At 38.1% G+C, this 65,163-nt stretch overlaps 3 protein-coding genes, 1 long non-coding RNA gene and 1 pseudogene across 4 annotated transcripts; 2 read left to right on the top strand and 3 right to left on the bottom strand.

Annotated features, from left to right (window-relative positions):
* On the top strand, positions 5,756–6,731 carry LOC109218925 (uncharacterized mitochondrial protein AtMg00810-like). The gene is made up of 2 exons (XM_019383325.1): positions 5,756–6,309; positions 6,503–6,731. The coding sequence occupies exons 1-2, from the start codon at positions 5,756–5,758 to the stop codon at positions 6,729–6,731; spliced, it is 783 nt and encodes a 260-aa protein (XP_019238870.1).
* Positions 21,916–25,766, bottom strand: LOC109208340 (probable LRR receptor-like serine/threonine-protein kinase At2g24230). The gene is made up of 2 exons (XM_019371447.1): positions 24,056–25,766; positions 21,916–23,125 (listed from the first exon to the last, which is right to left on the bottom strand). Exons 1-2 carry the CDS (start codon positions 25,476–25,478, stop codon positions 22,500–22,502), a joined length of 2,049 nt encoding a protein of 682 aa, XP_019226992.1. The 5' UTR covers positions 25,479–25,766; the 3' UTR covers positions 21,916–22,499.
* Positions 48,344–52,277, bottom strand: LOC109208335. The gene is made up of 4 exons (XR_002065148.1): positions 52,237–52,277; positions 51,997–52,059; positions 50,602–50,719; positions 48,344–48,745 (listed from the first exon to the last, which is right to left on the bottom strand). It is a non-coding gene; the product is annotated as an uncharacterized LOC109208335 (long non-coding RNA).
* Positions 53,951–58,946, bottom strand: LOC109208326 (3-oxoacyl-[acyl-carrier-protein] synthase I, chloroplastic). Its single transcript, XM_019371427.1, has 7 exons — positions 58,373–58,946; positions 57,009–57,440; positions 56,549–56,722; positions 54,917–55,030; positions 54,710–54,811; positions 54,549–54,615; positions 53,951–54,365 (listed from the first exon to the last, which is right to left on the bottom strand). The coding sequence occupies exons 1-7, from the start codon at positions 58,823–58,825 to the stop codon at positions 54,298–54,300; spliced, it is 1,410 nt and encodes a 469-aa protein (XP_019226972.1). The 5' UTR covers positions 58,826–58,946; the 3' UTR covers positions 53,951–54,297.
* Positions 60,883–62,077, top strand: LOC109218917 (annotated as a pseudogene).

The raw sequence follows: 65,163 nt of genomic DNA, 5'->3' as shown, positions 1-65,163 counted from the left end.
AGGTATGAATCTAGACCCGTTCGAGGACGAACGTTTGTTTAAGAGGTGGAGAATGTAACAACCCGACCGATCGTTTTACTTTCTAGAACCCCGTTCCCCTAAATGAGACTTCCCGTACTTGCTTTTACTGATTTATGACTTACGGGGATGGGTACTTCGGAATTTGGAAGAGTTTGGGTTGAAATCGGAACACTTGGTTCCTTAAGGTTGGCTTAAAAGGCCAAGTTTGACTTCGGTCAACATGTTGTGTAAATGACCTCGAAATCTGGATTTGATGGTTCCAATAGGTTCGTATGATGATTTCAAACTTGGGCGTATGTTCGGATCGAGTTTTGGATGACCCGGGAGTGTTTTGGCGCCTAATAGTTAAAGTTGGTTCTTGAAGGTTTTAGAAGTTCTTTTAAATTTGGTTTGGAGGGGTTTTTGGAGATATCGAGGTCCAAATGGAATTCCAAGGCCGGGAATAGTTCTGTAATGTCATTTAAGACTTGCACGCAGAATTTGGTGTCATTCCGGGTAGTATAAGTACGTTTCTGCGGATTAGAAGTAAATTGAAGAACTTGAAGTTCTTAAGTTTGATTCAATTGGTTTTAGGGTGTGATTCTTAGTTTTAATGTTGTTTCGGGCATTCCGAGAGTTCGAGCAAGTCCGTTTTATGATTACGAACTTGTTGGTACGCTCAGGCGGGGTCCCAGGGGCCTCGAACGTCAATCAGATGAGGCCCGAACCAAGTTGAAAGTTTGGAGCAAGAGCTGAAGCTCCAGCTGCTGTCATTACTGCACTTGCGGTTGGTCAGCCGCAGGTACGAGCTCGTAGATGCGGCCCAAGGAGGGCAACCCAGTTTCCACAGATGCGGCGCCCTTTCCGTAGAAGCAGGACTGCAGGAGAGGGAGCCCGTCTGCAGAAGAGACCCCAGCCAGCCCAGCCAATTCGCAGAAGTGGACCCTCGTCCGCAGATGCGGCCAACGCACCGTAGGTGCAAAAATCGCTGGGGTAGTGCACTTCATTTAATACGGGAGTTAGGCATTTTTGACTCATTTTCTTACACACTTGGGTGAATAGAGAGCTCTCAAATAGGGGATTTCGAACTAGCTTTTGGAGGTAAGTAATTCCTACCAAATGTGAGTTTAATACCTAGATTATGGGTAGATTAACATGTAAAAATTAGTGAAAAACAAGGGTTTAGAGGAAAACCTAGGGTTTTGATAAACCAAGATTTGAACACAAAATTTATTATGAAACATAGTGAAAATCATATATTTATGTTTCCTAAGGTTATGGGTAACAACATTCTTCGAAAATTTCTTGAATCCGAGCATGTGGGCCCGGGGGGTGAATTTTAGGAATCTTGCAATTTGGGTTGGCTGATCACTTTAATAGTTGAAATATGAACTTTTGAGCATAGATTGATTAGTTTATGTAATGTTTGACTAGTTTCGAGTCGTCTGGCGTCAAATTAGGATCCGTATCATGCTATAATTGGAATGTTTCCGTCCTTACTTGCTAATATAATCACCTAAGTCATGTTAGAAATTTATAAAAATGAATTGTATCAGGATAAATTCACTTACTTGAAGGTTTGTATGAGATACTTGACTGTAAATGAGAAACTTGTGTTTTCTTTAAAATAACTGTTATTTGTTGATCGGGCTGAGCGCCTCGGTAGTAAATAGATGCATCTGTGGTTCGCGCCGTTTGACCCTCCTGTAGTGCACAATTTAATATTATGTTGGGCCGGGCCATACGACCTCGGCATAATTGTGCATGTTAATTAGTTTGAACTCTCCATGATTTATACTACTTAAATGCCTTGAAATATAAATTGTTAAACGATATGACTGAAATTGAAATTATGATTGTGAAAGAAGAACTTATCACTTCCTGTTATTGAATATTAGTATTATTCATGATATCCGTGCTTAGCATAACACTTTAATTATATTATTGTTAGCCCTAGAAAGTGTCAAGTCGACCCCTCGTTACTACTTCTTCGAGGTTAGACTGGATACTTACTGGGTACATATTGTTTATGTACTCATACTACGCTTCTGTACTTAATTGTACAAGATCTGAGGCAGGTGCATCTAGTTACCCGTCCGGCGCGCGTAGTTGATCCCCACTTCGAGACTTCACGGTGAGCTGCCTTTCGAGCCGATCTGCAGCAGTTGGAGTCTTCCTTATGTTTTACTTTTCTGTCTATTTTCTCTTAGACAGTAGGCTAGCAGCATTCTTTTGATATATTCTACTAGATTGCCCACACACTTGTGACACCAGATCTTGGCACACTCACTAGTAGACTATGATTTTGGGTTTGCTTACATGATTCTGATTAGTACTTATTGCTTCGGTTTATTTATGTTTAGCTTGCAATTTTCTAATTCTTTTTAACAAATAAGGAAAATTTTATTACTTAATAATTTATTTAAATAGAATACCACTAGGTGATCGGTGTTGGCTTGCCTAACAACTATGTTGGGCACCATCACGGCCTATAATGGAATTGGGTCCTGACAGGATTCTTGAGGTAGGCTTCTTGTACCCGTTTTTGATCAATAATCTTGTTTCCCCATTTTTTTGCCCACCTAGATTGTGTGGTTTTGAGGTAAAAATTTAGGAGTTTGAGGCTAGGGACTTGGAGAGTGGATTCAGGGGTTTTAGGTGACGATTTGGTGTTGGATTTTGATAAAAATTGTACGGTTGGACTTGTGAGGGAATGGGCTTTCGGGTTTTGTGACTTTTGTCGGATTTCAAGACGTGGGCCCTGGGACAGGCTTTTGGCCAAATTCGGATTTTGGCATATAAATTCGTATCTTTCTTCTGGAATTGATTCCTTTAGCCCATATTGATTGTATTGTACTGCTTGTGGCTAGATTCGAGACGTTTGGAGACCGATTTGAGAGGCAAAGGCATGTTGGAGTAGAGTTTTGCCCGGATTGAGGTAAGTAACACTTTCAAACTTGGTTCTGAGGGTTCAAAACCCCGAATTATGTGTTATGTGATTGGTATTAGGGTGACGCACATGACAAGTGACGGGCGTGCGGGCGTGCACCATGTGAATTGGGACCTGGTCGATCACATGGCACTGTAAAGTGGTCCTATCTTGTTGATATCCGTGTTTTCACCATGTGATAAGATAACTAAACTGTCAATCATGCTAGCGATCATGTTTAGGCTATATGTTGGTACTGTTGGGACCCATAGTGGTCGTTTATTGCTGTTGACTTACTGATCTCATTGATATTTCATACTCAGTCATGTTCATTCATTTCATATCATATCTTAGTCTCTGTTGTTATTTATTGATACATCATGTCATCATGTTCGGGCTAGTTTCATGACATTTGTGAGCCCGTGAGTGAGACTGGAGAGATTGATGATTGAGTGAGGCCGAGAGCCTAATTATGAGCGACATTTATGGGATCAGGCTGCACGCCATAGCGGTTATACTGATTTATGATAGCGCTTGGGATGAAAGAACCCCTCCGGAGTCTGATTACACCCCAGTGAGCGCGGTTGATATTGTTGAGGGATGGATCTTCCCTGGACTTGGATCTTGTCCGAAGCGTTATATACCTGGAGATGGATCTTCTCCACGGGCTGGATTGGCCCTACTAAGTACTAGGTGACTAATGGTCAGTGATGTATATATTTCGGGATGGATCTTTCCTGGGTCGTACGGGCCATATACAGTACTGAGTGATTGAGCATTTGAGAGTGTGAGCACATGAGGCTATCAACATGGTGCATCACATACAACATGTGCATTTGGCATGTAGAAGTAGTAAAGTATTCTTTATATCATTCAGAATTGATCTATTTTACTGTTTTGAGCTCTCTATTGAACTTGAAAGCATGCTTACGTTTCTGCACTGTTATTTCTATTTTGAACTGTGTCGGTTGAGTTCGTCACTACCTTTCAGTCAAAAGGTTGGATTGTTACTTATTGAGTTGGTTGTACATACGCTACAACCTGCACCTTGTGTGCAGATCCAGGTGCTTCCGATCATGGCAGCTGCTGATTGAGGAGTCAAATCTCGGAGACTATCGAGGTAGTTGCATGGTGTTTGCAGGCCTTGACTCTCCTTTATTATATTTGTCTGTATTTCGGTTCTTATTCCCTAGTCATTGTAGTAGACTGTATTCTGGAATAGATGCTCATGTACTTGGTGAAACCCCGATTTTGGGATAGACTTTATTGTGTTGTGGATTTATTTCTATTTCAAAAAGTTTTTTCTTAAATATTAATTGCTTCCGTCTTTATTTTCAAAACTTTTACTTTGCTGAGATGGTTGAATAGTGGCTTGCCTAGTTCCACAATAGGCGTTATCACGACGGTTGGTTTTGGGTCATGACACTTATAAAACTCCTACCGATGATGGTTTTATATACTTCCTCACTATTGTTGATGACTTTAGTAGAGGGACTTGGACTTTTCTTCTAAGCACTAAGTCTAATGCTTTCCCTGTACTCAAACATTTCTTGGCAATGACTGATAGACAATTTCATACTAAAGTAAAAGCAATCAGGACTGGTAATGCTTTAGAACTTGGATCCACTCCTCAATATCCTGAATTTTTTGTATAAAAAAGGATAGAACATCAGACCAGTTGTGTTCATTCACCCCAACTAAATGGTTTTGTTGAGAGAAAATACAGACATTTGCTAGAAACTTGTAGAGCACTACTCTTTCAATCCAATTTACCTACTATCTATTGGGGAGAATGCCTGTTAACATCCACCTACCTAATCAATAGATTTCCCACCAAAGTTTTGAAAAATAGAACACCTTGTGAGGTTTTATTTGGACAGGAACCTTCCTATCAAATTTTGAAACCATTTGGATGCCTTTGTTATGCATCTACTCTGGCAGTTCATAGAACCAAATTAGATCCAAGGTCAGTCAAATGTATTTTTCTGGGGTACCCTTTTAGGAAGAAAAGGTACAAGTTGCTTAATTTAAAAACCAAGAACATCTTTATTTCTAGAGATGTCATTTTTCATGAAACCATTTTTCCTTTTCTGCACCAAGAACACTCTTCCATTTTTCCTATTACCTCTCCCCTACCTAGTCAGGATCTCTCTTCTTCTTCTATTTCTATTTTTGTTCCTCCCAAGTCCAGTTCAATTTCATCTCCCTCTTCCCCACAGTATTCACCTATCACTCATATTCCCTCAAATTCTTTTTCAAGTCCACCTTCAGTCACTTCCTCTCCTATAACCTTTCCTAATTACTCCACTTCACCAGATTCTCTGTTACCTCACCCTTCCCCTTCTATTTCTCCTCATTCTCCTACTCCTGCTCAGCCAACTCTTATAAGATCTCTTAGAGATAATCATGTACCAAGTTATCTTAATGATTATGTGTGTAACCTTGTTCACTTAATTAATGTCTCCTCTAGTTGTTTTTCTTCTTCAGTTTCTCCAAATTTTTAACCCTTCTCAACTTTAACTCATTCAAATAAGTCTCTCCTAAATTTAGTATCCCATATTTCTGAGCCTACTACCTATTCTCAAGCTTCCTTGCATCCGGGTTGGCAAGAGGCCATGTCAAGGTACTTCAAGCCCTGGAATCTAATAACAATTGGGAAGTAGTCCAATTACCTAAAGACAGAGAGGCCCTACCTTGCAAATGGATTTACAAGGTGAAATACAAGCAAGATGGGACATTGGAGAGGTTTAATGCTCGTTTCGTTATCAGGGGTGACATACAAAGAGAGGTATTGACTTTACTGGGACTTATTCTCCAATAGTGAAGATGACTACCATTCGATGCTTGCTAATAGTGGCAGTGAAGAAGGGTTGGGACATCTCACAGTTAGATGTCAACAATGCATTTTTGCATGGTGATTTACAAGAGGAAGTATACATGAAGTTCTCTCCCGGCATGTCTTCTCCATCTCCTAACCATGTTTGCAAAGTAAGAAAATCCCTATATGGGTTGCGGCAAGCCTCTAGGCAATGGTATGCCCGGCTCACAACAATCCTCTACTTTAAAGGCTACTCTCACTCGCTTAATGACTACTCTCTTTTCTTGAAATCCTCAGAAGGTCATATCTCTATTATTGCCGTCTACGTTGACGACATACTATTAACATGGAATGTTCCTTCTGAGGTAAATTCGATCAAGTTTTTCCTTGATTCTGAATTCAAAATTAAGGACTTGGGCAAGGCGCATCATATTCTTGGAAAGGAAATCATAAGAGAGCCACAAGGAATAATTTTAAGCCAAAGAAAGTTTACCTTGGATTTGTTGTCTGAGTTTGATTGTTTAGATTCCAAGCCTGTTGCCTCTCCTCTTGATCCATACACGTCTCTTTAGCAGACACTAGTGAACTATTTCCTAACCCCACTCTTTACTGCAAACTTGTTGTGAAGCATAATTATATCACTCATACACTCCCAGACCTTTCTTTTGTTGTTCAGCTCTTGAGCCAATATATGCAGGCTCTCTGTGTTCCCCATTTTGAAGTAGCTTTGCGTTGTTTGGGATATTTGCTCACAGATCTAAGTATGGTCTTATTCTTGTTTCAAGTTCCTCTTTTGACCTACCAGCTTTCTGTGATTCTGATTGGGGACGATGCCCTTACTCTCGACGCTCCATCAACGGGTATTTCATCACTCTAGGAGGATCTCCAGTTTCATGGAAGTCAAAGAAACAGTCTTTGGTTCCTTTGTCATCGGCTGAAGCTGAATACCGGTCCATGCACCGTGTGGTGGCTGAAATCACCTAGCTTGTACGCCTCCTACAGGATTTATCCATCTCTCCGCCACTTCTGGTGCCGCTTCACTCCAATAGTCAAGCGCCGATTCATATCGCCAAAAATGTCGTATTCCATGAGCGTACCAAGCATGTTGACCTTGATTCCCACTTTGTGCGGCAACAATACCTGGCTGGCTTGATTTCTCTGTCGCTCGTTCCGTCAAATTCTCAACTCGCTATGTTTTCACGAAACCCCTTTTCGGCTCTACTTACATATCTGTTTTGCGCAAGTTGGGGGTGATTTCTCCACCCTCCAACTTGAGGGGGGATGTTGGCATAGGAATTTTAGATGGTTTACCAGGTGATTTTGATTTATAGAAGACTCAAAAATTGAAAGAAGAAGACAAGATGAAGCAGAGATGAAATGTGAAGTTGATCGACTTTGGTCAGACTTTGAAGACTTTGAAGTGTCTGAAAGATTCAAGATATATAATCAAGCATCATGACCGTTCATCTATTAATTGATTGATTCAATCCTAGCCATTGATATTAGAAGAGATTACACAGCTGTCAAGCATTTTATTTTGCATCTTCTAGATAGATCTTTCATACAACAATAACAACCCAGTAAAATCCCACTAATGGGGTTTGGGGAGGGTAGTGTGTACGCATACCTTATCCCTATCCCGAAGGAGTAGAGAGGCTGTTTTCAAAAGACCCTCGGCTCAAGAAAACAAAAAGACAAAAGGAGACAATATTAGTGTTACCACATAAATCATAGGAAAAATAGGAACAACATGAAATCCAGAAGAAAGATGTAAAGCAAAAGCGGTAGCTAGTAAATAGGTCCTGCACTGAAAGGCGAAATATTAAGACACAATTGCCACTAGCTATCTTAGACAAAAACCCTTCTAGACTAGTCTCACAATGGCACGAAGTAAGGCAAGACTCAACTACCTCCTAACCTACAACCCTAATACTCGACCTCCACATCTTCCTATCAAGTGTCATGTCCTCGAAAATCTGAAGCCTCGCCATATCCTGCCTGATCCCCTCTCCCCAATACTTCTTAGGCCGCCCTCTACCTCTTCTCATGCCCTCCACAACCAGCCGCTCACACCTCCTTACCGGAGCATCTGGGCTTCTCCTCTGAACATGCCCAAACCATCTTAGCCTCGCTTACTGCATCTTGTCATCAATGGAAGCCACGTGCACCTTCTCCCAAATATCATCATTCCTAATCTTATCCATCCTAGTGTACCCGCACAGCCACCTCAACATCCTCATTTCTGCTACTTTCATCTTCTGGATATGTGAGTTCTTAACAGGCCAACACTCAGCCCCATACATCATAGCCGGTCTAACCACCACTTTATAGAACTTACCTTTGAGTATCAGTGGCACTCTCTAGATAGATCTTTCATACGTGTATTGTAATTAGATAAAAGGAAATTTTATTGATGTATAGCAGGGAATGGTAGTTACACATTAGCTAGTAGAAAATAGACAAATGTATAAATAGGATTTCATTATTCCTTCATTCTCTTGTATTTATACCTGTAAAAATAATTATTGGAATACACAGAAAATTCACACCAGCATATTATTATCAGTAGATTTTTTTAACGTCTAACATTCCACAGGCGTTTCTCTGCATCATTTAGTACTTTTTGCATCTTGTATTTTCAAATTGCCTAGAGGAGAAATAAAATGCTTAACTTAATTGGTACCTCAGAGAAATCCAGTTCCCCCAAATAGAAGAACTACAACATGAAAACATTAAATTCTCTTTTAGAACTACTAGAGTTTGAATATAATTATTGAAAAGGAAAAAACCCCGTTGAACATAAATTACTAGACTGAGCAATCTGTATAATTTCTCAAAGCCATTGAAACTGAAGTCATTTATGTGGTATTAGAAGCTTATGGATGTATGGGGTCGAATTTGACCAACTACGTTCTTCAAGCCAGCACGACCGATCGAGTGTGCGTAAGCCCGGCTAGAAGAGCGACCTATGAGAAACAAGAGGGACAACTCCAAGATCACGTCGGCCGCTCCATAACATGTACTTTAATTTTTGCCTTTTAATATTCGAGCAAGGATCCTCTATTATATAAAGAGGATCTAAGCCCTGTAAAAAGGGGCACTACTGAAAATACAATCTCTCTCTTCTCTCTCTCTCAAACATTATCTCTCTTATCTTTCAGAAGTTTATCACTTTCTCTCATCAACTTTGTTTATCCTATTGCTATCTGATTCTATATTCAAGATCATCCTAGGGTTTATTATCTTCTACTACGATTTACCCCTTCATCTACATTGATTGATTTGCTTGAAAAGTATTAACCTACTTTTGGGTCAAACAATTTGGCGCCATCTGTGGGGAATTCGGTAGTTGAAATCATAGTTCACATCTAGGATATCAGAAACAACCATCGTTGTTCTTCAGATCTCATAGAAACTAACAAATGGCAGACAAAGAGTCAAGGTTGAAGATGATAGCAGACGTCTCAACCAACCTCATAGGCCCACTCAACAAAGCAGGCAGAGAAAATACCGCGAATATAACACCAAGCAACATACCGGAGGGGGAGATCTCACCCTCCTCACTTGAAGATCTAACGAAATGAAAGAGGGACTTCTACCCCTGCAACAAAGGAAACACCCCCAGTAGTCAAAAAGCTACTGGAGGAATGGTTGACGAACACTCTAAGTAGCATGCTCGAGAAACCACCTCAGGGAAATATCACAGATCCATCGATTGCAAAAATCACCACCACCATCGGAGAGCCCAGCGTTGCACGAACAGGTAACGCCCACACTGACTCCAATACGAGCAACGATGCGCTCACAGCCATCCTTAAGAAAATGGAGGAGATGGAGAACGAGAATAAAGCACTTCGTGATCAAATGAAGGAACACCAGGAGAGGGTAGACAAGATACCTGGCGCCCCTAAGCTACTGCCGAAATGCGACATGGGGAGATTCGTCGAGCAACTATATAATGAGGAAGCTGCTCCTCACCCAATCCCCAAAACCTTCAAGATGCCACCATACTTGAAAATATACGACGGGACCACGGATCCAGAAGATCACCTGATTCATTACGTGATCGCCGTAAAAGGCAACGACCTATTGAAAGAACAGGTTCCATTTGTGTTGCTGAAAAGGTTTGGGGAGACTTTGACGGGAGGAGCACTCACATGGTAGTCTCAGTTGCCGGCCGGGTCGATATCAACGTTCGAAGAGATGGCGGACAAGTTCGCCACCGCCCACGCAGGAGCAAAGAAAGCCGAAGCTAGGGTCAACGACATCTTTGCCATCAGGCAAACAACGAGTGAAGGACTCAGGGACTTCCTGGCACGATTCAATAGGGTAAGAATGGGACTGCCGAACGTATCGGAAGGAATGGCGGTGGCAGCTTTCCAAAACGGGCTAAGCAGAGACGGATCCAAAGCAACCAAAAAACTGCTCAATCGGCTCATAAAATATCCCCCCACCACGTGGGAAGAGATCCACAATGCCTATTGCGCCGAAGTCAGAGCGGATGAAGACAACCTTAACGGCCCAACCCAGCGACTAACGTCCGTGCAATCAGATGTAAGGAGAGACCGACGCAACGACGGACGACGGGAACCACTCCCACGCTTCAACAGAGAAAAGCACCAGCCTTACGTCAGAACTCCCAACCCGCCTCCTCCAAGATATCCAGATGCCGTGCAGCGACATGCCGCCCTGCTTCGAAATGAAAGAGGTATGCTTCCATTATTATCCGCTCATAACTTTTGTGTCTCCCCTTCAGAAATAGTGTACGCACTGGAAAAGCTGGGCACGAAGGTGCAGTGGCCACAAAAAATGAAGTCAGACCCTAGTGCAAGAAGGTCGAACATCCTATGCGAATTCTATCAGGAAAGAGGACACAAAACCGAAGATTGCATAGGTCTACGGCAGGAGGTGGTCAGAATGCTGAACCAGGGATACCTGAAGGAGCTACTCAGCGATAAAGGAAGGACTAATTTCGCCAGAGGACGCGACCAATCCCAAGGACCACCAAAACCACCTTCTCCAGCGCGCACCATACAGATGATCATCGGCGGCGACGACGACGACTCGGCAATCAACCATGTAAAGTTCACTACCACACACAAGTTGAAGCGCATGATCGCTCACGAACGGTATGATGACTTCGAAGATGGTATCACCTTCGATAAGTCTGATGCCGACAGTTTGTCTTTCCCTCATTATGATGCTTTAGTTATAACTTTACGCATTGCTGATACCGAAGTGAAAAGAATCATGGTAGACGACAGAAGCGGCGCGTGTATTATCCACCCAAGAGTCCTCATGCAAATGAGGCTCGAAGATAAGATAATACCGCGTTGCATAACACTAACGGGTTTTAACAATGCAGTAGAGAGAACCTCCGGAGAGATATCATTGCCCGTCCTGGCGGGGGGAGTCACGCTGGAAACCACATTCCACATCATGAACTAGGAAATGGCCTACAACGTTATCATGGGACTTCCCTGGGTACACGCCATGCGGGCCATCCCTTCGAGCCTCCATCAAGTAATCAAACTTCCCACCCCATAGGGAATATTCAGCATTCGAGATGAGCCACGTACCGCCCAGGAGTGTTACCGAATTGCCCAAGTATGCGCACATAAAAAATAGCTGAAAGGAGCAAATGCGGGAGCATAGCAATCAGCCATGTCGGGAACCAAAATCAACCCGACGACAGAGGCTATCAGGGACCCGGATGTCGTAGAAGCCTGCAAGGCGACAGTCGAGAATCTCGACCCTGTCCAACTGGACGGTACCGACAGCTCGAAGAAAGCCTACATCGGACACAATCTCTCCGACCCAGGTAAGTACCACGAATTCTTAACTAACCATGCAGATTTATTTGCCTTCTCTCATTCAGATATGCCGGGGATCCCGAGAGACATCACCACTCACAAGCTGAACGTCGACCCACTTTACCCGCCCGTGAGGCAGGTAAGAAGGAAATTCAACGCCGCAATCAACGAGGCGGTCAGTGAAGAGGTAGATAAACTACTAGCCAACGGTTCCATCAGGGAATCAAAGTACCCCCAATGGGTCGCCAACGTGGTCATGGTTAAAAAGAAAAATGGGAAATGGAGAATGTGCGTAGACTTCACCGACCTAAACAAGGCGTGCCCAAAAGACTCCTTCCCGTTGCCCCATATCGACCAGCTGATCGATGCAACAGCAGGGCACGAGCTGTTAAGTTTCTTGGACGCCTACTCTGGCTATAACCAAATCTTAATGGCCGAAGAGGACCAAGAAAAGACAACTTTCATCACCCATCAAGGGACGTACTGCTACAAGGTGATGCCATTCGGACTGAAAAACGCGGGTGCAACATACCAAAGGTTGGTCACCAAGATGTTCAAGGAACAACTCGGTAAGACAATGGAGGTCTATATCGACGACATGCTAGTGAAGTCGGTTAAGAAGGAAGACCATATCGACCATTTAAAGCACGCCTTCGAGATACTGAGGCAGTATGGGATGAAGTTGAACCCAGAAAAATAAGCCTTCGGCGTAGCCTCGGGGAAATTTCTAGGTTTCCTTGTATCGCAACGAGGCATCAAAGTCAACCCAGACCAGATTAAGGCTATAGATACAATACCCGAGGTGCTGCACAGCAAGAAACAGGTACAGAAATTAACGGGGCGAATAGCCGCCTTATCAAGGTTTATCTCGCGGTCCTCGGACAGATGCCATAAATTCTTCAGTGTACTGAAGAAAGACCATGGACTACAATGGAACGAAGAATGCATCGAGGCCCTGAAGAAATTAAAAGCATATCTATCTTCGCCACCACTGCTCGTCAAAGCAGACCCAGGCGAGTGCCTGCTTGTGTATCTGGCAGTATCCGAAGTCGCTGTCAGCGCCGTCTTGGTCCGCGAAAACAAAGGTACGCAATCCCCTATTTATTATATCAGCAAAACACTCGTAGATGCCGAAACGAGGTACCCCCACCTCGAAAAACTGGCTCTGGCACTGGTCGTGGCTTCACGAAAGCTCAGACCTTATTTTCAATGCCATCCCATAAAGGTAATAACAACCTTCCCCCTAAGAGGCATCCTACACAAACCCGAGCTCTCAGGTAGGCTCGCCAAATGGGCCATAGAGCTCAGCGAGCATGACATAACCTACCACCCAAGAACCGCCATCAAGTCACAGGTACTTGCCGATTTTGTCGCCGATTTCAGTACAGGGATACTGTGGAACAAGAGGCCCTCCACGCTTCTGCTCATACTGACCTCTGGACCCTCTACACTGACGGCGCTGCGAATGCCTCGGGATCGGGACTGGGACTCGTCCTCGAGGTCCCCATGGGCGAAGTAATTCGCCAGTCCATACGATGTCCCGAGATGAGTAACAACGAGGTCGAGTATGAGGCTGTGATTGCAGGCATGAAATTAGCCATCAAATACGGGGCTCGTCGGCTCATCCTCCACTGCGACTCCCAACTTGTCGTAAATCAAGTCACCGAAACTTACCAAATCAAAGAACAACGGCTATAAAAATACCAGTCAGAGATCCGCATGCTAATGCATGAGTTTGACGAATGTCGCTTCGAACAAATCCCCAGGGCACAAAACGTTGAGGCAGATAGCCTAGCTAAACTAGCCGCGACCACCAAGAATATCAACAAAGAAAATATGGTGACTCTCCTCCATTCGGCCGTCGACCATGTCGAGGTATTCTCTTTAAACTTGACTTGGGACTGGCGCAACCAGTTTGTATCCTACCTGCAGGACGGAACGCTCCCACGCGACAAAAAAGAAGCCAAGAAACTCCGGGTACAGGCTGCCCGATACAGCCTGATCAATCACGATCTCTACAAAAGAACATTCGGAGGTCCCCTTGCCAAATGCCTCGGGCCGCATCAAACAAGGCAAGTATTAGAGGAGGTGCACGAAGGCCATTGTGGCGCCCACACAGGAAACCGCGCCCTTGTTCGATGCCTCATCCGCGCCGGCTATTACTGGCCTACCATGAAGAAAGAGGCAGCAGATTATGTTCGAAGATGCGAGCAGTGCCAAAAGTACGCCCCCATGATACACCAGGCAGGGGAACTCCTCCATTCAGTCACCTCGCCATGGCCCTTCATAAAGTGGGGAATGGACATAATCGGCCCTCTACCGACAGGACGAGGAAAGGTACACTTTCTTCTAGTTTTGACTGACTATTTTTCTAAATGGGTAGAAGCAGGTGCGTACGCACAAATACGCGAGCAAGAGGTCATCGCCTTTATATGGAAAAATATCATTTGCCGCTTCGGCATCCCTAAAGAAATCAGTTGTGACAATGGACCCCAGTTCATCGGAAGAAAAACGACAGAATTCTTCGAGAAATGGCACATCAAACGGATACTCTCCACCCCGTATCATCCCGCCGCCAACGGCCAAGCCGAGTCTTCCAACAAAACAATATTGAACATATTGAAAAAGAAGCTCGAAGACGCTAAAGTGTCATGGCCCGAATTATTACCTGAAGTATTATGGGCCTACCATACTACGCCCAAATCCAGCACGGGAGAAACACCGTATTCACTGGTCTATGGGACCGACGCAGTCATACCCATCGAGATCGGAGATCCAAGCCTGAGATATTCCCATACCAGTGGAGGGGATAACGATGAAAGCAGGTTACAAGACCTGGACGAGTCCGAAGAACGAAGAGACATGGCTCATATAAGGATGACAGCCAAGAAACAGCAAGCGGAAAGATACTACAACAAGAAAGCCAAAGTAAGGTCACTCAAAGTTGGCGACTATGTCCTCAAAGCCAAAACACTGGCATCAAGAGATCCGAACGAAGGGAAATTGGGAACCAATTGGGACGGACCATACAAAATCATTGCAGCGGCGAAAAAAGGGGCATTCCAACTAGAAACGATGGAAGGAAAACCGCTCCAAAACAATTGGAACGTCGCCTACCTCAAATACTTCCACTTCTGAAAGGCATCTCCTGAGTCGTACTCTTTTTCCCTGACCCGAGTTTTATCCCAATTGGGTTTTCTCGGGAAGGCTGTTAACGAGGCGGAAAAGGGGATACCCGGTGGAACAGGAGCGCAGATTCACCATATAGGTCAATCGACACGAGCCATGGGCCAATATAGTGAAGGGACTACACTAGTTACTCTCCATCATAGGGACGTTACTCTCCAGTATAGGCACAGTATTCTCCATCGTATGCACAGAAATCTCCACTGTATGTACAAAAATCTCCATTGAATGAACAAAATTCTCCATTGTATGCACAGAAAAATCTCCACTGTATGAACAGAAGTCTCCAATGAATGAACGACAATTTCCATCCCATAACGGACACCGCTTCGATGAAAGTCGAATTAACATCTTAATGGCCAAGGCCATCGACACCGGTTCGACCTTGTTCGAACTTCGACGGATACTGCTTCGACGACAGTCGAAGCAACATAATGGCCAAGGCCATCGACATCGGTTCGACCTCGTTCGAACTTCGGCAGATACCGCTTCGACGACAATCGAATTAACAACATAATGGCCCGGGCCATCGACATTAGTTCGACCTCGTTCGAACTTCGGTAGATACCGCTTCGACGACAGTCGAATTAACATCTTAATGGCCAAGGCCATCGACATCGGTTCGACCTCATTCGAACTTTGACGGATACCGCTTCGACGACAGTCGAAACAACATCATAATGGCAAAGGCCATAGACATTGGTTCGACCTCGTTCGAACTTCGACGGATACCACTTCGACGACAGTCGAAGCAACATCATAATGGCCAAGGCCATCGACATCGGTTCGACCTCGTTTGAACTTCGACGATAGTCGAAGCAATATCATAATGGCCAAGGCCATCGACATTGGTTAGACCTCGTTCGAACTTCGACGTATAACGCTTCATCGAAAGTCAAAGCCACATCATAATGGCCAAGGCCATCGACATCGGTTCGACCTCGTTCGAACTTCGGCAGATACCGCTTCGACGACAGTCGAAGCAACATCGTAATGGCCAAGGCCATCGACATCGGTTCGACCTCGTTCGAACTTCGACGGATACCGCTTCGACGACAGTCGAAGCAACATCGTAATGGCCAAGGCCATCGACATCGGTTCGACCTCGTTCGAACTTCGACGGATAACGCTTCGACGACAGTCGAAGCAATATCAAAATGGCCAAGGCCATCGACATCGGTTCGACCTCGTTCGAACTTCGGTAGATACCACTTCGACGACAGTCGAAGCAACATAGTAATGGCCAAGGCCATCGACATCGGTTCGACCTCGTTCAAACTTCGTCGGATAACGCTTCGTCGACAGTCGATGCAATATCATAATGGCCAAGTCTATCGACATCGGTTCGACCTCGTTCGAACTTCGACGGATACCGCTTCGACGACAGTCGAAGCAACAACATAATGGCCAAGGCCATCGACATCGGTTCGACCTCGTTCGAACTTCGGCGGATACCGCTTCGAAGACAGTCGAAGCAACATCTTAATGGCCGAGGCCATCGACATCGGTTCGACCTCGTTCGAACTTCGACGGATACTGCTTCGACGACAGTCACGGCACGACCCTTCGACGAACGATAAGAACAATCTCTACGGAGGTTAAACATTACAAAAGAAATAAAGGAGAAAACACCAAATGGACAAGGCAATAAAAATAAAATCTATATTGCAACAAAAATATATTTACATCCGTCCCCATGGACAAGCTCCAACACACTATACAATCGAAAAAATATACACTATACAAGTTCACGACTGCCCGTCACCCCCGGGGAAGTAAACGTCATTGTACCAGGAGCTGGAGTCGAGCCGGTTGACGTCTTCAGAAGCAGGCCCCTCCCCATCAGGAGAGTCGGGGTAATAACCGCAGACCTCACGAGCAACACGAGCCTCATCTCGTCGTGACCGAACCTCCTCCTCCGTCGCTCGGCCCGTGGCATGAAGCTCCCTATATACATCGAGCCTGGCCTCCGCAAATACCACATCTCATGCGCGTTACGACGCATACCCCGACCAGGTGAAGGACGAGATGAGGAAGGCTGGGAAAGTCCATTATTCTCTGCCATCCTAGCATCGAGCTCGGCGGTTAAGTCCGCCACCCTCCGCTGCAGGTCGACGTTCTTTGCTGCCACCCCACGGCTCAGCTCAAGCTCATCATCTTTCGTTCTGAGAAGCTCCTCCAACTCGCTGTTGCGGGCTACGGCCTTCATCAGCTTGCTATCCGCCTCCTCCAGCTCGTCCCCCCTACGTTCCAACTGGGACTGCCCCCGTTCAACCACCGCTCTGTGCTTAGAGCGATACCTTCGATACTTTTTCAGCATCTTCTTGTAAAGGGCCGTCCGTTTCTACTCACGACGCCCCCTCTCCACCTCCAAAACAAGGGTCTAAAAAGAAAAATAGAAGTAAACACACCTCGAATCAGTCTTACAACACACGGAAGGACAAAGGGGAATAAAGAATTACCTGCAAAGCCATGCCAGAAATCTTCCGTGACAGCTCCGCATCCTCCACGGTACTGAGCGTCTTGCTCTCGGAGGCGGCACACAGCAGGGTAAGGGCCGAAGCATCCTGTTCGCTGTTTAACAGTAAGTTATAAGCCGTTGGAATTGTAATGCGGCGGTCGGACCCATCCGACGTCATCTCTACGTGGGTGAGGCCACCCACAAACTCGTCGACATCCTCTTGAGCGATGTCGGAGTCCGATCTCTCCGTTTCCTCGCCTGGTCCCTCGACGTTGGTCGACAATCCCCCCTCAACGGCAGGTGGGAAACTAGCACCGGGAGCAGCACCCCTCTGACGAGCCGACCTCCCAGACCGAATAGCGTCGGCCATGAATGGTCTGCGCGTCGGCTGGGGCACATCACTTCCCTCAGCCTCGGTGGCCACCCCCTTACCCTTCTCAAGTCTTCTCCGTTTTCTATCTGACGATTCCCCGCCATCAGATGGTCCGTCCACGGGTTGCAGAGTCGGCACCAGCGATGCCGACTCCCACATAACCATGGTCGTAGACGTGGTCCCCTGTAAAAGAGCTGGAGAAGGATCCTCTCGGACAGACTCAACCAGTATATCGTGAGCGGCCGAGGCAACATCAAATCGTTGTAGAGCGGGAATCGGTGCCCTATTCCTAGAAGCGCCTCGACCTGTCGCCATAAAAATAAGTAAGCAATGTTGCAGAATTTACAAAGCAAAAATCGAAAATCTACTTGAAAAGACTTTGGGGCCGTAATGCTGCAGGAAGGCAGGCCAAGTACGGGTCTCTTCCGCGTAAGGAAGCAAGCCCTTAACCCATCCCCTAAGGTTGGCAACGAGCCGGGGCGGGTGAGCCATAGCTGCAATATAAAGGTCAGAATGGCAACAGTCACGAGTAACACAGAAGCTGACAAACTATAAATACTTACGTCTCGAGTTCCACCTCTCTGGGAACCCGGCAGGATTGGAGACCATGTGCTCGGTCCTAATAAAAAATATTTGCGCCAGAACCCACGACTCGCTCTGTCGTCGGTTTTGACCACCAACCCTTTCGTACCACGGCCTCTCAGATGCACCATGGTCCCCCTTAGATAGTAGGCATTGAATAAATGGAGGTGGTGATGGACCGTGACTTCGCATTCGGCCAACTCCGCGTATTTGGTCAGCAGCCGAAGCACCTTCAGAGTATACGGCGTAAGTTGAGCCGGACACACATTGTAGAACCACAAAACTCCTCCGCCAATGGGAAAAGAGGGAGGCTATAACCGATCGAGAAGGAGTATTCATAAAAGGCACAATATCCTGGCCGATGAACGTCCACATGATCCCTCCCCGCCGGAACCATCTCTACATAGGCAGGTATGCCGTACTTCGTGCGGAGATCATCCAAGTGGTTCTGTAACGACTCCGAAAACTCTGGAGTCGGTATGGGGGAATCTTTACTAAAATCACTCCGGGATAATATATGCTTTGGCAATAATGCCTCCACAGTGAGAGGACTGACGTCTTCTTCCCCCACTTCTCCACCATCAGAAGATGGCGGCACATTCGCAGGGGCAGCCGCCGGGACCCTCTCTTCAGATCGGCAAGTTTTATGCATGGTTTTCAAAGAAGGAAAGAGTTAAGCGCAACCCAACAAAAGAATAAAAAGAGAGAGGGTTTCGTTCAAGGGGAAACGCACGGGAATGGGAAAATATGTATTGAAGGTTTGGAATTATCTTGCAAAAGGCCAAAGTTTGAATCAAGTTGAACCCTTCTCCTATTTATAGGGCTGGTTGGCGCCAGAATCGAAGAAGCAGACGTCGAATCGGCACGGGAAACCAGGCGCCAAAAGCTTCTAATCCCCTTGCCTCTAGAATACGCACAATGATGACGCATATTAATTATGACGTCACATGAGGAGAGGCGTTTCGTTTCAATGATCTGACAATCATGATTACTGTCCCCTGCTTGTCACGTCACAAGTCGTTGACAAAGTCAAACTCTCCCGGGACGGAGGTATCGATTCCGCCCATCGAGGACGCATTCGCTGCGACCCCGACGAGCGGAGGGACTAACTGTATGGGGTCGAATTTGACCAACTACGTTCTTCAAGCCAGCACGACCGACCGAGTATGCGTAAGCCCGGCTAGAAGAGCGACCTATGAGCAACATGAGGGACGACTCCACGATCACGTCGGCCGCTCCATAACATGTACTTTATTTTCTGCCTTTTAATATTCGAGCAAGGATCCTCTATTATATAAAGAGGATCTAAGCCTTGTAAAAGGGGAACTTTTTGACTACTGAAAATACAATCTCTCTCTTCTCTCTCTCTCTCTAACATTATCTCTCTTATCTTTCAGAAGTTCATCACTTTCTCTCATCAACTTTATTTATCTTATTGTTATCCGATTCTATATTCAAGATCATCCTAGGTTTTATTATCTTCCACTACGATTTACCCCTTCATCTACATTGATTGATTTGCTTAAAAAGTATTAAACTACTTTTGGGTCGAACAATTTTAGGAATAGAATAAGCTTTGTGCCCTAACCAGATGCCGTGGGGCGATAAGGTTATGGCTATATCGTCCTGAAGGTCTTCCATACTTTGAATTCAGCTGGACTTCCCGCCCATCCCGATACTCCCTCAAGAATAGGAGGCAATAATAAAGCGAATCCGTCAGAGAGTACTCCACCGCGAGCCGCCCTTTCCAAAGTCAACCTAACCGGTTACCTTTTTCAAGCGGTAGTTCAAAATTGGAATTGGCACAATATCGCGAAGTGGCCGCCCTTGCTCCCCATCAGGAAAGAAAACTCTTGAGTTCAAGGCTTCCTTGATTGGTACTACGCGTGTCCATCTAATGGGTGGGACTACTCTCTCATGTTTGGTTTATGGACCATTCTATTCCCTCGTAATTGGATAACCTTTTCTCCCTTATCTATTCTTATTTCTAGATCTGAACATGTCCCAATTTTCTTTATTGGAGATCCCTCGAAGCTCCTTTTTATTTTCAAAAAGTATAGTTGGACCTTACCAATCTCCCCACCTCAACCAACCCCCCCACCCCCCAACCCCAATTTTTTTTTTTTCTTACTTAGGAGACCTTCACATCGTTAAAAATTTGATCGTTGATCCTATTTACTCCTAAATATTTCAAGTATCATCACATTTTATTCTTTGCTGTAGTTTAGGAATGACATTTTTACTTGTCATATTAGCTTACTTTAAAGTTTCTCATGTAAAAAAAAAAAAAAAAGGAAAAGCGAACATTGTTCGCCATTTTCTCCAAAAATGGTTGGGAAAACCAAAAAAAGATAAGGGGCAAAAGGTGTTTCTGCCTTTTTCTTTAATTGATTACTTCTCTTTAGAAGGCCAATGATGAGATTAAATCTGAAGGGAAAAAAAAACAAAAAAAAAGTGAAAAAGGAGAAAAGGACCAAACCTTTGAAAGTGAGGAACTTCCATACATGTTGATTTTGCTTTTTAAACACTTTCACTCATTATTTTGATCAAATAAACAGACCCCCCAAATCTTCATTGGAACATACAATAGCCAATGGATAATCTTTTACCTCAATTTCTTCGACCCCTCAATCAAGGCGTACGCAGAAATTTTTATAAGCGATATCGACAATTAAAAATGTGATCAATATCATATTAAAAAATTAAAAACACAAACTCTAATATTTTTCTTTTTGACAATCACAAACTCTAATATATGAATAAAACACAATTGAAGACATTATTAATTTTTTAAATGTATTAATAGTCTCGTTAGAATTAATACTAAACATTTTCTTTTGTATAATACACCAGATCACAACAAAAATATGCCATTCATTTGATTCTGCATAGCATGCTCAATTCTAAAAAATCACAAATTGCATGAAATGGCTAAAATAATTACCTTTCACAATAAATTTATTCATTGTGACTCTAATATTATAAGCATATCATGATCTACTAGTTTTCTTTTTGCCCTTACCACCACCTAATGGTCTAAGGGTTCAAATCTTACAGAGTATACTGTACGCATTAAAAAATTCTAAAACTAAGCAACAGGGAATCGTACTCCAGATGTTCCCGACGAATACGTAGCGCTGGACCAAGTGAGCTAAGAACTCTTTTTTGTTAAGTGTCGTCGCTTCATTTCATTTGTTGAGTATTTAGTTTGCATATCAGTTCGTATACATATAATTAGTAAAATTCAAGCGGTGTCGGATGACACCGCTTGAGTCCAGGTGCATCCGCCCCTGCCTTCAATCATGTTTTATCTATTTCTATTTATTGATTGTTCAAATATGATTCTTTTGGATTTTTATCCCAAAATTTTAAAAACAAAAAGATAATGAAGAAAGGATAAATCAATGCTTAGTATACTGTCTGCCATTGAGAAGAGGTCGAAATAATGTGCTAGTTGATAGAGTGGAATTTTGGCCTACAAAATTGACTATTAATACTTCAAATCCATTAAATTTTTTTTATTTTTTTTTGAAGAATTAAAGGCACCCCATGTGGCCTTGGTGGCATCCAAATGCTGCAAAGGTTAAATATAATGAAATAAGATAGAATTAAAGGTCCTCATGGGATACCTTAATTGGTTAAATATTTGACCCAATCACTTTAGGAAAGATTGTTCGTCCTTTATTGCAAAATTAAAGACTGCTCCTGTAAAAATTAAAGGGAATAAAGCAACAAATGAAAAAGGAAAAGAACAAACGAACAAGAAATGTTTAAATTAAAGAGAGAACAAAAAGAGAGTAGAAAACTAAAGGAGTTGATGATACTAATGCCCCTTAGAAGAGACAAGCAATAAGTGGGATTCTCTGGTTTATCTGCTCCACTTCAAAGACAATACGAGTATACGACTCTCTGATTAAACCAAACAAAAATAATAAATATTCTGTCAAAACTAAGCTTTACCCGCATATTTTTGTGCAAATTCTTTTTTATCTCTAATTTGAAAATACAAAAAGAAAAAAAGGTAAAGAAAAAAGAGGAGAATAGTAAGACGAATAAACTCAGACAACCAAGCAAACATGTCCCTCTCACTACATTTTGAAGTGCATCTTCCTGACAATGAAAACACGTGACATGCACGTGACTGAATGCCCTTGATGAAGTGGAAACCTTAGTGGAGAGATGTCTTGTACTATTGACTTTTCAGAGGTCAATCAAACACATGGTAGTACAATAATTCAATGCTGCCAGCCAGTATTTCCTCGTCGTGCCAATCACGCGCTGCGGTGAGAGTGGTAGTTTAGAGATTAGGATGTTAGCAGTTGCCGAGTAGTACTGAGTCAACTCAAAATGAGTTCCGAGTTGGTGGGGTGTATGTCCTTTAGCAAACCCAAAACTTGCTGCATTCTAGGTCGCTTGTTTGGGCTCTCCGCCGTACACAAATACCCAACTCGGAGACACTCCATCCCACTCACTGAGTCACCACCGAGTCTTAGTCTTGAGTCTAGCGCATCGGCTCCATGTCCATCCTTTACTAGCCTTCTCACCCACTTGATCGTCTCATCCGAACCGGTTTTTCCGGTTAGTAACTCCACCAGTACGACTCCAAAATCGTACACATCCTTCTCAGTAGATCCATTGACTCGGTCGTGACTCAGTCCAAAGTCGGCTATTCGAGGTTCAAAGTCATCAGCCAATAAGATATTAGACAGTATCAAATGTCCGTGAACCACCGGCTTTGACTGAGCGTGGTGGAGGTAGGCTAGTCCACGCGCTATGCCCACTGCAATGCGGTGGCGCGTGTGCCATTCCATTTTCTCCGGCGATGTCAGATGGGACCCATTTTGCTGCTCCCACGTGTCAGTAGTCCAATCCTCCACGTTAGTGGCAGCAGTTGGAAGCTCGTGTAGCCATCGGTGGAGGTCACCATTAGCCATGAACTCGTACAACACTAGCTTCTCTTTCCCTGCGAAAAGGGGAACATTAAATCAGCTTTAAGTATTATTTGATTGAATGAAACAATAAATTGGATTCCTTGTTTCTGTTCTTTTCAAATGGAGCAACTTTTCTTCAATATAATTTACAACGAGTTTGATTGTACAATCAACTGATGCATGTCACGAAATAATTTTTCCAATCATAATATAATATACGAGAACAAATTTGGCGGCTTAACTGTTTAATTCTACTCTAGCTTTCCAACTTAAAGACATTTTCAATTGAATAAAACATTCTTTTGGAATCATTAATGCTTAAAAAAAGGTCTCCAAGAATAAATAATCTATGGAAAACATTTATGCAACATTCTTCCAGAATCATAAAATAAGGTTGGACAGTTCAACTCCCATCCTCCCAATCTGGTAAGATTTTAAACTTTTGACTTTGTTATGTTAAAATGGACACAAGTTACAAAGAGCATTATCATAAATGACGTATACAGTTCAATTTTTTTTCAAATCCCAATCCGGCATAAGATTTGAAAGTTTGACTTTGTTGGGTAAAAATGGACACAATTTACAAAGAGCATTTAAAGCAGTTTCAAATGTAATGTTGTACTCATAGTACTAACATCCAAATTATTCACGCATTCCTATTTACTGCTTGTTATCATAACTACTGCTTACGTTTCTATGGTTGCAAAGATTTCTGTCTCATTACTCACTACTGACTGTACTCTTTCTCCTCTCATCCTCCACGTGAATACATTCAATATATGGTTCCACCTCTATATCTTCCCTTAAATATCACACAAAAAAATTCTCCATTTTTCTTCCTTACTGAAAATAATGGGAACCCCATTTAAAGAGTGCCACATATATAGTAAGATTTTTTACTGACCCCTGCATGTGAAATTGAAAATGGTCAAAAGGAAAGTAAAAAGAGAAGAAAATTGTACCTGCAATGCAGAAACCAGAAATAGGCAACAGATTAGGGTGCTTAAGCTTTGACAGATCTTCAAACAAAGCAATAGCATCATCATGACCAAGTTCCCTAGCATGCTCTAGGACCTTAATTGCCACGTGGAGGTCACCTGGGAGTACGGCTCTGTAAACGGGCCCACATCTCCCTTCAGCTAACAATGATTCTTTCCCAAAGTGAGATGTAGCTGCTATGAGGTCCTTGAATGTAAAGTTCATCAATGGCTTCTCAAACATTACAACTGGTGCTGAAGTTGGTTCTTTTATGTCAGCAACCCATGAATTTCCTGACTCTGTCTCAAATGAAAATGGTCCTGACTTGTCCATTCTGAATGGTATTTGAATTGGTTTTGAGATTAGCCATTTGTTTTTCCTAGCCACTGTTTTTCTCCTCTTGTATAGACACAATATGACTGACCCTATGGCCAAGATTAGAAATGCAGAAGCAGCTGAAATGCCTATGATTAAAACTTTCTTTCTTGATTTGGGTTTTTTTCTCTTGGTGTTTTTGTCCATTGGTTTAGTAGGTTTCTGTTTGATAGGCAACATTTTGTGTGGTGGGGTTGTGAAGTTATGATGTTTGATGTGAAATTCTGAGGAATTCTTGGGATTTGGTAATTTTAAATTCTTGGTTTGCAAATGGCCAGCATGAATAAAAGAAGAGTTACCAAATCTTACAAACTGGTCTTGGGGTATTAGTCCAGTAAAGTTGTTGAATGAAATATTCAAGAAATTGAGACTGGAAATAGGAGGGAAATCATCAGGAAATGTACCATTCATGTGGTTGAAAGAAACATCTAAATGTTTGAGTGACTTGATATGTGAAATGGGTTTAGGATTGCCATAAATGTTACAACTAGAAATGCTCAAATTTTCAAGCTTGGTTAGGTTGTTGAACCAAAAAGGCAAAATCTTGAGATCATTATGTGAAAGGTCAAGAGAAGTGAGATTAGGAAAACCATAAAAAGTAGAGGCTAAGTTGGTAAACCTGTTGAAAGAAAGATCAAGTCTTTGAATAGGAGATGAACTTGTGACAGCAATTGTTCCCCCTAGCTTATTCTTGGATAAGTTGACTTCAACCAAAGATGAGATTGACCAAAACAGAGGATGAACAGAACCTTTTAAGGAATTGTTTGAGAGATCTACAGTATGAAGATGTGACAAATTTTTTAAGTATTTCCATGAGACTGCGCCAGTTAGATTTCTTGAAGATAACTTTATCACAGTTATTGGAGTGGTAGAGGAACAGTTTGAGCTGAACCAAGTGATGTTGAAGCCATAAACAGAGCTGAAAGCCTTAGAAACTAGAGATAAATCTGTGTTATTTTTGCAAGTGGATTCTGATTTTGATGAGAATGTGAAAAGAGAAAGGAAGATGAAGAAAGTGAAGAAGATTTTCATTTTTGTGTAGGATTGGAATTCTTTTTTTTCAGTTGGAAGTAGTTGATTTAAATGCCATAGAGAGTTGATAAGAGTAGATGGAGAATGGGTTTCAAGTGGAGGTAAATAAGTCCAACGAAATGGTTTTGGTTTTATATATGGAAAGAGAAAAGGAAATTAAATGGTAGGAAAGAGAGAGAGATGCGCAAATAGACGAGGACCCATGGGAGGTTTTGTTGAACCTAAACTTCCTTAGGGGTTCAACCATAGAATTCTTAAAATATCTTTTTAATTAAGCAAATTCTTAAAGCTCTTCTCTCTGTCCGCCCTTCCAGAGGTAGGGGTAAGGTTACGTATATCTTATACTCCTTAGAACCCACTTGTAAAAAAAATGACTGAATTTATTGTTATTGTTGTTGTTAAAGTTCTTCTCTTTCTCTGTTTCTTTACTTAATTCTTTTTGTTGATTCCACGTTTTTCTTTTACTAGTGTGATTAAGAGTAGTTTAAAGTTTCAATATTTTAAAACAAAACATTGTAAATCTCTAAGGGGTCGTTTGGTAGAATGCGTTAGGAAAAATAATGCATGCATTAGTTTTTGGTATTATTAATTCCTTATTTGGTTCACTTTTTTTAACCTAGTATTAGTGATGCCAGTATTAGTTATACAACCTAATTTGGTATTATCTTATGTATAACAATACATAGCAAACCATGGTATTAACAATACCATGGTTATTAATGCATGCATTAGCATGATTAAAGACAAAATTATCCTTAAAGTCCCTTAAAGCTAAAAAAATATGGAGGACATTTTTGTAAACAACTAATTTTTTTTAAAAATTATGCAATGCATTTTAATTTTTAATACACCACACCAAACAGTAGATATATAAGAAATAATATCTGCATAACTAATCTTGCATTACTAAATCCCTGCATTATTAGTACACTTTATTCAGCACCACCATTCTTATACGCAGTACCTAACGACCCCTAAGACGTAAGATGAGTAAACTGTCAAGAAACTTAAAGAGGCTCATTTTATAAACTTCTCAATTAAATATTCTCCAAGGACATGCTTCCATTGGAGAGAAGTATTACACTGTTATATTTATGACCTCAAATGCATTGTCAATCAATTATTATTATTATTGGTTTGGAAAAGCAAAAAATTATCTTTCCCCTACAGGTGACTATTTAATGACCGATCAACGTTATGGTGATTAGTGGGTGATAAGCATTTTTTTTAATTCTTAATCAGAGATATCATATTCAAATTCTAAGAATGGAGTTGTTTTACCTCTATAGAAAAACTTTTTAGTGCGAATTCGGAAACGTGTACCACGGTGGGAAAAAAACTATTTACTGAACAAATTCAATTCAATATTAAACGCGTGTTGGGCGTCAAACGGTGCCAGAAATCTAGTTTGACCTGTTTCTAACCTTTCTCAATTCATCTCTCGTGAGTTATTCATTCTCGTGAGTGATTATTACGTTTTCTTTCAAAGAGAGAGAGAGAGAAAAAAAAATCACACATGAATTGTTGGGTAGAATTGCTTTGTAGCAGATCCTCTATCCGAATTATTTGTCATATATAGGCTGATATTACATTTTGTTAACAAGTAGGATAAAGTTAATTACACCATGCACAGTGAGATTATTAGTAACTGATTATTTTTTATAAATTTTTCCCTGTAAAGATATAAATCTCTATTGAATTCCACATATTAAAGAGTTATGTAAAAATACATCATTCAAAATAACAATGATTCACAAAATCTTTTTCTAGTCTTTATTGAGATTATTGGGAAAGAAATATATATATACACTTGGTGTTCGCATTAAATTAAATAATTTTACTTTAATTTTAATAATCTAAAGTAAGGAATCTATCGACTAACCATGATTATTTGACAAAATATGTGTGAAGGAAAGATGTTTGACATTCGTTGACTTCATACACTCAAGTGTGGAGCAGGAATTTGCTCTGCTAGTGAAGTTCATGTCCATTAATTCTTCATAAAGTAGACAGGCCGCTAATTTTATGTTGAGGTTTTAAGCTAAATTAGGCTTAAAAGAGGGTGAATGGGAAATGGAAGGAAAATAAAATATTTGAGTTTCATTTGAGATTTTCTTCTTGACAAAGGGACCTTGTTCCATATTGGAAGATGAAAAGGTTTTTGATGGGTATATACAATTGCACTTTTTCTAGCTCTTAAAGAGCTAAGAAGAAGGCAAGCCTCGCGCCGTCGTCGTCGCTCGCTCGGCTCGGCTTCAGCTTCAGTCAAATGATTGATTGATTAATTTTTTGGACCAAATTTATTTGTTAATAGCAAATGATTTGCTACCGAACTTTGTGTTCAATGAAACACTGGGTTTGAAGTACCACTACACCAGCGTGTAATTCGTTCTATCCTGAGAGGAAATAACCCACAACTTTGGGTACTAGGAGGGGGTTAAATTCCTTAAGGAAACACTATGAATTCAGTGGGCTCGGATTAACTTCTATTTCGTTTATATTTCTATTTATATGTTATTTATTTTCTTCAGAATTATTTTACATATATAGTATACTAATATTTTATTTATAATAATAATAAATAAGAAAAACAGAAAAGTTTGGAAAATGACTGGAGAAGAATCAATAATTACTGAGGAATATGTATTCATTTCAAAGCAACTCTCTCGTGTTACTATAACAAAGATTGGTTAATGTTAATATGTGACATCTACTTTACTGCAGAAGCTAAAAATCAAATTAATCATCTGAGACATGATTACTTGAATCTACAATTTTTTTAAAACAAGTTATTCTCTTTATAATCTGCTACACTTTTTGATAAAGGAGGCAGCGTGATCATTTCTAGGAAGAGGATGTGAAATATATGGACAAAAGAATATTCACATAATAAGAGTCAAGCATAAACTGACAATAATCGTGCCACAATTTTTTGATAAAAGACCTTGACTCCATCCAAAGTCATGTACCACTAAATTCTCGTCTACAAGTAATTGTATATTACAAATCCCATATATGATGGGGAAAAAAACAATTTGGAACATGACAAGTTTCAAATGCATGTATTACTTCATTTGGTCTCACAGGCCACAGCTTAGTATTTTAATAAATTGAATTAATTTTACAATATTTGATGTTTTAGTGAATATGAAATATTTATAACGTTTCTTTTCAAATTTAATTAATTGCTTCAATTAGTGGAATATGCTCCAAATTATTATTTTACTTTCGTGGCAAAGATTGATAAGGGGTGTAAAATAAAAATTCGCTATTATATCAATTAACTAAAAGTATTAACTTGCATTCTTTGTCTATTTCGCTATAAATAGTCACATCTATTTCAGTAATATATGCCTACAAATTTATCATTATCAATCTTACTAAGCTAATACGAATAAGTCTTTGATGGCTTACATTATAACTTTTTTAAGTCTAGGTAAACTGTATAACATAAAATGACAAAAAAAAAAAAAAAAAAAAAGGTATTTGGACAAAAGAAGGCAATTCAGTTCACGGCATTTCAATTCCAACGTGTAAACATTGATTTTTAATTTCTACATTATGCCTTATTATAAGCTAGATAAGAATGTATTTTTTGAATTATTAATTTATGAGAGAATGATAATGGATGACTAATGACTTACCTAACCTCGTGTGAAACCAAACGAAAACTTCCAAATGGAATGACAACTAGGATTTTCGAATTCTAATAAAAAAGTACAAAATATAAATATACCAACCATCTACCTGAAAGTTGATTACCCATTTGGAGCCATTATAAATATTTTAATTAAATTAAATTAGCATATTTTAACAAATCCAAGAGCATTGTTCTTGCTGCTAATTCTCTCATAGTTTGTGCTGGTTGTACAAATATGACTCCTTTGGCTGCTTTCTATAGTACCAATTTTCAGTAGATTCAAACTTTTTTTCCCCCTTTTTATATATACAATTTATTTCATTTTTTTTCCTTTTTCCTAATTGTAAGTCCAATTTATGAATTGTACTCCTGGAGCACAATGATATTTCTTTTTTAACTGATAATTTGATGGCATGCATGTGATAGGCAATCGCAAAAGATAGTACTCATATTCTTATTATATACCACCAAGGCACCAATTTATTTACAAGTTCATTGTTATATTTAAGATTAAGCCTATTTACACTGTAATAATTTTTTATATTATCATGTACGTAGTTTAAGCTATTATGATATATTAGTTATTATTTTTATCAGGTTGCCAACTAAATCTACCATGAAAATCTACTTGTAGTAATTACTTTGTATATGTCGTGACTGTGCAATTATTTTGTAAAACATCTAGAACCCTATAATTTATCCAATTTTAGCAGTCGAGTTCCCAAAATGTAGTTTGCTTCATTTCAAGGGAAAACTCAGAAGTAGTATACACTATCCTACCACTTTCTTTTTGTTCCTCTCATTTTTTGACTAATGTGTACTACTACCACTCATACAATGTGAAAATGAGAACATTATTTTTCAACGTACCATCTGCCATATTCACTTAATATTATCCCAATTGGTTGATGAATTTTATTTTCCTTTCTCCTTTCTATTTCCTTTCCGATGTTTGACTTGCTTTATTATGGTTTCGCTATTGACTTGCAATAATATATGTTGGGGTTGGTTTTTATTGGATTTGGGAATTGCAGTTGAACTTTTGAAGAAAGGTGGAGTTAGGTTTTCCATTTTGAGTTGGGAGGGGAGGCATCTGCTCCTCAATCCTATTAGTAATTTGTTTTGATCAAAGTCTCAATTCAAAATACATATTGAACAACTTGAGTTCTTGGTAAAGCTTTCACATAGCTTTTTTAAGTAGTCAATGCCATCATTCCCTAATTATACATGTCCCAATGTACAACATTAATGGTGCATGTTCTAATTCAAATTAGAGAAACTTAAAAAGAGAAAAAGATATTAGCCAATAATGTGTTTGGATTGAAAAGGAAGATGTTATGAAGTGTTTAATAGGAGTATAAATTTCTCTGACAGGTTCTACTTAACATCATCAAGATGCTACTCACTCACGTGGTTTAGCCGACTCAACATATTCACTAACAAAATAGGGTACAGATCATTCCTTAACACTTCGTACTAAGAATTAGGGGTGTACAGATACCGGGTTAGTTCGGATTTTTCAATTATCAAACCAATTGTTTCGAATTTTTAAATTTATTAACAAAATCAAACCAACAAAAATCGGATTTTTCAATCACGATTTTTCTCGGGCTTTTTGGTTTTCTCGGTTTTCTCGGATTTTTCGGGTTTTTTCTAACAAAATCTTCATAGCATAAAATTTATAATTTGTGCTCTAATATTTCTTAAATCCTAGTAGGATAAACTAAATAAGATGTTACCCAATAAAATAATACAAAATAATATGAGATGTGTTATGATTATACTAAAATACTAAACAAATCGCATAAGATAAATATTGTTAATTAATAAGCCATAATAAAAATAAACATAATCTAAAAGTACTAAGTCATATTAAAATAAGTACGATTAATAAGTACTACTAAGTATTAATTACATGAATAAATAATATGAAAAGTAAGTTATGCGTTTTCACTGTCCAAATCAATGCAAAGCTAAAAAAAAAGGAATATCCAATACTATTGTCATTTCTAGTATTGAATTAAATTTTTTTGTTGGCATTAGTATTGATTTGATTTTGCTTTGGGCTTTATTTGAGTTACTAACTTTTATGGACTATAAAACATATTTGACCATTAAAAAATTCTAAGTCCAAGCTTGAAATAATACATTAAAAGAGAGAACTATTAAAGAGTTCAAATTATATTTATAAATTACATTACAATAATTATTTTTATGTATAAAATATTAATAAAACTTGTACACCTGTAATGTCGGGTTGGTTTGGTTTCGGTTTGACTTTTTTAGTTAAAACCAAACCAAACCAATTATGGTCGGGTTTTTTTTTTCCGAAACACCAAACCAAATCAAACCAAACCATAGTCGTTTTTTTTTCCGGTTTGATTCGAATTATCGATTTGGTGCGGTTTCTCGGATTCCTTTTTACACCCCTACTAAGAATTTACCGTCTGAAATACTTGGTTATGGACGTGCCAACTCACTTCTTCCTTTGAAAAAATGGAGCGAAGAGGAAGACAGAATTTAAACCTGAAAGAAATACAAGTTCGAAAACATTAAATTGGTCCACACTTTTCAGGAGATCCTTAACTTAAAAAGAAAAAAGGAAAAGAAGAAACAAGTATACTATTGCTTGGGCCTTGGTATTGATTTTTTGAACCCGATAAAAAAAAGTCTTGCGAGAATAGCGACCGCCAGAATTTTTAATATGGTGATCATCAAAATTTACAACAAAAACATAGCAATCGCAAAAAAAAAATCATATGATGATAATCAGGATTTGTACAAATATAACAATAGCCAGAAATTTTCATATGGTGATCATCAGGATTTGCCAAAATATGACAATCACTGGAATTCATATGGATAAATTCTGGGTGGGGCTATTTACAAAAGATTTTTAACAGGGTCAAACTGTAAATGGTAATTCTAAAAAGGTTCATCCGATGTAAATTTACCAATGTAGCCAGTATAAATATGGGTTGGGTTGGGTTGGCTTGTCAATCAACCGAAAAGTTATTGGATCAACTAAACATAATCCTCTTTGGGCCATCTGTAGACTACGTGTTCAATGGGTCCAAGTACTGATGGCCTATCTTGCAAAAATGTTTATTGGTCCACTAATCTATTCATCTGGGTTAAGGGACAAATCCGAGTCCAAATCATGGATATGAATTAACATAAATAGCAGCCTATCCAGCGTTAAAATATCATGGTATAGCCAGTTTTCACACTGGTCAATGAAAAATAGTCAGCGTTTATTAAGTCAATGAAAAATAGCCACTATTTTGCTGCAACAAGGACCGGTCCAGTATAATACACGGGAGTTCTGGTGCATTTGTGTACGAACTCCAGCATATTATGCTGGACCGGTATACTTTGCTAACTCCTGTAAAATTTGCGGGAGACTGGAGCACCAGTGCTCCAAACTCCAGTATATTATACTAGACAATTATACTTGCTGGAACTCCCGTAAAATTTGCGGGAGTTCCAGCATAATTATGCTTGAACTCCCGTAAAATTTGCGGGAGTTCCAGCATAGTTATCCTGGAACTCCCGTAAAATTTACGGGAGTTCAAGCATTTTGCGGGCGTATTTTTCCGGATTTTGAACAGTGTTTTCGCTCAGATTTAAAGTGGCTAAATTTCGATGACTTTTGAAACTTGGCTATTTTTCAACGACCAGTGATAAATCTGGCTATTTTTGAATTTCTCTGTTTAAACTAGGCTTTTTTACTTTCTATAGAATAGGTTGACCCCTTATTTATTTAAAATAAATACCATTTCAATAAATTACCTCCTATAGATATGTTATATGATTTATAGCAAAAATTCTAATTTTGGGTATCTCCTACACTTAAGCCATTATACACGCTATGTTATATTTCCCTCTCTCCATTCTCAGATTTTCTCTCTCATAGATATCATTTTCCATACAACTTCTCAATACAAGTTCTCCCTCTCTCTAAATTGATACAATCTATTTTTCATTCCAAATCCCTTGTAATCGCGCTAAAAATTAGAATCCTCTCACCCACAACGCAACTTCCTCCTTCCCCAATCTCGGTAAACCCTAACGCTTCATCTACATTGTACTGACTTGTTTCTATAAGTAGCGTGGTAAGCATTTTTTTTTTTTTGATTTTCGCCATTTTTGCTTATTCTCAACCTCTCTACTCACCAAATTGTATCTAATCAACAGTACCCAAGTCGTATTCTCACAATGTCTGAGAATACACCCCGCAAGTTGATTACTAGAGGTATACCCACTAAAATTCTCAATTTCGATGGGCCCTCTTTCTCCTTGCAAATCACTCAAGGGAAATTGGATGCAGGTTTAGCCAAAAATATGGCTTTGGAGAAGAGAACAAAAGCTCGACATGAAAATCTCAAGGAAACCCAAGTCGAGAAATCAATGAAGGAGACAAGACTTCCCATTCCGGAAAAGAGGAAAATCCATATCTCTGAAGCTTCATCTGTCAAGGGGAAGGAGGTTGAAGCAAGTAAAAGCTCAGATAAAGTCGAAGAAAAGGTAATTTTCTGATGAAATTCATCTGTATTATTCATGTATTCAGTTGTATTTATACGTTGTATATGTATTCGGATGTATTTTTATAGTTGTATTTTTAAGGATTTTTCAAGGTTCCCCACTGTTTTTCCTTCTAATTTCAATGTATTTATTTGTTGTTTTCAAATGTTTAAATTTCCAGTCTGTATTTAGTTGTATTCATATGTATTCATGTATGATATATTTATGTCATATGTGTTGTATGCAATTGTTTTTATATGTATTTAGTCTTGTCAGTGTATTTAGTTGTATTCATATGTGTTCATGTCAGATTTACTATGAAATATGCGTATTATTCGGATATATTTATACTTCTAAGTGTTTGAAGTTGTATTCATATGTATTCATGTCAGATTTACTATGAAATATGTGTTGTATTCAGTTGTATTTATATGTATTTATTCTTGTTACATGCAGGGAATTAAGTTTTTTGTGAAACACCAGCCAATATTTGTTGATATTGTGATCTATTAAGTGCTTCTTTTATTTTAGTTTTATATGGTCTTTGTTGGAATATTTTACCTGATCTATATGTTTAATGTGAAGTTAACTGGGCTGAGACTGAATTCAAGATAATGTTATACTAGTTAAGATATGATCTTACTATTTTGCTACATTAGGATTCGATTTTTTGGTGTTGTTTTTTCAGATAAAAGAGGCAGCTTGCTTATCTTGGTGCTTTTGTGCCATATCTTTTAATGTCTTTATTTTCTTGTGGTATTCGTCACCTTTTCTTTTAGGTTCATTAAGGTCAATTTTGTATGAGTTTTGTTTGTTATCGCTGTTTGAGCCATCATGATACTTCTATTTCTGAATTTGAAGCCCTTAATGTGATAGCTTTTGTTGATCTGTTGTTAAAAGGGCTTTGACTGAATTCTCACCACCAAATTTTGTAGCATTCTCTACTTCTCCCATGTTGATGATGAAATCCATTTCAATGGCCTTGATATCTGATGGTTGCTTCTCTAACGAGGGACATTAAGTCTTAGGGCCATACATTGGCGATTTTTTCATCTTTTTTGACTAATTAACCCAATTATTTAGTATATCTTAAATGTGAAGATTCTATTTGATTATCTTTTTATGATACCATAATCTATAAGTTCAATAGCTAATGTTGTTTGGGATATAGCATTTATTTGCAAACATGCTGAAGTGATGCTGATGTGCAGGTAGCCAAAGACCCATCTGGCAAAGATATCAATGCGCTCGAACAGCACATTAAGAACCTCCTTTGTCCATCTACCCCGCATTTATTCAACACTCTGTATGATCCATACAGAGAGAATACTGATGCCATACGGATGATAAACGCTGATGTCATAAGCGAGAATGAAGCACCCTCAAAGATTGCTAGGCAAATCACGGAGTCAGATTCAAAGATGCAGATAGTGTTAGAGTAGTTGTAGGTTAATGTAGTTTGAAGAAGAATACTGTTTTGAGTAGTTTTTTGGTGAAGATGGTATTTAGTTAAAAAAACTTATCACTTTATCATCAGTGTGCGTGTATGACAATTGCAACTTTTCAATCGTTGTTTCACTGGTTTGTTCATAAGTATTCATGCTTATTCTTCAGTTTGTATTCATATGTATCTTACAGGATTCAAGTATGTATTAATATTCAGTAACTTTGCTTGAACAGGTTTTAGGTATTGAACATGTTAATATCCAAGTCAGAAATTTTATGTATTCTGATGGTAGGTTATATTAAAGAATTCAGATGTATTTTTCTGGATTCAGGTGTATTCAGTTGTATTCAACTGTATTATTAAGCTGTATTCAGCAGCATTCATTTATATATATCTTTCAAGTTCAGTTAATACATATTAAAGAATACAAAAAGTTGTAGTCAGTTGTATTAAACAGGTTATACATATTCAGCTGTATTAAGCTGTAGTCAGTTGTATTCAACTGTTTTATTCAGCTGTAGTTAGTTGTATTCAACTGTATTATTCAGTTGTATTTTTTTGTATTCAGCTATATTCAGTTGTACTCAACTGTATTATTCATATGTATTTCTCTGTATTCAACTATATTTCTCTGTATTCAGCTATATTCTTTAATATGTATCTTTCAAATTCAGTTAATATTTGTTAAAGAATATAAATTCAGATGTATTAAACATGTTATTGTCTGGTTAGAGAATATAAATTCAAATTTATTGAATTTGTTATATTACAGCTGAGTATATAGATGTATTCCGATGAATTCTAACTAGTTATGTATATAACTCAGGCACTGTCTATAATAAACTTGACAATGAGAATTTATTACTTGACAATGTCATCATAAGTATTGACAAATCGTTGAAGCACCAATACATGTCAGTGTTAACTATTTATTACGTGGAGCATTTCTACACGTTCGCTTGTTATGTCCTCCTTGCCCGCATATGCTACATGAATGTTGATTTTTCGGCTGCAGCAATTCACTTGAAGGTTTATCGCACTTTTTCTTTGGCCTTCCAGGAGGTCTTTTCCATTTGGGTGGTAGTACAACCTCCTCTACAACATGTGCTGGTATATTCCAGTCATTTCTGTCCAGTAGAGGGTATACAAGCACATCGTATGTCATTACCACAGTTTTTGGTTTGTAATAGTTAGAGCAATATTCTTCTTGCATTAGAAACTTGCTCTTCAATACAGCCCAAGCATGTGGGCATGGTAATTCATCAACTTGGAACCTCCCACAAACATATTTTCTCTCTAACAGGCAGACTGTGTAATTCCTCCCTCCATCGTTAACCGTATGTAAGTATTCACTTGATGGTACCACCTATATTTAAAAATTGAAATATAAGTTTGAGCACATATACCTGAATTACCATATGTATAATGCTGAATTACTCAGTTACATACAATTGAAATATTTGCATAAAGAAGAATACATCACACATTTAGACCAACAGACTATAAACTATAATTACGTCTTATCTTATGAATACTATGATTTCAAATCTGTATTATACATAATTTTTTAGTTTAAATTGATTTTTGCAGCATGTTTTGAAATTGATTCAACTCTGTATTATACATATTCGAATAGCTGATTTTTGCAGAATGTTTTTAGTTATATTCAGATGTATTCAACTTAGATCTTAGATAAAATATGTCTTGTATGCATTTGAATTCAGTTGTATTCATATGTGGTCATGGCAGCTGTATTAGTGTTGTATTCAGTTGTATACATGTAAGTTATTTCAGAAAACAATAAAGCTATATAATACAATGACATTAAAATAAAACTTACAGTCATGACTCGCTCATCGAGAAGTATATCTCGCTCAACTTGGCATGACTCTTTTTGAATTTCTTATATACGTTGTTCCATGAATACATTCTGACTACTATATATATAAATTTGTATACTATTGAATACAATTATAGTTATATGCATTTAAATACAATGAATACAATTGAATACAACTATTTGTATATGCATACACTTAAACACACAGTAGACAAAATAAGAAAATAATTAGAGGCACTGTAATGTCTTATATCCAGTAAAATACATATGAATACATGTATTTAAGGACCATAAACAAACATATCTTAAGCACATCAGTGATAATCAAGTGGAAATCCACAAATACGCATAAATACATCAATATGAGTAACTTACAGCTCTAACCAATAATCTGAAAATACAAAAAAAAAACAATTAAATACACGCAAACCTGACAGCATTAGACCTATCAACCCAGAATTGAAACCTTTGAGATATAGCATAATTCTCCATCAACTCTTTCAATGTAGCCTTATCCTTATACACTTGTCCATCCACAACCTCCCTTTGAATTGAGAACTGCGAACAGAGAAAAGGGAGAAGTGAATGGAAGAACTTCGATCAGATGTTGCTATTGTTTTCGATATTTTTTTGTTTTTTTGGAATCGTGAATGGCAGAATACAGATTAATAGGTAATAGTTTTTGTATCAATAGTAATTTTCCGTGGTTGAATTGAGAACTGCGAACAGAGAAAAGGGAGAAGTGAATGGAAGAACTTCGATCGGATGTTGCTATTGTTTTCGATATTTTTTATTTTTTTGGAATCGTGAATGGCAGAATACAGGTTAATGGGTAATAGTTTTTGTTCGTTGAGTTAAATTAGGGAATATCACGTGATTTGATTTCCTTTCCGTTTTTAACTAGTTAAACCTTCTAGATTTTACGCCTTACGTTACTGTATTCACGATAAGGCCGCGTGAATACAGTTAAATACATATCAACCTTAGCTGTAATTTCCTTTTTAACGCCTATTTTTGCTATTGTATTAATGAATACAATAGCTTAAATACATCAAATACATTGTATAACCACATAAAAGGTATCTATAACACGTAATATAGCAAAAAGGTATCTATAAATGACTAATTAGACCTAAAAGATGGTGCTTTATGAAAAATTCTCTTTAACCTAAAGATAAATTTTCATAAAGCACTATCTTTTGGTAGTAATTTGCCATCTATAGATACCATTTGCTATATTACGGATTATAGATACTTTTTGTGTGGTTATAAGATGTATTTGATGTATTTAAGCTATTGTATTCATGAATACAGTAGCAAAAATAGGCGTGAATCTGGGAAGTCCAGCTAATCAGTTGTCGTATTCGAGTGTATTCGACCGTACTCATGGAGTGAAACATGGGATTATAGTTGGACAGATTATTGTATTCAACTGTATTCGACTGTATTCACGGCGTGAAATAGGGATTACACTGTTTTTAAAACGGAAAGTGAATCAATTAACATAATAGACTCCGAATATAACTCAACAAACTCAATTATAACACACAAATTTTGTATTTTCAGTTATAAAGAAGATTCTCAACCAAAAAATACCCCAAAAACATATCAATCTTCAGAGAAATTATATAATACATCTGAATACATAAATTATATTAATTAAAAAAAACATATGAATACATTCATGGCATATAGCGAGACAGTGAATATAATGAAATACATATAATACAGCGGGATACATTGAAATATAATAAAAAAAAAGACAGTGAATAAATACATGGAATACAACGAGATACATTGAATTACAATGAAAAAAAAGACAATGAATACAATGAAATACGTGAAAATACATTGAAATATATTAACAGAAAATCAAGTTGCTCAGCCCTAAACTCCGTCGTCTTTGTTCAAGAACAAACCCTAATTTCCGGCGAATCCGCCGTTCACAGGAAGCCGGTAGTGAAAACACGACCCAATGGAGATTGTGGAGAGTGTGAGGATGGGTTGCTATTAACCACGAAATCAAGGAAAACATTGTTTGGTTGCCGGTGTTACAAATAAAACACGACCCAAATTCTTATTGCACAATTTGAGAACTAAGAAATTGATTCAGAATGATGGGTTGCTATTAACCACGAAATCAAGGAAAACATTGTTTGGTTGCTGGTGTTAGACTGATGAAGACATAACGTGGATAGTGGTTGCCGGTGTTCGACTGAGAAATACTGACGTTGAGAGAGAGAGAGAGGGTGGAGAAAAATCTGAAAGAATGAGAGAGAAAAATAATACAAAGAGTATTTTATGGCTTAAGAGTAGGAGGTAACCATAAATAGATATTTGGCTACAAAAATCAAAAGGTATCTATAAAATATATTTTTTAAAAGGGTATTTATTTAAAATAAATAAGGTATTAACCTTTGCTATAGGAAGTAAAAATTCCTAAACTAAAATAGCCGGTGGATATATAATATATGTATAATTCAAACATATTATGTGTAAAATTATGTGTGTGTAAAAATATATATATATCGATTAGAAAAAGTAAAATTCAGCGGACTATTTGCATAAGGATCCCGTAAAATTACTTGACAAAAAGTTGAGGCCCAAAGTTTATTCCTAAAGCTCCGGTTTCTCTATTAAAGATCACGACCCACATCGTCCATCTATTAGGGTTTTTTTTTTTTTTTTTTTTTTCTTTTTCCTTTCCTTTTTCATTTATAGGTTCTTCCGAAAGAAGCTTGAAACGATTTTCCCAATTTTAGGCCTAGTACTTGTAAAGTAATTCTATTTATTTTTTTCTAGGTTTTTAATGAAAAAGCATTCCATAAGTTAACGTACTACAAAGAAAGATTGACCTCCCTCTAATCTTAACTAGAGGTCTTATGTTCGAACATTAAGAAATAAGAAACGTTTCAATAGGGAATCTTCATCTCCTCAGTAAGCCTACCTAACACGAATATTATTTGGTTTCAATCGGGAGCCTTCATCCCCTCAGTAAGCCTACCTAACACAAATGTTAATTAATTGGTGGGTAAGTTGATTAACAATTATGTCATCCCAAAGTAAGTAAGAGCTGTTAAATAATTCTATGCTGGAAACCTGGAATAAAAGGATCAACATGTTCATCATGAGTCGGCATTTTTCTATTCTCATGTCATTTTTTGGAGTAGTAGTTGATTTTCATGTGTGAATACTATTGAACTTATTGCACGGCAGTATAAAAATATATGACTTAGCCAAAATAACGTGGGATTCAATGGGGGGTGCGCTTAAACCTGCTTTGTATTCTGTGCATCCCTTTAAGTTTGGAGATGGGGAGCAAGGGAGGGATCGTAGTGAGGTGAATAATGTACATTATCTGTTCTTTCTCTTCAAGGAAGGAAGTACGATAAAGCAAGCATTAATTGCTTAAAGGTCTTTCTTTAATTAATTCTCTCATTAAATTCCACATTTTTCCTTCTTGCATTCTTCATTTACGACTTGTAGAGGGGGTGGTGCCGGGTATGAGGGCGGAATGTGGGCAGCGTGTGGGCGGTGGTCGGTGCCACCCAAATTGAATTAAAGCTCTTCAAAACAATTTCGCACTAATTTGTGATTACTGAGTAATTTTCTGTAGAAAGAGAAAAAAAGCAACAAAAATTAGCTAGAAATGCGAGAGAATGAAATTCCAATAATATCTCCCGCAATACACAAATTTTTTTACCAGAAGGTACAAGTGCATTGTCATTCAAAGCGAGATTGTTTGACTAAAGTTAATTTGGCGGAGGTAGTGTAGACTGTAGTAACTACGGATTCGTCCGAACCCATTAACTTTTGCTAAATCCTATATTTGTATTAAAAAAAATCTAATAAAATATTATTGTAAACTCAGTAACTAAAAGGAGCTAAGATTTGGTAAAAAGGTCAGAACTTATAACCTTCAAATTCTGGCTCCGCCTCTGATTAATTTAGACGTGAAGTCGAAGAAATTTTGCTCATCTTATTGTCAAGTGAGAAGTGTAAAACATAAACTTCAATTCATACCAGGATCTTGAACATGATAATCTTACATAAAATTGTTACATAAAAAACATACTTGAATCGGAAGCCATTATCACGAAGCGGAAGCGTTAATTGGAATTGGTTTCTTGCCCCTTGCCCTAGTTTCCGTTACCGCCGACTTTAGTGATGGAAGAGAGAATAGAAAAATACGGTAACCTTAATGGGTGGGGAGAGGACCAATTTATAGAGGTTCTCACTTAATCCGGTACGTCCATCAAGTAACCGATCGGACGGACTAGATTTGTCTTTCATTAAATATTAATTATGAATTTAATATATTGGGTCATACACATAATAGGAAAAATTTAACATTCTCCCACTTGACCCAGTAATCACATAAAATTAATATTTAATCATATAAACATTAGTTGAGCACAAATAAATCTCTTCTATAATGTCCATCATAAATACCATAATACGATAAACTACTAAATGTAAGTTATGGCGGTTATATATAATCTGTCTACATACTCCCTTCCATATACTACAACATTAGCAACTCATCGTACCAGGTCCATAAGCTATAAAATATTATGGTCCACAATAATGTCTCATAAAAGACTTATTATGCAACATCTCAAAACAATAATATGTACACCATTATGAGAAACATGAAATCAACAACATCACTCATAAATAGAGCCAAGACCCATTCTATGTACATGTTCTTTAAATATCTTTGGTTGTAAACCTTTCGTTAATGGATCTGCAATCATGAGAGCAGTTCTAATATGCTCAAGTGACACTCTTTGTTTCTGAACTGTCTCCTTGATGATAAAGTACTTTAATTCCATATGTTTGTCATCTTTGGAGTACTTATCGTTCTTGGAGTAGAATACTGCTGCAGAATTATCACAGTAAATTTTTAGCGGCTTGGTAATAGTGTCGACAACCCCAAGTCCTGAAATAAAGTTTCGCATCCATAATGCATGAATTGTGGCTTCAAAACATGCCACGTTCTGCTTCCATCGTGGATGTAGCAATGACAGATTATTTGACACTCTTCCACGATATTGCTCCTCCAGCTAATTGTAACAAATAACCAAACGTAGACTTTCTAGTGTCAATACTTCCAGCGAAAACTGAATCCGAGTATCCAACAACTTCCAAATGCTTGGATCTCCTATACGTGAGCATGTAATTCTATGTTCCTTTCAGGTACCTCAAAACTTTCTTTGCAGCTTTCTAGTAATCAATTTCTAGGTTACTCTGATATCTTCCCAGCATTCCGACCGCAAAACTAATATCCGGTCTTGTGCAAGTCTGAGTATACATCAGACTACCAACAATAGAAGAGTAAGGAATTGATTCCATTTCTTTTCGTTCTACATCATTCTTAGGGCATTGCATGAGACTAAATTTGTCCCTTTTTTGAATTGGAACAATTCCTGCCGAATAATTGTTCATGTTAAATCTCTCTAAAACTCTTTCGATATAACCTTTCTGAGACAATACCAATAATCCTTGTGATCTATCACAGATATTTCTATTCCTATTACATAGCATGCCTCGCCCATATCTTTCATTTCAAAATTCTTAGAGAGAAAATCTATAGTCTCACGCAATATGCCTAAATCATTAGCAGCAAGTAGGATATCATCAACATATAAGACTAAAAATATAAACTTGTTCCACTGATCTTTTGGTATATACACCGATCAACGGTATTTTCCACAAATTTAAAAGATGTTATGGTATCATTAAACTTTTATATACCATTGTCGTGAGGCTTGTTTAAGTCCATATATTGAATTCTTCAGTTTACACTCCCTTTGACTTTTTTTCTTTAGTTTCGAAACCCAATGGTTGGTCCATATAAACTTCCTTCTCGAGGTTTCCATTAAGAAAGACAGTTTTCACATCCATTTGGTGTAACTCTAAATCATAATGAGCCACCAAAGCCATAATAATTCTTAACGAGTCTTTCTTTGAGACCAGTGAAAAAGTCTCTTTACAATCAATGCTTCCTTTCTAAGTATAACCCTTGGCAACAAGTCTTGCTTTGTATCGTTCAATATTGCCATATGAATCGTGTTTGATCTTAAAGACCCATCTACACCTGATTCTTTTAGAACTTTCTAGCAATTCAACGAGATCCTAGACTTTATTGTATTCCATGGATTTTAACTCTTCCTTCATGGCATCAATCCATTTGTTAGACTCATTACTTTCTATGGCTTGTGAAAATGAAACCGGATCCTTATTAAGACCAATGTCAAAATGTGACTCTTGCAAATAAAGCACGTAACATCCGAAATAGTCGATTTTCTAACTCTTTGAGATTTTCTTTATGGCATTTCTTGTGGTTCACTTGTGTCAGATATTTGTGAGTTAGTTTCTTCATGAAGTGTTTTATCCAAATTTTGCTCGGTGTTGTCAAAGTGTTCTTCAATAACTGGAACAATGTTTGATATTTGTGTGGAAGTAGGCACATTCGTGGGTAATGGAATATTGATCCTCACCTCTTTTATTTCCACACTTTATTTTTCAACACTCCCACTAACTTTACCATTCTCAATGAATCTTGCATTGCCGGTTTAAACAATTCTCGAACTATGGTTTGGACGGTAAAACACATACCCTTTAGATTTCTCTGGGTAACCAATAAAGTAACCACTTACTGTTCGAGAATCTAATTTCTTTTCTTGTGGTTTATAAACTCTAGCTTCCGCTAGGCAACCCCAAACATGCAGGTGCCTTAAACTAGGTTTCCTTCCTGTCAACAGTTCAAAAGGGGTCTTTGAAACTGTCTTACTAGGAACCCTATTTAATAAATATACAACGGTTTTAAGAGCATACATCCATAATAAATTTTTTAATGAGGAATTACTCATCATGCTCCTAACCGTATCCATAAGTGTTCGATCGCGCATTTCTGCAATGCCATTTTGTTGAGGTGTTCCTAGCATAGTATACTGTGCACATATGCCATGTTTCTCGAGGAACTTTGCAGATGGACGTGGACATTGTCCTGATTCATTATATTTTCCATAATATTCACCACCTCTATCTGACCTAATGATTTTCACCTTTTTATCTAATTGCCTTTCAACCTCATTAACAAACACTTTGAGAGCATCTGTTGCTTGAGATTTTTCTTTCAGCAAATAGATGTATCCATAACGTGAAAAGTCATCGACAAAAGTGATAAAATATTTTTCTCCACCAAAAGATGGAACATCAAAGGGTTCACAAATATCGCAGTGTATAACTTCAAGAAGCTGGGTGCTTCTTGTGGCACCTCTCTTACTATGCTTGGTTTGCTTTCCCTTAATGCAATCCAAACATATAGTAAGATCAGTAAAATTTAGATTCGGAAGAATCTCATTCTTTACTAATCTTTCTAACCTTTTTTTGGATATATGACCCAAACGTCTATGCCATTAGTAAGCAGAACTTTCATCTAGTGAACTATGTTTAATTCTAACATTACGTTGAATAGTAAGAAGGGATTCAGAAAAACCAATATCGAGTTTCAATTTATATAAACCAGAACCATAAAAAACGGCATTCTTATATAAATTAAAACATCCATTTCCAAACTTTAAATCAAATCCATAAACATAAAGTCTTGAAAGAGAAATTAATTCATAGAAACTGAAGGTACATAAAGAGTTTGTAATAGATCAATGTGGCGTCCAGTCTCCATGATCAAACGATAAGTCCCTATGCCTTCAATTGGAGCCTTCATACGATTTCCCATGAACAAGAAATCCTTATTTGGATTTGTAGTTTGGATCGTAAGGAATCCCTACAACGCAGTAGATACATAACCAATTTACTAGAATCAAACCACCAAGTATTATTAGGAACTTCTACTAAATTTAATCCGAAACATACAAAAGCACTAATTGTACCTTTCTTTTCGAACCAAGCTTTACATTTCAGGAAATCTTTCTGATAGTGTGTTCCATGTTACAGAAACGACACGTATTTTCCTTATGTTCCTTGTTAGCATCCCGTGGAGCTTTAGCAGGTGCTTTCTTCTTCTTGAACTTGTTGGCATTCACTTTAAGTCATTTTCCAGCTCCTTGATCCATGAGGTTAATTGAATGACTCCCTTGTTTCTTAAGTCTTGACTCCTCCTGAGTAAGCATACTGGACAATTCACTAACATTTCACTTATCCTTAATAGTGTTATACTTAATTTGAAAAAGCTCATGCTCAGGAGGCAACGAGTTCAGAATAAACTGAACCAAGAAAGTGTCATTAACTTTCATCCCCAAGGTGTGAAGTCTTGCTGCAATGTTAGTCATCTCGATGATACGATTTTGCATACTACGCGACCCATCAAACTTCATGGTCGTGAGTTCAGCCATTAGTCTACCAGCAAGAGACTTATCTGCAGAACGAAAACGTTCTTCCACAAACTTCAGGTATTCCCTGGCACTTTCTGTTTGTGGAATAGTACTCTTAATGTTGTTTGCAATACTCATTTGCATAAACATAAGGCTCAGCGTGTTAGAGAGTTCCCATACTTTATGGAAAGACTTCTCATCCGCACTGCTTGAATCAGTAATGTCAGCAGGCTTATCATTCAGCAGAGCCAAGTCAAGATCCATCACACCTAAGTGGAATTGGACTTGTTCATGCCATTCAAAGAAGTTCAATCTATTGAACACAGTAACAGACGAAGCATGCAAATGAAGGGGAATAGCTGCAAAATAGATAATACATGCTCACAAATCAATATGGATTCAGCAAAACAGTTAAAGCATATCGCAATTCTCCTTTGGGTAAATACTACGACACACTATCGTAATTTCAATGCCACTTGGTCTTTAATAGGTAATTAAATATATTTAACCAAGTATATATGCCATCTTTGGACAGACAATATATATTTAACTAAAGGATATTAATTTTACCTCATCATATTCACTATTTATAGAATAATTGATTCACCTTTGGGTAAATCCTTAAGTTCTAGCAATAGTGAAAATTAATTTATCCATTTATTTTTAATTATAGGCGTTTCATTAGTTTTATGGATAAACTACAATTTTATGCATGTGTAATTTCTTAAATATACTAGTTTGGTCACTTTGACAACTAACAAACTATATAAACATAATGCACACATAAAATAAATATCATAGTATTTTCAACAATCTAGTTTGATCACTTTGGCGACTAACAAACTATATAAACATAAATGCATACATAAAATAAATATCAAAGTATTTTAAACAATCTAGTTTGATCACTTTGGTGACTAACAAACTACATAACTTTAATCACATACATAAAACTAACAGTAATGGATTTATCAATAATTTAATCACTTAATGACCTAAATACCTTAAACAGTCCAAAATAAAAGGAAACTATTATAGCTTAATAAGTAATATTAACTTTTACTAAGCAATAATGAGCCAAACCTCATATTAAATTACGGTTAGCTAATTTAATGAGCAAATTTGCATGGGCTTAGACCAATTTATTACGGGTAAATTTTAAAAATAGCCAGATTTATAATTGGTCGTTCAAAAATAGCCTAATTTCAAAAGTAATCGAAATTTAGCCACTTTTTATATAAAGATAAATCTGAGCGAAAACACTGCTCAAAACCCGGAAAATACTCCAGTATATTATGCTGGAGGTCCATCATAAGTATACTTGAACTCCAGCATATTATACTGGAGTTCCAGAATAAGTATGCTGGAACTCCAGCATAAGTACACTAGAACTCCAGCATAATATACTGGAGTTCCAGCAAGTATATTGGTCCAGTATAATATACTGGAGTTTGGAACACCGGTGCTCCAGTCTCCAGTATATTATACTGGAGCCAGCAAAGTATACCGGTCCAGCATAATATGTTGGAGTTCATACACAAGTGCACCGAACTCCAGCATATTATGCTGGACCGGTCTCTATTGCAGCAAAATAGTGGCTATTTTTTATTGACTTGGTAAATGCTGGCTATTTTTGATTGACCAGTCCGAAAACTGGCTATACCGTGCTATTTTTACGTTTATTACATTAGGACATCTCTGAAGATTTTGGCACATTTTAGCTATCATAATTTTTTTTAAAATATAATATTTAAAGAAAAGACAACCCTAAAGGAGATAACTCACTGCACCTTCAACATTACATTCTACGGGTCGGCGTCTCTATTGCTTCAACATCCAAACTCCTTTTACTTAATCTATTTGTTTAAGAATAGAAACCATGACCCTCAATTGCTTACACAGTTCTCGTCATAAACTTTTCCCAAACAGAATAATCTTACAATATTCAAGGCTGATCATGTTTTAGAAAGTTAAAAGATATAATTAGACATATCTGGACATTTTAAGCACCAAAATATAGCAACTACTTATTTTATTCATTTAAAATAAGAACTAAATAGCTATTACTAATGGGTTGAAACAATAATTGCATAAAGTAAATAAAGTGAACTCTAATGTAGTTCGTAACTACGGTACCAAAAATTCGTAAGGCGGCATAGTCATATATCTGCTTAACAATACATTCTTTCACGAAGATTATCAATTCAAATCCCAGGTTGATGATACCACATGTAAAACATAAACTTCAATTCATACCAGGATCTTGAACATGATAATCTTACATAAAATTGTTACAGAAAAAACATACCTGAATCGTAAGCCATTATCACGAAGCGGAAGCGTTAGTTGGAATTGGTTTCTTTAGTGATGGAAGAGAGAATAGAAAAATATGATAACCCTAATGGGTGGGGAGAGGACCAATTTATAGAGATTCTCACTTAATCCGGTACGTCCATCAAGTAACCGATTAGACTGACGAGATTTGTCTTTCATTAAATATTAGTTATGGGCTTTAATATATTGGGTCATACACATAATAGGAAAAATCTAACAAGAAAGAACAAAAACATAGAAAAAGAAGACTACAAGAGTTCGCCCCATATATGACAGTTAGGATCTCATTTCATAGACACCTTCTCTAAACATACAAGATGAGGTTTGCATGTGCATAGCACAGGCCCAACATTTCAAATTATGAGGTTTGTCTGTGCATAGCACAGGCCCAACATTTCAAATTTTGATATAGCTGAGAGAATTTATATATAATCTTTAGCTACATCTACGATTTGAACCCTAAATAGGAATACATATCCTGGAACAACCATATTTTCACTAATACAGAAGCACAGTTCCATTCATGAAAGGTGTTTGGATTGGCTTTTAAGGTAGTCAAATCAGCTTTTAATCTCTTTTTAGCTTTTCTCATTGTTTGGTCAAGTCAAAAAATGCTTAGAATAAGTTAAAAACTGCTTAAAACAAGCCAAAAACAATAAGTTGTGCAACCCCAACTTATTGCTTTTTGGTGTAAGCTATTTCTGCTGAAAAAACACTTTTTTAGCCAATTCAAACGGACACTTAGTAAATAGTGACAAACATTAACGACCACCTACTATTAAGAGCATACATGTACATATTCAGAATCTGCATTCAGGAACAAATGAATCTCGCTCCCTCAAGAAAATTAAATCCACGAAGGTAAACCATACAAAATGATAGCCCAAAGGCATTATTTGTTCATGACTTAGTTTTTGAAATATCTTCTGCTAGTAAGTAGCTAGTATTACTGCATGACTAAGTTCCCATAGATAAGGCCGGATAAATAGGTGATGCAACTCCTTCATACATCTTTATCCAAATTATATGCTTTGATGGTTACTTGGTCTTAATAAGTGTCTTTACTGGTTTGAACTGGTTGAGCGGGATATGAATATCGTAACTTCAGGAAATCTGTGGTATAATAAAATTACCAGAAGTCTCCTGCAAAAGTAAGTATCTTCTTTATCAGTCGATTAATTTAAAGTACATTATCTTAAGGAAGACATGACAAAAAAGAAATGCACTATTCCGTCAATGAAAGGGTATCTTAGAGATAAAATATAACCCCCTGAATAAAGAAAATTCTGGTGCTGCCAAGATACTGAGCAGAAGCATGTTCCTAAGACATACTTCATATATGTTAATAAATAGCATATATGCAAATGCATTTACAAATATATTTTTTTTTGATTTGCACCGGGTGTCTGAGTCTCTATGAGCCCCGACTATCCCGGGGGTGCACAGGCCCTCGGCAAGGAGTTTCCCGCAAGTGCATCACGGTTAATTCAGGTTTTACCCAGTCCGATGGCCCTCAGAAATTGTTATATTTACAAATATATATGAATCATATACTCCTTGTGTATTTCATGTAGTGTACTAAAAGTAGAACAAACCAAACAATTATGAACTAACCAATTGGTCAGGTGAATTATCCCTGCCAAATATGCTAAGATGGTATATCAATCCACCACTTATACTTTCACACAAAAAACTTGAATGAAATACAAACTTAAAGTAAATTGCAAGCAAATTATATGGACTTTTAGGTGGAGAGCAATAAGAAAGAACAGAAAAAGATAGCATACGCTAATTAAATATCTAGCTACTTGGAAATCTATCTGACACCAATATCGATGTTTCTAGAATGAACCTTCATTCCAATCATATATATGTTAAAATAATAGTAATACAGGAACAATCAAATTCTTGATCAAATAGTTTATGAGCTACAACCATATAAACATTTGGGCACAATTGTTATTTTCTCTACTGTAACACAAAGAGTACTTTTTAGGTGTTCCACTTCCATGCCGCTCAGGTAAAATCTTTCAGTTTCATTGGAATTAAAAAATCAGTACGTTAAAGATGATCTCGATTCTCAAGCATAAAAGCGTTCAGAAAGAATGCTTGAATTCTGGAGCATATATTTCAAGAGATACATGTCCCAGAAAGATCATGGTACTTGGTTTATTAGTTACTCCACATAAATGAACAAGTAATAAAAGCAAAACCAACCAAATAGATAGTTAATTACAAATCAAGCACCATAAGTGATGCTGTGGAATTTGTATATGACATCTAATGGTGTGGGAGGCTTATTCCAAAGCTTAACTTGTAAAAGATCCATGTACGATTAAAATAAAAGTTACGGGTGGCAATATGGCGAGCTTCATGTTCAAATGGAAACTGATGCTAATGCTACTTTTGCGTGTCTATCTGTTGATATCAAGAAAGTGGCTAAAGCAGAGGAGCAAGTTGCTACCTATAGATTCTGTGACTTGGTATCTAAGCACATGCGAAAATTACTGAAGAAGAAATATATGTGGTTAGTCAATAACGCCTTATCAGTTATCAAAAGCACTAATACAATACTGATACTAACTCTATAGTTTATGTTCTGCCCTAAAAGAGGAAGCTTCTTCCACTGAAGTAGGTTCATGGCTCATGAAATCCCTAATAGGTTTTCCAAGTGTGTAAATATTTTAAATTTGCTAAGTAGACGTAGATCACTAAGAAGACATCTGATACAAAAATAAAAATGGTATATATGAAGCGTTGATAAACCTTATAAAGTTCAGAACTTTATTTTTTTCGTCAAGCTATTAAAGTCCATCTAGCTTCTTAGCGAGAAACTGGAAGAAAGATTCCATTATCTCTTAAAATAATTCATTTAAGGATTAAATATCGATATATCTTTATCTATCATAAAAATTACGATAACAAAAACTACCCTTCAATCTCAAAGAAATAAAGAAATAATTAATAATAAAAAGATTTATGAAAATCTAATCGCTCACCTTTTGGTAAAAAATGTTCAATTTTGTCATGCATACCATCATGCATTTGCAATTTGGCCAAAACATCGGCTAGCATGAACTATCTTAGCTTGCGCCTTCATTCTGTTCAAACTGTTAACTTCAAGAAAATTTTACCTTAAAAATTAGTAATTAAAGAATTAGAGTATGATAAAGACTAAATTTGTGAGGGGGGGGGGGGGTAGAAAAAGGATAGGGGGAAAAATAAAAGGAATTTTTGACGCTTGTTGGTTGCTTGTATAACCAAATATATGATCAAAATGAAAATGGAACTTTGGTAGTTATAGCAACAATACTCGTTGACAAATGAGTAACTTCACTATAGCTACATTTATACCCATTTTGAAAAATGCATACAAATTGAAGACCCGTTGGAATAGTTCAATCTGGAATCTTCAAACCTTGAAGTTCTCAGGCTTTTAGTCCTTTAGTCTGTGCACAATAGAGGGAATTTCTATTCAATTTTTTTTCATTTTGCATAGGATGGATGGACCTCAAAGTTTTACAAAGCCTTCAATTCTGAAAGTTACTCATAACTATTAGTTAACATTGCCTTTAAGTTGTACTTAGGAGTGGCAAACGGGCGGGCCGGGTCAGATATGGTTCGGGTTGAAAACGGGTAATGAAAAAATGGATCAATTCCCGACCCGACCCATATTTAATACGGATAGAAAACGGGTTAACCGGCGGATAATATGGGTTACCCATATTATTCATGAATTCTTGTATGTGATCACTTTTGGGAGAATTCTTAGTCTTCCTAACTTGAGGAACCCCCAATTTGAGGCTTTACAAATGTAAAAGTTAGACCCATTGGTTATCCATTGGTTACTTATTGGTTATCCATTTTCTAAATGAATAATATGGTTCTTATCCATATTTGACCCGTTTTTAAAAAGTTCATTATCCAACCCATTTTTTAATGGATAATATGGGTGGTTAACTGTTTTGTTTTAACCATTTTGCCGCCCCTAGATGTACCTGTAGGTTTGGTGGGTTTCAGAGTGCTATCACTTTCTGCTATTCTTCATTATGCTAATATACTACCACTTCTGATTGGAGCACTATATCAATATTAAATTTTTAGTAAAGACAAACTCCAATAGCACACAATTTAAGAGAGAGCAGAAGCATATTTCCTCTAGCGTCGGACCAAAAAACTAACATGCCAGTTAATAGCATATTATACATAAAACAAAATTGAAATTATAATAGGATTAGGAAAAAGGCAATTGATGTACATTTTCGCTAAAGTCTTCAAAATTTGATAATAATTCAATTACAGAGCTCTTATTTATGAGAAATGAAAATCTTCCTTGCAAATTTGAAAGTAAGATAAAATCCAAAAGGGATGTATATGCTAGCTTCAAGAACTACCTGAGAGGGTGAGGGAGACGGAGAGAAACAAGAAGCTTCTGTTGGAAATACAGAGAGAACAACCTAATGAAATTAGAAAAGCAAAAGACAATGTTAAGGAAATAACAATGAAGCAAAAAAGACTGGATTTCTTCAAGAAACGGGCAAAAATCAACACAAATATAACAAAGGTAGACCAAAAATTGGAAGGATCAAAGACAACAAAGAAATATTTCAGCAAAAATTGAAAGGAAATTGTACCAGAAGAGAAGATGAAGAAAATAGTTAGCTGCTGGTGCTCTATTTTTTTTTTTTTTTTTTAGAGATGAGAAAGAAAAAGGATCCTTCTAGATCGTGACATAATTACCATTTTACCCTTAAATAAAGCTTGATTTGCAAAGATGCCATTGGTCGACCTCTTCTCTCTTCTATATATAACTAGATGAGGAAAGGCCCGTATATGGGCCCAACATTGTAATCGTAAAATTGTTGTATGCCGGTACTCAATTAGTTTTTTGATAAATAAATCGATCATTGTTATATCCATTTAATAACTGATAGAGAATGATATTGGGGATCACAATTTACAATTAATTTATTTTAATAATTTACAAAAACTTAAACTATAAATTATAACCTGCTTAAGTTGCTCCAATTATTAACATAAAAAGAATATGTGGTATAAAACTCATTTTAACATCAATGTAAAATATAAACATCAATTGTAAAATTGATTGAATGGTATTATTTCCCCACTATATTTGAATTTTTAACAAGATAATACATAAAGGTACAAGTGTAATTTGTATTAACAATTTTTCTACAATAAAAAACTTACCAATCTATTTGTAAACTAATTNTTTCTATAGATTTATCATATGTTAATTATTATAATGAAAAATATAAAATATTTTAAGATAATTTATAGATTGTTGAAAACTTATCATGGAAGAATGGAGTTCAAACCATATAAATCAAATTTTCACATCAATTAAGTACGTAAGAGATAACCTCCCAGAACAAATGAACAAATATCATCACTTAAATTAACTTTTAAGGTTTAACAAACTATAATTTTTAAAATTACTTTTGAATATAAAACTTTTAGGTTTGAAATCGCCTTCAAATAGTATGAATACATGAAAATATTTTAATTTTATTTTTTAAATTGTGTTAAAATAGTATGGGTAAACGTAAAAATCTTGTAAATATTTATCTATATTTTTTTTTGCTTTATTATTTAAAAATAAAATTTACGTTTTCTGTGAAAACTTTTAGTTGACTAAAATAAAAACTAATAGTTTTATCAAATGATGAAAAGCATTCAAAATGAGTATTTGCATGGAGTAACTCTATGCAAAAGTAGTCTAATTAATAATACATTTAAACTTTTAAAGGAGTGATATGGTCAAGGGAATGTAGGGTCCACGTATATCAAGGAGGACACAATTTGCATTTAAGAAATGCAAACAATACAATATTTTTTATTTGAAATGACATATATACCCTTGATTGACCATCTTTCCTTTTCTATATAATAGAAAATTCAGAAAAAGGAGACACTCGTATTGGTTTGATTTACATGCACTAGCGCGGGCCCCAGAAATAATTTCTTCATTAAAACTCAAAGACAAGTCAACAACAGCCTACTTGGCGAAGCTGGCTAAAGGGCGACCCATTACTTGGAGAAAGTACAATAAATGAATAAAGCTGCTTATACAAATTGCAGACCCATTGAAAATGGCTGGCTGCCTACTGATACAAATCCCAGAGCAGTTCTCATTTTCCTTCTGGACAGGGGATTGATTTGTTCAGAAATTTTCTTAAAAAATCTTTAACTTATATAAACTCAAATGACATATATTTTCATCTTTTATTTCATCATGTAAAAATAGCAATCAGAAACATGCCGTCTGTATCTTAAATTTCTGATTTCTATAAATTTAACAAGTCTTCTTTAATCTAAACATCTCTATGCAAAAACAAATATTAGTTTTTCCTGTCATAAATATGCTCCAAAAGACCATAGCATCTTTCAAATCTCACATCTTTCACATAATTCAAAACCGATCGCATTGTTGCCTAATCAAGCTGTGAAGGTCCAAAAGCTAATTTAAGGAGTGAAAACACATGCGAAAAGTCAGAATGTTCATTGCTAAGAACTACAAGCCAAAAATTATTACATAAAAGAATTGACAATTGTTCATCTCTCGCCGCGCCTTGTTTATAGCCATATGGAGATGAAGCAGCCTCTGTTTCACAGTAATTCTCTATATTATGCCTCCTCAAAAGGAGGATTGCTCTTTGCTGAAGTGAGCTGGATTAAGGCTTGAATGCAGAAAAGGCGACGACAGAGTTGTGACCACCAAAACCAAAGGAATTTGAGATTCCTGCATATGAAAGAAATAGATGTTACTAAAACAAGGCCCATTTATTTGGAGCTACCTTCTTTTCATAAATAATTTTGCTAATCTTGAGCATTTACGTGGAAAGTTGGATGTGTTTCAATTATTCCTGACTACTGTTTATTTCAAGAAGATAGTACAGTGTCATAATTTAAAAGTGTATCTTACCGACATTCACTTCATGCTGCTGTTTTTTGTTTGGAACGGTATCAAACTCCACTGAAGGCTCAGGATTCTGCAATATTCATTAAAGTTAAGAGATTTGTAAATGAAGAATGAGCATAACAACCAACATTTCACATCCAAGTTTCAGAAATAGAACAACGCACAAATTGGTTAATTGAAGGATGCACCCAGCCGGTTGTAATAGCTTTAACTGTTGCAATCGCTTCCATACCACCAGCAGCACCCAGGCAATGCCCTATCATAGACTGGAAAAGAACGGAAAACAAAAAACTTGAAAGTTGAACATACTGGCAAAAACTCCAATAAATTCAAATAAATGAAGAGATGCATTACAATGTCGACAGAATTACCTTGGTTGCATTCATTTTGATTCCTGAGGTGTTCTTGAATACCTTTTTAATAGCATTTACCTCGGCTATATCACCAACAATGGTGGAAGTTGCATGAGCATTGATGTAGTTAACCTGAAAAGAATAAAGAGAGGATCAACTCAGTAACCAAACCCAACTAAGTATAACTTATCAGCAAAATCTACCCAATACAATTATGCACCTCTCCAAAGACTAACATCACCAAAGTTGAATGTTTCAAGTATCCACCTAAACTAGGTTCTAAGATTCTGGATGGCAACGTAAACAGACAATTTCACCTTCAGCTGATTCATCATAGACAACAACAACGCTCAATCCAAATTAGTTGGGATTGGCCATATGAATTCTTAATATCCATTCTGTTCTGCTTGAGCGTCTTAAATAGGATTAGAGATATTCAATGTTTTAAATTTAACCAATAGCAATCAGTACTATACGAAAGCACATCTAGGGTTCTACCAGAATGTGAATGTGGGACTTCGTTAATTCATCAAGAGAACAGTAGGAGAAAAATGGAGAAGGTTGTATGATATCTACCTCGAATTTCCTCATTCTTATTTATGGCAGTTCTACCAGTTTGAAGGATGGTAAACAACAACAACAACAACAACAACAACCCAGTGAGACCCCATTAGACTAATGGGGTCTGGGGAGGGTAGTGTGTAAGCAGACCTTACCCCTACCCCGAAGGGGTAGAGAGGCTGTTTGAAGGATGGTAAAGAATCCTGTATTATCTACATCTCAATTCTCATCGTGAAGGCTTTGAGAAAAGTATGGGACAAGAAAATCTGGATTTTCTTAGAGCAAAATGATGGCAATAGAGCTGCACCCTTTGCTGATGGCATGCTGATTCTAAACAATTGATGCATCTTACGGCATTCCTCTGCGGTTTCAAGCAGTGTTAGAGTCATCGCTCAGCATAGAGGGGTTAGTATCTAGGACGAGTTTTCCAGGCATTTTAGGTGCATTGTGGTTGATGGTGAAAGAATCCAATTTTTCTGATTGCCGGCAGTAAAATTGATTAGTATTATTGATTAGTTACCTTTCATTTACTCTCAATAGGAGAGGTTTTTATCTAGTAAAGACGGAGGGCAGTAGTCTTTACTTGGAATCTGGAATTTAGAATAAACCTCATATGGGAGGTAGCATTTGTTCTCAAAGATACAACAGGACATGGATGGAAGAGTCTTTGGGCAGAAAATCGACATGGAATAAATTCTGATGCTACAAGAAGTTATTTTTAAACTATTAAAGAAAGAAGATTAACTCGTCCACAATTACTCCCATTCAGCCTAAAACTAACACACAAAAATGTCCTACAACAAGGCCCATGAGCCACGATAAAAAATCTCTTTCATGTCAACAGTTATTCTCTCCATTGTAACCTTCCCTAACAACAGAAGCATTCTGAGAAGCAAACGTATGAAATATGACAGAATCTTGGGCCTAGTGGCCCAACATAACATTTTGTCATTTTGAAAAAATTTCAAACTTTTTAAGGAAAACAACTAAAGCTGTATGCTCTTTCCAGCATTTCTTTAACCCCTCTCTTTGACTATTGAGTAGAGAATGAGAGTATAACCTCAACTGATAGGAGAGAGAAGCAAATACCTCTTCTGGTGACACTCCAGCATCTTCAAGGCTGCTCTGGATACATGACGAAACACCAAGACCATCAGCTCGGGGATCAGTCATGTGATGAGCATCACAATTAACTGCACCACCCAAATACTCTGCAATTATTGGCGCTCCTCGTTTCATTGCATGCTCCAAACTTTCCATCACCTGCCAAGCATGTCATGGAGTCTTCATAATGACTTTCCAAATGGTGATTAGATCGTAGAAAGCAACATAATCTCCAGTGCTTAATCTAAATTACGCAGTAACGCACAATGAAAGAAAGCCCAGCAATTCATGGATAGCAGTTTATTGCATATTAGTTGCTTCAGCATTGGAGTCAATTTATGAAAAGCAAACTACACTGGACCACAGATAACTTGCCCAAAGAAGATACAAATCTTAGATGCACTTCCTACGATCAAAATATGATCATCACTTGCAAGAAACTTACCAAGACTCCAGCCCCCTCGCCCATAACAAAGCCATCTCTTTCTTTGTCCCATGGTCTGGAAGCAGTTTGCGGATCATCATTCCTTTGAGACAAAGCTCTGCATGCCACAAAACCTCCTAATCCAATAGGTATTATGGCAGCTTCAGTACCACCAGCTAGCATCAAATCAGCTTCACCTCTGCGAATGTGATTCGCGGCGGCATAAAAACAATAATTGGAGGTAGCACAAGCAGTTGAGATTGAGTAGTTTGGTCCCATAAAACCAAGATCAATACCAAGCAAGGCAGAACCCATGTTTGTTATGGCATACGGTATAAAAAATGGAGTAATTTTCCTGTGACCCTTTTCAATAAGGTTTTGGACGCCATCTGAGAAAACCGTAAGACCACCCATTCCTGTTCCTACCAGAACACCTGCTCGCTCCTTATCAATCTGCAGGCAGAATATTATAAGTAAACAACCTAGAGTCATTTACTGCAGAAAAGAAACAAATCTAGATAAACAATGAAAGCTGAACAAGGAGTTATACTAAATATTAACATCATGTTTTTCAAATGCACCATCAAACATTTGTTTTGCGAACAAAAGTAGTTTGACTGTTTCTGGAACTCCCAAATGCTCTGGAAGGACTCAGAGGCGTTCTAGTGTAGAAGCTATGGGTTTTGTTCATACCCTGTAATATTTTTGCCCCAAAAATCATTAAATATGTACAAATAATTTTGAACCCATTAAATTAGATAAGATGTTGTAGATTTGCAAATCTAAACCAATAAAGTTTAGATCCTGGATCCGCCTTTGGAAGGACTCGGTTAGAATATTACACAGTTTAGGATCACTAAGATAGTAACTAACATAAACTTGCACAATGAGTGAATGCACTTAACTATAAATGGGATTCAACAATCCACATATATCTACAAAAAAGTTTGTTTATATCTAGTTTGTACAGTGTAATATTCCGGCGAACAGGATCCAATTGAACCCCCTTCAACACACTTAGCTATGCTACTATATTCATGTTAAAGTAAGCTTTTACCTTTATAGTTAAAGGCTTACAAAACCAGAGCAAAAGAGCATAAACAAACGAGCCAAAATACCAAAATAACAAAGGAACACATCATGCAATCCCAATGACAAAAGCAATAAACTGTATAAAAACGAGCTAAAAGTACCAAAATAACAAACCAAGAAAGCCAAAATAAACACATTATCAGGAAAAAAGCCCACTTCTCCAAAAAATAAAACTAAAGGAATGGACAAAATAACACGAGCCAAAAACACATCATGCAAGCCCAATTCCAGAAAATTCATCAAATAGAAAAAACAATGTGACAGATTTACACAAATTCAAAAAAAGCCCAAACCTTTCCAAGTCTGTCACCACCAAGATCTGCATTTTCAAGAGCTTTTTTCCCAGCAACAATGGCATACCTAAGACAATCATCAAGCCTCCTATCATTCTTCCCATCAATATATCCTTCTGATGTAAACCCACGAATTTGTCCCCCAAATCTCGTGGGAAACTTAGAAGCATCAAAACGATCAATGAGTGAAATCCCACTTTCACCAGCCAAAAGTCTGTCATAGTAAGTATCGACGTCATTACCGAATACAGAAACAAGGCCCATCCCAGTTATAACAACCCTTTTCTTTGGGTCTTTCTCTCTTTTGGGAGCGGAAACAGTGGTAGCTGAAGCTGAAATAAAGGGCACTCTTTTAGCATGACTCAATGGCCTAACATTGGTGAATTGGGGGACGGTTTTTTTAAGTGGATCGAGTGGAGATGGACGGAAAGATGGAGATTGGATTGATTGCATGGTTTACTGAGAAAGAAGCAGCAGGAGAAGAAGAGCTTTCGATGTGAACAATGCGGTTGTACTAATACGCTTTTCCAGTAGAAGGGAAATATGTTTTGTCACAACAAACAGAGCAAAGTGTGTATAAATAGAGAAACATTCATGTTTTGGTGAGAAAGTTCACTATTACCACCAAAGTTGTGAGGTGGCTAATAGCCTGTTTGGCCAAGCTTTATTTTTGGCTCAAAAGGGCTTTTTCTGGCCAAAAGCATTTTTGGCAAAAAATTGAGGTGTTTGGCCAAGTTTTTGGAAGGAACTTTTGAGGAGAAGCAGAAAAAAGTAGTTTCTCTCCAAAAGTACTTTTCTGAGAAGCATTTTTGAGAAAAATACACTTAGAAGCAGTTTTCAAAAGCTTGTCCAAACACTAATTACTGCTCAAAAGTGCTTTTCTAATTAATTAGCCAAACACAAACTACTTCTCACCAAAAGCACTTCTCAAAATAAGCTGATTTTAGAAGCTTGGCCAAACGGGCTATAAGTACACCCCATACTTAGCCAAAGTTTTAATGAAATCATCTTTGTTAGTAAAAGTTTTATTTTAATTAATTGAGTATCAAATTGGATAACAAACAAATACACTACTGTAATATATTCCCTCTATCTCAAATTATCAGTCGTGCTTTCTAAAATTAGTTGTCTCAAATTATCTATCATTTTAGAAGTTCAAGAGTAAACTAATTATTTTTTTCTTATTCTACCCTTAATATTAATTGTACTTGAAGACTACAAATGAGTAAGTATTAAATAAAGACAGATTATATCTTAAGGCATAAATAAGAGTAGAATAGTAAAAAAATCATATTTAATATCTTCTTAAGGGGCGTACAAAAAAGAAATACGACAGATATTATGAGACAGAGGGAATATTTATTTAGAGAATATTAAGCACTGGTTTTTTTAAATTATTAATCAAATGCATTATATTTTATGGAGTTACTTGTAATTGTACTGCTAAATAAATTTTATCGTATAAATATACTCTAGATGTCAATGCATAAAGTGTATACCTAAAAAATAGCTTTTTAACATGAAATACCAAACGGAATAAATAATAGTGATGGACTGGCTAGTTATCTAAATTAGAGTGACCTCTTTATCGTAATTACAATGCTACTATCAATATGTAAGGTTTTTTCGAAGGAAAAAGCGTGCATTTTGATTTGCATCTCCCTTTTCAATTTCAATTATTTTTTTAAAAAGAAATTATGTCCTTACTTTTTAACATTTCAATAGTACAAGTGCAAAACTGTGATTGAGTGTCTGGCTGTAGCGCACAGTACAATTCTTTGAGGCTTTCACGTACATATTTTATTCCACTTTTTTATTTTTCTTCCTCCCATTTCTATTTTCAAAATTTTAATCTTTTAGTATAATTGATATTGTTTGGTTGTACTATTTGGTTAACTTTTGTGTACACTAGAGTGGTGATGAGATAGTCATGGTCAAAGGTCGGATACATTAATTATGCCTTGTTTTTTACTCATTAGAAATGTTTAGTTGAGAAAAGTTTAATTAGAGGGGGCCTCTTTTGCCAAATCGTGCAAGTTGAGTGTCAATAATATTTGTATTTAACCTTCATGTGATTCGAACTCCTCTATCACAAAAGCAAGCCTGGTATATATACTAGAAGATTTTCCTTTAGATGGATTTTAAGAGACTAGTTGAAGATCTTGGTCCACCAAATTAACGTGCTCCATACCGAAAATGCCACTACTTCACTACACAATAAAAGCAGAAATGCATATAAACCTAACCTTCCATTCTACATCACCACATGTCTCAAGAGTAAAAATAACTCCCAGGTGAGTGTGGAGAGTTTGGGCATGTCTGGAGGCAATGTCCTCGTCGTATTGCCAGTTCATCTCAGCAGAGGGGTCAGCCCTCGTCTTCTGCTTCAGTTACTTCACCACCTGTCCAGCTAGTTAGGGATGGAGGTCAGGCAGCCAGGGGTCGCCCCAGAGGGGGAGGTCGATCAGGCGGTGGCCAGGCCCGTTTTTATGCTATTCCAGGCAGGACAAATGCCATTGCTTCAGATGCTATCATTACAGGTGTTATTTCAGTCTGCCACAGAGATGCCTCTGTCTTATTTGATCCCGGTTCCACCTATTCTTATGTGTCTTCGTATTTTGCTCATCATTTGGGTACGTCCCGAGGGTGTCTTGCCTTACCTGTCCACGTATCTACCCCGGTGGGCGATACTATTGTTGTAGACCATGTGTACCGGTCGTGTGTTGTGACTATTGGGGGTCTGGAGACCCGAGTGGATCTATTGCTATTGAGCATGGTGGACTTTGATGTTATTTTGGGCATGGATTGGCTATCTCCGTGTCATGCTATTCTGGACTGTCATGCCAAGACAGTCACTCTGGCTATGCCGGGTGTACCGAGGATCGAGTGGCGTAGTGTGACTGATTATGTTCCTAGTAGAGTGATTTCCTTCTTAAAGGCCCAGCGTATGGTTGGGAAGGGTTGTCTTTCATATTTGGTGTTCGTGAGGGATGTTGGAGCTGAGACTCCTAGCATTGATTCTGTCCCAGTTGTGAGGGAGTTTCCTGATATTTTTCCTGCAGACCTGCCGGGCATGCCACCGGACAGGGATATTGATTTTGGTATTGACCCGGTGCCGGGCACTCAGCCCATTTCCATTCCGCCATATCGTATGGCACCAGCAGAGTTGAAAGAGTTGAAGGATCAGCTTCAGGAACTCCTAGATAAGGGGTTCATTCGGCCTAGTGTGTCACCGTGGGGTGCGCCGGTTCTGTTTGTGAAGAAAAAGGATGGCACAATAAGAACGTGCATCGATTACAGGCAATTGAATAAGGTAACAGTGAAGAACAAGTACCCTCTACCTCGTATTGATGATTTATTCGACCAGCTTCAGGGGGAGAGAGGGTGTTCTCCAAGATTGATCTCCGTTCGGGCTATCACCAGTTGAAGATCAGGGATTCAGATATTGTTAAGACCGCTTTCAGGACTAGATATGGTCATTACGAATTTCTTGTTATGTCTTTCGGGCTGACTAATGCCCCAACAGCGTTCATGCATTTGATGAACAGTGTATTTTGGCCTTATCTGGATTCTTTCGTTATTGTTTTCATTGATGATATTCTGGTGTATTCGCGTAGTCAGGAGGAGCACGCGGAGCATTTGCGAGTTGTATTGCAGAGGTTGAGGGAGGAGAAGCTTTATGCAAAGTTCTCCAAGTGTGAGTTCTGGCTCGGTTCAGTGGCTTTCTTGGGACACGTGGTGTCCAGCGAGGATATTCAGGTTGATCCGAAGAAGATAGAGGCGGTTCAGAGTTGGCCTAGACCGTCCTCAGCCACAGAGATTCGTAGTTTTCTTGGGTTGGCAGGCTATTATCGCCGGTTTGTTCAGGGATTTTCATCCATTGCATCGCCCTTGACCAAGTTGACTCGGAAGGGTGCTCCATTTGTATGGTCGGACGAGTGTGAGGAGAGCTTTCAGAAGCTCGAAACAGCTTTGACCACAGCTCCAATATTGGTTTTGCCATCAGCTTCAGGTTCTTATACAGTGTATTGTGATGATTCGAGAGTTGGGATTGGTTGTGTATTGATGCAGGAGGGTAGAGTGATTGCTTATGCTTCTCGTCGGTCGAAGCCCCATGAGAAGAACTACCCTGTTCATGATTTGGAGTTGGCTGCCATAGTTCAGCATTGAAGATTTGGAGGCATTACTTGTATGGCGTATCTTGCGAGGTATTTACTGATCATCGCAGTCTTCAGCATTTGTTCAAGCAAAAGGATCTTAATTGAGGCAACGTAGATGGTTGGAGTTGCTTAAGGATTATGACATCACCATACTGTATCATCCGGGAAAGGCCAATGTAGTGGCCGATGCTTTGAGCCGAAAGGCAGTGAGTAGGGGGAGTTTGGCGTACATTCTAGTTGGGGAGAGGCCCCTTGCAGTTGATGTTCAGGCTTTGGCCAATCGGTTTGTGAGATTAGATATTACGGAGCCCAGCAGAGTGTTGACTTGTGTGGTTTCTCGGTCTTCCTTATATGATCGCATCAGAGAGCGCCAGTATGATGATCCGCATTTGCTTGTCCTTAAGGACAGGGTTCAGTATGATGATACCAGAGACGTGACCATTGGTGAGGATGGTGTGTTGAGGATGCAAGGCCAGATTTGTGTGCCCAATGTGGATGGGCTTAGGGAGTTGATTCTGGAGGAGGCCCATAGCTCGTGGTACTCTATTCATCTGGGTGCCGCGAAGATGTATCAGGACTTGAGGCAGCACTTTTGGTGGAGAAGAATGAAGAAGGATATTGTGGGGTATGTAGCTCGGTGTCTCAATTGTCAGTAGGTGAAATATGAGCATCAGAGACCGGGTGGCTTACTTCAGCAGATGGTTATTCCCGAGTAGAAGTGGGAGAGAGTCGCTATGGATTTCGTGAGTGGTCTTCCTCGGACTTTGAAGAAGTTCGATTCGATTTGGGTGATTGTGGATCGGCTGACCAAGTCCGCGCACTTCATTCCGGTGTGTACTACCTATTATTCGGAGCGGCTGGCAGGGATCTTTATCCGGGAGATTGTTCGATTGCATGGCGTTCCAGTGTCTATTATCTCAGATAGAGGTACTCAGTTTACTTCTCAGTTTTGGAGGACTTTTCAGCGAGAGTTGGGTACACATGTGGAGTTGAGCACAACATTTCATCCTCAGACGGACGGGCAGTCTGAGCGTACTATTCAGATATTGGAAGACATGTTGCGTGCCTGTGTTATTGATTTTGGAGGTTCTTGGGATGAGTTTTTGCCGCTTGCAGAGTTTGCCTACAACAACAGTTATCAGTCGAGCATTCAGATGGCTCCGTATGAGGCGTTGTATAGGAGGTGGTGTAGATCTCCAGTTGGTTGGTTCGAGCCCGGCGAGGCTAGGCTGTTGGGGACAGATTTGGTTCAAGATGCCTTAGAGAAGGTGAAGCTGATTCAAGAGAGGCTTCGTACAGCGCAGTCGCGTCAGAAGAGTTATGCGGACCGGAAGGTTCGGGATGTGTCTTATATGGTTAGTGAGAAGGTCTTGCTGAAGGTTTCGCCCATGAAGGGTGTTATGAGGTTTGGAAAGAAAGGGAAGTTGAGTCCGCAGTTCATTGGGCCTTTTGAGGTACTCAGGAGAATTGGAGGGGCTTGTGATGATTTCTGGACCGAGTGAGGCCGAGGGCCATATGCGAGGATATGCTGAGTGATATGAGATACTTTATATGCCACGAGGTGGCTTGAGTGATGGGAGGCCGAGTGATGTGAGGCCGAGTGCCGAGTGATGATGCCACGAGGTGGCTTGATATAGCGCTTGGGCCGTAAGGGACCCCTCCGGAGTCTGCACACCCACAGTGAGCGCGGGTACCCATATGATCTGAGAGTGAGTCCGAGGGGCTGATACTATGCTGAGTGACTGAGAGTGAGCCCGAGGGGCTGATACTGTTCTGAGCGATTGATACTGAGCCCGAGGGGCAGATTTCTACTTGCTATTTACCTGTAGTTTTACCTGATTTACCTGTTTTTGAAAAAGAGATTTCCTTTGATTCTTCACGGTCTTACTGCTTTAAGTGATTTACTGCCTGATATAGAATTGCTTTGTGCCTTTATGCGTTTTCATGCTTTCAGTCATTATTTATAATTACTACTCACTGGGTCAGAGTACTCACATTACTCCCTGCACCGTGTGTGCAGATTCAGGCATAGCAGAGTCCGCTCCTGAGTGCTGATCCTTCCAGACCAGGCAGTGATTTGGAGTTACGAGGTAGTTGTTGACGTCCGCAGCCCGTGTCTCCCCTATCCTTTATCATTTATGTTTTCTTCAGACTATTGTGTCGGACTTCATATTTTGTAGACTCATAGCAGATTCTGTAGTAGCTCATGACTTGTGACACCCCGGTTTGGGCTGTGTCGGGATGGTTTTCCTTGTTATTATCGTTGTTTCCGCAATTATGGTTATCTTAAACATGTTTTAGATTTGCTTATGTTAATTAATTATTTAAAAGAGGTGTTTCGTTTGTTCTGGCTGGCCTTGTCTTCACGAGAGGCGCCATCACGACCGGGTTCGGGAATTGGGTTCTGACAGTAAATCATCACATAATGCATCAATATATTTAATAGGGAAAATGCATAAGTATCTTCTGACCAGTAGCCGAATTTTCAACTACACATTTTATTTTTGCGGAAATCTTATTACCCCGTGAATTATTTATAATTGGAATTAGTATACCCTTAATGTTGATGTGGCAGAAGAGAGCGGTCGTTGCAAATATATTCCGGTTAACAAGTCCGAAATCGAATCCCAT

This window comes from Nicotiana attenuata, chromosome 2 (genome assembly GCF_001879085.1).
Source record: "Nicotiana attenuata strain UT chromosome 2, NIATTr2, whole genome shotgun sequence".
NCBI lineage: Eukaryota > Viridiplantae > Streptophyta > Magnoliopsida > Solanales > Solanaceae > Nicotiana > Nicotiana attenuata.
This window is presented reverse-complemented; position numbering and strand designations above follow the sequence as displayed.

Excerpts from the sequence above, each read along its gene's own strand:
- LOC109218925 (XM_019383325.1), top strand. The coding sequence starts at position 5,756 with ATGACTACCATTCGATGCTTGCTAATAGTGGCAGTGAAGAAGGGTTGG. Across the intron at positions 6,310-6,502 it reads TCTCCTCTTGATCCATACAC|ATCTAAGTATGGTCTTATTC; the intron begins GTCTCTTTAGCA and ends ATTTGCTCACAG.
- LOC109208340 (XM_019371447.1), bottom strand. The coding sequence starts at position 25,478 with ATGAAAATCTTCTTCACTTTCTTCATCTTCCTTTCTCTTTTCACATTC. Across the intron at positions 23,126-24,055 it reads TTCTGGTTTCTGCATTGCAG|GGAAAGAGAAGCTAGTGTTG; the intron begins GTACAATTTTCT and ends CCCTTTTCGCAG.
- LOC109208326 (XM_019371427.1), bottom strand. The coding sequence starts at position 58,825 with ATGCAATCAATCCAATCTCCATCTTTCCGTCCATCTCCACTCGATCCA. Across the intron at positions 54,616-54,709 it reads ATCCTTCAATTAACCAATTT|AATCCTGAGCCTTCAGTGGA; the intron begins GTGCGTTGTTCT and ends TGAATATTGCAG. Across the intron at positions 54,366-54,548 it reads GCAGCATGAAGTGAATGTCG|GAATCTCAAATTCCTTTGGT; the intron begins GTAAGATACACT and ends TTTCATATGCAG.